The sequence below is a fragment of the Lithobates pipiens genome, unplaced genomic scaffold, assembly GCF_037356315.1.
Source record: "Lithobates pipiens isolate NorthernLeopardFrog02 unplaced genomic scaffold, aLitPip1_a1.2 Scaffold_25, whole genome shotgun sequence".
Classification (NCBI taxonomy): domain Eukaryota; kingdom Metazoa; phylum Chordata; class Amphibia; order Anura; family Ranidae; genus Lithobates; species Lithobates pipiens.
The window spans coordinates 106,127,355-106,199,443 of NW_027507787.1; the positions used below are offsets into that span (position 1 = coordinate 106,127,355).

General features: G+C 48.5%; 6 pseudogenes; all 6 read left to right on the forward strand.

The window, feature by feature from the left end:
* The first annotated feature begins 35,879 nt into the window (after positions 1 to 35,879).
* Positions 35,880 to 35,998, forward strand: LOC143932327 (5S ribosomal RNA; annotated as a pseudogene).
* Positions 35,999 to 36,274: 276 nt separating this feature from the next.
* LOC143931756 (5S ribosomal RNA) lies at positions 36,275 to 36,393 on the forward strand (annotated as a pseudogene).
* Positions 36,394 to 37,140: 747 nt separating this feature from the next.
* On the forward strand, positions 37,141 to 37,259 carry LOC143931783 (5S ribosomal RNA; annotated as a pseudogene).
* A 531-nt stretch (positions 37,260 to 37,790) lies between these two features.
* Positions 37,791 to 37,909, forward strand: LOC143931248 (5S ribosomal RNA; annotated as a pseudogene).
* Positions 37,910 to 38,019: 110 nt separating this feature from the next.
* On the forward strand, positions 38,020 to 38,138 carry LOC143931051 (5S ribosomal RNA; annotated as a pseudogene).
* A 107-nt stretch (positions 38,139 to 38,245) lies between these two features.
* On the forward strand, positions 38,246 to 38,364 carry LOC143932016 (5S ribosomal RNA; annotated as a pseudogene).
* The last annotated feature ends 33,725 nt before the right edge of the window (positions 38,365 to 72,089 follow it).

Genomic DNA, 72,089 nt, shown 5'->3' on the forward strand with positions numbered 1-72,089 from the left:
GGTGCTCTCACACTTTGAATGACAATTACTCAGTCATGCAACACTGTACCCAAATGAATTTTTTGTCCTTTTTTTCCCACAAATAGAGCTTTCTTTTGGTGGTATTTGATCATCTCTGGGGTTTTTATTTTTTGCGCTATAAATGAAAAAAGACCGAAATTTTTGAAAAAAAACGCATATTTCTTTGTTTCTGTGACAGAATTATGCAAATTATACATTTTTCTTCATAAATTTTGGCCACAATTTATACTGCTACATATCTTTGGTAAAAAATAACCCAAATTAGTGGATATTATTTGGTCTTTGTGAAAGTTAGAGAGTCTACAAGCTGTGGTGCGAATCGCGCAAAATTGATCACATCTGATGTACTGGTGGCCTATCTCACTTCTTGTGACCCGAACAAGCCAGGGAAGTACAAATACCCCCCAAATGACCCCTTTTTGGAAAGTAGACATCCCAAGATATTTAGTAAGAGGCATAGTGAGCTTTTTGATGTTGTCATTTTTTTTCCCACAATTCTTTGCAAAATTAAGATTTTTTATTTTTTTTATTTTTCTCCACAAAATTGTCATTGTAATAGGTTATTTCTCTCACATGGCATGTGTATACCACAAATGACACCCCCAAAAAAATTCTGCTACTCCTCCTGAGTATTACAATACCACATGTGTGGGACTTTTTCACAGCCTGGCCACATAGAGAGGCCCAACATGCAGGGAGCGCCATCAGGTGTTCTAGGAGCATAAATTACACATCTAACTTGTTGACTACTTATTACACTTTTGAAGGCCCTGGAGCACCAGGACAATGACACGTAACACTGATGACAGATGGCACTGATACGTGGCAATGATGACACTTATACGTGGCACTGATGACACGTGGCACTGATGACAGATGGCACTAATATATGGCACTGATGACAGATGGCACTAATACGTGGCACTGATGACAGATGGCACCAATACGTGGCACTAATATGTGCCACCGATCACAGATGGCACTAATACGTGGCACCAATGACGCGTGACACTGATGACAGATGGCACTGATAAGTGGCATTGATGACACGTGACACTGACAACAGATGGCACGTGACACTGACAGGTGGCACTGATGACAAATGGCACTGATACGTGGCACTGATGACAGATGGCACTAATATGTGGCACTGATGACTGATGGCACTGATGACAGATGGCACTGATACGTGGCACTGGGGACAAATGGCACTGACAACAGGTGGCACTGGGGACAGATAGCACTGACAACAGATGGCACTGGGGGCAGGTAGCACTGGGGTGGATGGCACTGGAGTGGATGGCACTAGATTTTGTTTTTGTGGGGAATGCTGGTATTTATGTGTTTGTTGTCATTCTTGTTGTCTGTGTTTTGCTTTTTCTTGCAGGTTTCGGTGATGAGGGTCATCATAGCAGCTGTAGCGGTGGTGTCTTTTGGTCTTTACTGGGGCAAAAGAAAACAGATGATGGAAATGTGGGGGGGAGCTCATAGCGACATGGGCCCCCTTTTGGTGTATCCCAGCGGAAGGGTAGGCTGGAATACGGGATTTGGTGGCACTGCGGGAAAGGTGGTTGTCTCCGGGCTGATAAACGGCCGGAGGCCTGGTATGGTAAATGTGGTCCCACAGTGTAATGGTGGAGAATGTTATGTTTAAAAGGTGGAACGTGGTACCGTCAAAGACCAACTGACTGGGAGTTCTTTCAAATTGCCGTTACTAAACAGTGGTTATATATATATATATTTAATAAAGTTATTTAAGTTATTGGTTTGAAGAGTTGTTAATAAAGGCTGCTATGGCCATTTATACTCCAAAACTCCTGTGTGGCCTGATTATTGGGATAGAGGGGGAGTTATATAGAGTAAAAGGTAATAAGAAATATATGAAAGGTGAAGGGAAAGGTTAAAGCCAAGGGTAAAAGTTCCTGTACTACTTCAATCTAGGGTTGCCACCTTTTCTTCAAGCTCAAACCTAAACATTTTCACGGCGCATGGCAATATTTTTGTAGTACACGCTATAGGATTGTAAAATACCTTGGGTTACCCAAAAAGAGTAGTAATGAAGTGTGCTACAGTGAACAGTTGCTATAGCCAAATTACATTAAAAGTGGGGGGACTTAAAGGGGCATGATTAAATAAAACAAAATCATTTAGTGTACCCATAAAATATGATTCGATTAATAAAAGAAATGTCAGTGAAAATAGCCTACCTTAAAAGTGGACACTGTCAGCCAGTAGAGCAGAGGACGGTGTCAGTAGGGCAGTGGACGGTGTCAATAGAGCAGTAAATGGTGTCAGTAGGGCAGTGGACAGTGTCAGTAGGGCAGGCAGTAGACAGTGTCAGTAGGGCAGGCAGTAGACAGTGTCAGTAAAGCAGTGGATGGTGTCAGTAGGGGCAGTAGACAGTGTCAGTAGAGCAGCGGACGGTGTCAGTAGAGCAGCGGACGGTGTCAGTAGAGCAGCGGACGGTGTCAGTAGAGCAGCGGGCGGTGTCAGTAGAGCAGCGGACGGTGTCAGTAGAGCAGCGGACAGTGTCAGTAGAGCAGCGGACAGTGTCAGTAGGGCAGGCAGTAGACAGTGTCAGTAGGGCAGTAAATGGTGTCAGTAGAGCAGTGGACGGTGTCAATAGAGAAGTGGACGGTGTCAATAGAGAAGTGGACGGTGCCAGTAGAGCAGTGGACGGTGTCAGTAGGGCAGGCAGTAGACAGTGTCAGTAGGGCAGTATATGGTGTCAGTAGGGCAGTAAATGGTGTCAGTAGGGCAGCAGATGGTGTCAGTAGAGCAGCGGACGGTGTCAGTAGGGCAGGCAGTAGACAGTCAGTAGGGCAGGCAGTAGACAGTGTCAGTAGGGCAGTAAATTGTGTCAGTAGAGCAGTGGACGGTGTCAATAGAGCAGTGGACGGTGTCAATAGAGCAGTAAATGGTGTCAGTAGAGCAGTAAATGGTGTCAGTAGAGCAGAGGACGGTGTCAGTAGAGCATTGGACAATGTCAGTAGGGCAGTGGACAGTGTCAGTAGGGCAGGCAGTAGATAATGTCAGTAAGGTACTAAATGGTGTCAGTAGAGCAGTGGACGGTGTCAGTAGGGCAGTAAATGGTGTCAGTAGAGCAGTGGACGGTGTCAGTGGAGCAGTAAATGGTGTCAGTGGAGCAGTAAATGGTGTCAGTAGAGCAGTGGACGGTGTCAGTAGAGCAGTGGACGGTGTCAGTAGAGCAGTAAATGGTGTCAGTAGAGCAGAGGACGGTGTCAGTAGAGAAGTAAATGGTGTCAGTAGAGCAGTGGACGGTGTCAGTAGAGCAGTGGACGGTGTCAGTAGGGCAGTAAATGGTGTCAGTAGACCAGAGGACGGTGTCAGTAGAGCAGTAAATGGTGTCAGTAGAGAAGCGGACAGTGTCAGTAGAGCAGCGGACAGTGTCAGTAGAGCAGGCAGTAAATGGTGTCAATAGAGCAGTGGACGGTGTCAGTAGAGCAGTGGACGGTGTCAGTAGAGCAGTGGACGGTGTCAGTAGAGCAGTGGACGGTGTCAATAGAGCAGTGGATGGTGTCAATAGAGCAGTGGATGGTGTCAGTAGGGCAGTGGACAGTGTCAGTAGGGCAGGCAGTAGACAATGTCAGTAAGGCAGTACATCTGGCCATAGAATCTTGGTGGTCAGATTACGGGACTGTCCTGACAGGATTCAGTCTGACAGAGCCACGGCGGTGGTTTACATCAATCACCAGGGGAGTCGTGCAACCCAAAAAAAGAGGTGAATAATGTTCTAGCTTTGGCAGAACATAACACTCCTTGCCTAGCGGCAATTTTAATATTTCAGGTGTACTACTTGAGACGCCAACAATTATTTCTGGGAGAATGATCTCTTCACCTCGATATCTTCCTAGCAATATGTCAGATGGGGTATCCTGACATGGAGCTATTCGTGTCCAGATTCATTAAGAAAGTCGACAACGGCCGTATCTTTGGGAGATACTGAGGCGTTTTGGCTTTGGCGCTGGGTACATATCCTGAGTACGGCTGCTTTATTACCACCCGAGCGTGGCCATTAGGGAGGCCGGTAGGCTATCTTTGTCATTCTGTCTTGGTCGAGGCCCTTTATCTCCCCTGCTGTTTGCCCTGGCAATAGAACCACTGGCCATTAGGATCAGGGAGCACAGAGGCATCACAGTTTTCTGCTATGGGGATAGACAGGAAAAGGTGATGCTTTATGCAGATGATACTATGATTTTGCTGGGGGACTCAGCACAGTCTCTGGATAACACGTTAGATACAGTGACCCGCTTTGGGGAGTTCTCTGGTCTTAGGATAAACTGGTCCAAATCCGCACTTATGCCTATAGATGAGCCACAACCACAGCAGGGGGGACAAGTGGGAGAGATCCCTATCGCCCTCCAGTTTAAATATCTGGGGATACAGGTGACGCCGCAAATCAGAGACTATGTTGCGCTAAACATTGCACCGCGGCTGACCAGGTTTCGCTCCAGGACTAAGACTTGGAATTTGCTGTGTATGTTGGCTGCAGGCAAGGTGAGCCTTATTAAAATGATCCTAATGCCCCAACTGTTATACATGTTGCACAACTCTCCTGTGGTGATCCCGCTGAAGACTTTTAGGATAGTGAACTCCATCTTTCGTGAGCTAATATGGAAAGGCCGACCCCCTAGGATTAAATTAGAGCATCTCCAACACCCAAAGGGGGATGGGGGGCTTGCGCTGCCGAACCCCTGGCTGTACTATTTAGCCTCTCAACTTCAACATATAATAGGCACTATGGCCCCTGAGAGTGACCCCACTGGCAGAGTCCCTAGCACTTCTGAGGCCATCATGTTGTACACGGTGGGCGGGGGATCTGTTCCGACTGCCCTGGAGGCTCAGGCCTTCGGCAAACCCCCCGAAAAAAGTTTCCCCACATATAACTTAATACAGAAAGTATGGAACAAAACCAAATATTTGCAGGGAGCTACGGGTATTAGTGAATACAGCCCTATCTGGGCTAATGAGTCATATCCTGAATTAGCAAAGCTGCAGCATAAGGCAAGGTGGCAGAGGAGGGGAGTGTTTTATCTAACGCAGATAATCAGTAATGGTCAACTGTTATCCTTTGATACTCTGAGAGCGAGATATCAACTCCCGGCACATATGTACTTTTATTATATGCAACTTAGGCATGCCTTTCTGGCCCAATCAAAGGTTTCGGACTGGCAGCTGGAGGGATTGCCTCTTGTGTCCCAGCTTAAATCAGCTGCCAACTCAAAAGGATTTATCTCGCAGAGCTATGCTACCCTTTTAAGCAGGTTCTTGTTGAAACACCCCCTGCGGTTAAAAGGAAATGAGAATTAGATGTGGGACCCCTGGAAGATGAGCAGTGGGAGGAGGTGTTGCAATCGGTGGCAATCTGCTCGCTGAATGTGACGCATAGACTTACCCAACTGTACACCATACTGAGAATTTACTATACTCCCCATAGGCTACACTCTATGGGCCTTACACCCATACCGGTGTGTACCAGATGTAAAAAGGGATCACGGTGACTTACTACACATGCTGTGGCGATGCCCCAAACTTCATGTCTATTGGAGGGGGGTGAGGGGCACCCTGAGCACGGTGTTTCGGGTGTCATTCCCCTGGGATCCTCGGTGTTGCATTCTGAACTTGCTGGATGAGTTGGACTGGGAATGGCATACTAGAGAGGCTCTGACCAGGGCACTCTTTATTGCCCGCAAGTTGATAATGCTCCACTGGAAATCGGACTCCATCGGTCCGGTAGTGGACCACCACTGTTGGTAATACGCTGAGAATAGAAAAAATTGTCTATCAGCATAGAGGTTGCCCTGATAAATTTGAAAAACTATGGGGGCCGTGGCTGGATACTAGTTTTTTTTCTGGATAAAAAAAAAAGAAGGTCGACAACTTTATGTCAAACAAGGGGTCCGCTAGCAGGAGGCACAAATGCATTAGTCTTCCCAGGGGATCAGTTTTCACTGATCTATGCTTTTCCTCCAGTTCTGCTACTTCCGCGCCTTGTCCGCAGGATTAAGCAGGAACAAGAAGAGGCGATTCTGGTGACCCCAGCCAGGTCCCAGAAGATCTTAATTTTTCAAGATCATAAAGATGGCAGTAGGAGTCCTTTGGACTCTGCCATTATAGCCAGACCTTTCTTGCACAAGGTCCGGTATTTCATCCAACTTTATGGACAAGGAGTTTATAAAAAGATAAAGATAAGACTCTATAAAAGATCGTGGGTGATCTCCTTCAGTAGTGTCTATTTTGACTAATGCCAGGAAGCCGGCTTCCACAATTACTTACTATAGAATCTGGAAGGCATAGGTTTCTTGGTATGGATCCAGGAGTTGGCACCCCAGGAAGTATGTCAATAGGCAGGATTCCTGCCTATGTGATCTGAAATGAAGCTGGCCTTGACTTTTATCAAGAGCCAGATCCAGGCCATGTCAATGTCTTTTCCTACGGCCTGTTGCTTCCTACTCTTGGTGCGTAGCTTATTCAGGGGGTAACACAGTTTATCCCCCATATCAAGACACCTCTAAATACTTAGGATTTAAAATTGGTCTTGTCGGCTTTGTTAAATCAGCCGTTTGAACCTTACGAGAAATTCTCTTGGTTCTTTGACAAGTAAGATAATCTTTTTTTGCTTGCCATTTCTTCTACTAGAAGAGTATTGGAACTAACGACTCTGTCTTGTAAGAGCCATATTTCATCATGCATAAGGATGAGGTGGTTTGATGTCCTCATCCTGAATTCTTACCAAAGGTGGTAACAGGTTTTCATTTAAACCAAGATATTATTCTTCCTTTTTTCTCCCCAGAAGCCTTAATCTGGGGAAGAGAAAGCACTACAGTCACTTGATGTAGTAAGAGCGATCAGAATCTATTTAAAGGTGACCGCTCAGATTCGCAAAACACGGGTTTTGTTTGTACAGCCAGAGGGTTCAAGATATGGACAGACAGCATCAAGAGCCACTATTTTCCAAATGGATTTGTCAAGTGATTGATCAAGCTGCAGCTTAAAGAAGAAAATTCTTCCTTCTCATATTAAGAGCACATTCATCCAGGGCGATTAGTGCCTCTTGAATGGTGCATTATTAGGCCTCTATAGCTAAGATCTGTAAGACCGCAACTTGGTCTTTGGTTCAGACGTTTATCTGTTTTTTTCAAATCGATATTAAAGGTCATGAGGATATTGCCTTTGGGCACAGTATACACTGCAGACTGCAGTATGAGTCCTCTGGCCTGCTGTTTCCTTGATTCGGTCTCCCCCCTTCAGTTGCCATTGCTATGGGACATCCCACATAGTTATTACTATGGCTCTGTGTCCCCTGATGTAAGAAAAGAAAATAGGATTTTTAAAACAGCTTACCTGTAAAATCCTTTTCTTTGATGTACATCAGGGGACACAGAGGTCCCTCCCTTCTTCTTCTTATACACTTTGATTGCTTGGCTACAAAACTGAGGACTCCCAATAATGGGAGGGGTTACATGGGGGAAGTTCACGCCTTAAGGGGCGTGCCAGTGTCCAGCACCTGATATGTCGATATAACCCACATACCCTGTTTCTCCGAAAATAAGACCTAGCATGATTTTCGGTGATGGCTGCTAACCTTCAATCCTGTGTCTGGGTTTTGCTGGAAACTTGCAGCCTCGAGTTCTCATCCCAGGAGTCAGGTGGGCTCCTATCAAGAGGTCAGAGTGGGTATCTGTGCAGTAAAGCTGAACGATTCTGGCTAAAATGAGAATCATGATTTTTTTTCGCTTAAAATAAAGATCACGATTCTCGCTGCGTAACATCATCTTTTACAATATATAAAAAAATCGGGCTAACGTCACTGTTTTTTTATTTATTTTTTATTTGTTGAAGTGTATTTTTTCCCAAAAAACTGTGCTTGAAAGACCGCTGCGCAAATACAATGTGGCATAAAATATTGCAACAACCGACATTTTATTGTCTAGGCTCTGTTAAAAAAAATATATGTAATGTTTGGAAGTTCTAAGTAATTTGCTAGCAAAAAATACTGATTTTAACTTGTAAGCAACAAGTGTCAGAAAAAGGTTTAATCTTTAAGTGGTTAAACTGACCTCATTTACACAAAGTTCATCCCTTTCATCTCTAAAAGTACTAAATGTTACAATGTTTATAGTTATCTCCCAGCGCTGACAATTTTGTGAAAAATGTGGCAAGCTACCTGTTTTTTTGACAGCTGAGTGAGCAGAGAACTTTCTGAACTTGTTACGGGAATGAATCAGGGAAATAGAGATCGGGAGGGGGGGTTGAATCAAGATCACAATTTTTGAACGAATAATTGTGCAGCTCTACTGTGCAGCAAGGTGCAGCAATCTTCAAGGCTAAGCGAGTCTGAACAGCCGCTGGTCTGAGGGACTGGTATGCATAGCAGCAGGACTATGGAAGCATAGCCAGGTTGGCTAGCATTTTCTCCAGTTCATGTTTTGATGTTGAAGAACTCTTGTATGGGAACCTATATTCATGGACTTTTTTAACCACTTAACAACCGGCCCATAGCCGAATGACGGCTACAGGGCGGTTGTTTAACTCTGGGAGGCCGTCATATGATGTCCTCCCAGAATTCCGCTTTCACGCGCCCCCTGGAGCGCGCACTCGAGAGCATCCGTGACCGCATCACGGATCACGGTAAACGGCCGCTCATCATGGCTGTTTACCACGTGATCACTCCGTCAAATGATGGAGTTATCACTTGTAAACAAACATAACATGACGCCGGTTCCTCCCTCCCCCTCTCTGTACCGATCGGTACAGCGGAGGGGGAAGAGATCGGTGTCAGCAGCGCTGTGGGCTGCATCTGCAGTGCCCACATCGCTGCTCAACGAAATTTAACCCCTCAATTCCCTGCCATTACTCTGCAATACTCTGCAATACCCTGCAACACTCTGCAATGCTCTGCAACACCCGCCAATACCCTGCAACACTCTGCAACATCCGCCAATACCCTGCAACACTCTGCAACACCCGCCAATACCCTGCAATGCTCTGCAACACCCGCCAATACCCTGCAATGCTCTGCAACGCAATACTCTGCAACGCCATACTCTGAGATACCCAGCCATACTCGGAGATACCCAGCCATAGTCGGTGATGCCCTGCAATACCCAGCCATAGACATCCCCCCCTCCCGCCGCCCTCCGGTGCTTCTACCGACTCGCCAATATGATCAAAGCCAGAATCTTTTTTTTTTTCAGGCTTCCCAGCTTAGAGGTGAGATGCGGGGTCTTATTGACCCCATATCTCACTGTAAAGAGGACCTGTCATGCCATATTCCTATTATATCTCCTCTAATATTAAAAAACACAACTAGAAACATACAGTAGAGTATCCCCTCCCACAGAATTAGGTATATTAAATTATAATATCCAACGCTGTGCATGAAAGTTTACCCCGTATTGAAGCCCACCATATACTCTAAGGCCCCTTTCACACGGGACGGATCAGTAATGATCCGCCCCGTGATGATTCGCTCACTCAGCGGGGACCGCTCCGTTGACCCCGCCGAGCCGGCGGTGGACAAGGCGGTCTCCGCACACTGTGCAGGGACCGCCCTGTCAGCTCTCCGCTCTCCTCTATGGGGATCGGATGAGCACGGACCATCTGTCCGTGTTCATCCGATCCGCTCTGCAGACGGATAGAAAAATAGGATTTTCCTCCTTCTGCAGAATCGGACAGTAGCGGAGGCGGACGATATCGGGTGTCTGCGGATGTTCATCCGCAGACACCCGCTATCCCATAGGGGTGAATGTATGCCTGTATTTCATCCGCAAACGGATGGATGAAATACGAACATATCGTCCGCATGTGTGAAAGGGGCCTAAAAAGTCTGAGAGTGAATCCCCTCTTGTGTGCTCACACTGCTAGATCGTACTATATCAGGCCATTACAAAATCCACAAAGGTAAGCAAAGGACAAATAATAATAGAAATAATAATACATAAAATATAAGAAATTAACCACATCAATACCAGACACTTAAACACCTTCCCGCCCAGACCAATTTTGAGCTTTCTGCGCTGTTGCAATTTCAATGACAATTGCGTGGTCATGCTACACTGTACCCAAATGGATTTTTTTTTCATTTTTTCCCCACAAATAGAGCTTTCTTTTGGTGGTATTTGATCACCTCTGCGGTTTTTATTTTTTGCTAAACAAATAAAATAAGACAGAAAATTTTGAAATTTTTTTTTTGGTTTCAGTTTCAAAACTTTATAAACAAGTACGCTTTCTCCTTCACTGATGGGCACTGGTGGGGCGGCACTGATGGGCACTGATAAGGCAGCACTGATGAGGTGGCACCAATGAAGTGGCACTGATGAGGTGGCATTGATGGGCACTGATATGTGGCACTGATAGGTGGCACTGATGGGTGACACGGATGGACACTGATAGGTGGCACAAATTGGCATGGATTGGCATGGATGGGTGGCACGGATTGGCATGGATAGGTGGCACGGACGGGCATGGATAGGTGGCACGGTTTATGCTTTGCATGTGGGTGTTAGCGGTACTAGCACTAACCTATCGCTGCCTGAGGCGACGCAGACCCTGACCCTAAAACCTAATTGATATCACCCGCCGGGTGATCAGGGGGTTAAACCTTTATTGGGTAATAAATGGTGGGTGCCCTGATGCTATAAAAAGCAAACTAACTAGAGTCACCCGTAACACTTATACGGTGATCAGTGGTGAAAGGGTTAACTAGGGGCAATCAGGGGGTTCAAATTTTTATTGGGTAGTATATGGGGGTACCTAACGCTATAAAAACCTGGCGGTGAACCTAAAAAAATAACTAGCTACCTAACGACACTAGTGACACTAATGCAGCGATCAGAAAAACGATCGCTTAGTGACACTGGCAAAAGGGGGTGAAAGGGTTAACTAGGGGCAATCAGGGGGTTAAAACCATTATTGGGTAGTATATCGGGGTACCTAGCGCTATAAAAACCTGGCGGTGAACCTAAAAAAAAAACTAGCTACCTAACGACACTAGCGACACTGATGCAGCGATCAGAAAAATGATCGCTTAGTGACACTGGCAAAAGGGGGTGAAAGGGTTAACTAGGGGCAATCAGGGGGTTAAAACCATTATTGGGTAGTATATCGGGGTACCTAGCGCTATAAAAACCTGGCGGTGAACCTAAAAAAATAACTAGCTACCTAGCGACACCAATGCAGCGATCAGAAAATTATCGCTTAGTGACAGTGGCAAAAGGGGGTGAAAGGGTGATATAGAGCACTGACACCTGCACCGTGATAGAGTGATCTGACACCAGCACCGTGATAGTGAGCACTGACATCAGCAGCGTGACATAAAGCACTGACACCAGCACCGTGATATACAGCACTGACACCTGCACCGTAAGCAGCCCCAGGAGGAAGTCAGCATAGCACAGGGATGGTGGGAGCCTCTCATAATGAGCATAGCACAGGGATGGTGGGAGCCCTTCATAATATGCACAGCTAAATGAGGCCCAATAGTCAATAGTCTGGTGTAAAATGCATAAAAAAGCACACCTATGCTTTTTTTTTTTTTGTGCATTTTCAGTTTTGCATAAACACCCTACAGTCCATTTAACATGGTTTCCTATGGATGTAGCTCACATCTGTGCATTTTTTGGAAAGGGCCAGGGATTTTCTGTTTTTTGGTTACATTAGATGGTTTAAATGGTCTAAAGATGTGCATTGAAAAATGCTAAATACACCTGCAATATGCAAACTGCAAACTGCACAAGTGTGAATCAGACCTTGGACAGATTTAGAAGCTGCAGTGTGCATGGGCACTTAGGCGGGATTCACGCCTGTGCATTTTGGAGATTTGTACTACAGAATGTGTTCCATATGAAAACATGTTAAGTGGGCTGTAGTGAAAATCTGCAGAATGCAAAAATCACAAAAAATGCATGGGTGTGAATCAAGCCTTATGGCTTATGAAGAAAAAACTATCCAAGGAAAAACCCTTACCTTTTTTTATGTATAGGTTTTGCTTGCAAAAGCTTTCTTCTGTCTCCCAGGATGCCAGTTTTTCAGACAAGAGATTGGCAGCATTTTTTTAAAATTTGGAGCACTGGCCTTTGCTTGTGACCAGACAGTGAACCCTAAGGCCGCGTACGCACGGGCGGACTGTCTGACGGACTTGGTCCGCTGAAACGTGTTTCAGCGGACAGTCCGCTCGTGTGTGGGCTTCAGCGGACTTTTTCAGCGGACAGTCTGGCGGACTAAGTCTTTCGGAATTTCCGTAATATTGTCCGTCCAAACTTGGTTTCAGCGGACAGTCCGCTCGTGAGTAGGCAAGTTGGACGGACTAAGTATGGCGCATGCTCAGAAAGGATTTACACGGCCGAAGGTTGCATTGCAGTGTATTGGACGTCGTATTTCTAGTCCCGTCGTACGTGCTGTACACGTCATTGCGCAAGCTTTCAGCGGACTGTCTGTTCATCGTGTGTGGTCAAGTCCGTTCATTCAAAAGTTGGACGGACTGTCTGTCGGATTGTCTGACGGACTTAGTTGGACGGATAGTCCGCCCGTGTGTACGCGGCCTAACTTGTTACAATGTTGTATCCTCCTATCAGGACATGTTTTGGACTTTTAAACTCAGGTGACTCTGTGCTGTTTCTTCCTTTGCATTTTGGATTTTATCTAGAGTGGATTGAATTTATCAGAGTCTGTGACCAGATCATCCAGTGCGTTGGAAGAAGTGAATATCAAGTCACATTCAGGTATGTACACCACTTTCATGTTGTGAAGTTTGTCAGTCACTAGAGAGGTGACATATGGGCTTATTTTTGAAGTGCAGTTTGCCGCTTTTGTAAACTTGCGTGATGCTGTCTATTGGTGAATGAGGGATTTATCTGGAAAGTTGGTTTGCAGGGTTTCTTCTTCCTTTTTTATTTTTCAATGTTATATACTTAGAATGCAAGGGTAGAGCATACTGCTGTATACTCTATATTGTGTAGTATGTGATATGTAATGCAAACATCTTGCATTCTGTAGTTTTTCTGTATTGTAAGCACATTTAAGCTTGCCATACACTGTACAATGTGATTTTACAACCTTCTTTAGAACTACCAGAAACTATACGGTGCAAGTGACTGTCCATTTGTGTTCTTTCGCATAGTTTTATTCAAGCCATACACATGATGGTTTTTTTTTTTTATTTACTTTAACATGCAGGTTGAAGGAGGGAAAAGCGGACCCCCCCCCCCCCCCCCCCCCCCATTCACACATTTCTCTTTGGATGGGGTAATCTTTCCTACTGTGGCATTGCAGTATGACAGTGGGCTGTTTTCAAATTACTAGTGTTGTCAGCTATAGCCACACTGATCATTGGGGAAAATTGTCTGGTTGTACACAAGTCATCCAATAGATCAACTTCTGTACAACCAGCCAGCCTGTACATGGATCAAAATTCAGCCATTCCTGCTAAACAAGCACATGTACAGCCAGGCTAACTCTAAAGCACAACCTCTGTCCAATCAGATTGTCTCTTGTATGGCCAGCTGAAAATGCAAAAGATTTTAGTGTCTCTTGTCAATAACAGTCCAGGTGATAGAGAGGCTTATTTTGAGGTGCAGATACCCAAGTGTATCTTTCAGTTTACTGTAAGTTGGCGATTATGTTCTATTTGTGAATGAAGCATGAGGGAAATTGATTTGCTGTGTTCCTTATGTTTACTGTATTAAAGCGGTAGTAAACCCGCTATTTTTTTTTTAACACCTGCAAATCAAAAGGCATAATGAGCTAGTATGCACCGCATACTAGCTCATTATGAAATACTTACCTTAGAACGAGGCCCCGACATCTGGCCCGATCCACGCCGAGGGAGCTGACATGCTCCCTCTGTGTTTCTTCCGGGTATCGCGGCTCCGGCGCTGTGAGTGGCCGGAGTCGCAATGTCGTCACTCCCGCGCATGTGCGCGGGAGATTTCATTCCGGCCAGTCGGCCACTGCCGGATTTTCAGACCGAGAAGACCGAGAATCCCCTTGTGCGCATGCGCCGCTGCAGTCAGCGGCGCATACCGAGGGGAATATGTCCTAAACCGTACAGGTTTAGGAGATATTTTTTTTACCTACAGGTAAGCCTTATTATAGGCTTTCCTGTAGGTAAAAGTTAAAAAAATGAGTATACAACCACTTTAAGACACTACAGATTAGGGAATATGCCAGGGACTTGTATCCTATTTGAGATCTTGACTTCAACCATAACAAAAAACGCATTGCATAGACCTAGTTTTTCTGTCTTGTTATGCACATTTAGGGTGGTCATACACTATACAATCTCCTTAAGACCCCTTTCACACTGAGGCAGTTTTCAGACATTTTAGCACTAGAAATGGCCTCTAAAAAGTGCCTGGAAACTGCCTCCCATTCTGTGCATTGTGTGCTTTCACACTGGGGCAGTGCACTTGCGGGATGTTAGAAAAATTCCTCCAAGCAGTATTTTTTGTGCGGCTTGGAAGCACTGTATTTAGCGCTTTCAAAATGCCCCTGCCCATTGAGTTTTACTTTTTCTACCTTTCCATTTTTAAATGCAACGCATAAACAGAGTGATCATTGCTGAGCTAGCAGTCTGTCAAAATGGACATGTCATGTGTGAAATGCACCTAACATTAACCACTTGCTTACTGTGCACTTAAACACCCTTCCTGCCAAGACCAATTTTCAGCTTTCGGTGCTCTCACATTTTGAGTGACAATTACTCAGTCATGCAACACTGTACCCAAATGAATTTTTTGTCCTTTTTTTTCCCACAAATAGAGCTTTCTTTTGGTGGTATTTGATCATCTCTGGGGTTTTTATTTTTTGCGCTATAAATGAAAAAAGACCGAAATTTTTGAAAAAAAACGCATATTTCTTTGTTTCTGTGACAGAATTATGCAAATTATACATTTTTCTTCATAAATTTTGGCCACAATTTATACTGCTACATATCTTTGGTAAAAAATAACCCAAATTAGTGGATATTATTTGGTCTTTGTGAAAGTTAGAGAGTCTACAAGCTGTGGTGCGAATCGTGCAAAATTGATCACATCTGATGTACTGGTGGCCTATCTCGCTTCTTGTGACCCGAACAAGCCAGGGAAGTACAAATACCCCCCAAATGACCCCTTTTTGGAAAGTAGACATCCCAAGGTATTTAGTAAGAGGCATAGTGAGCTTTTTGATGTTGTCATTTTTTTCCCACAATTCTTTGCAAAATTAAGATTTTTAATTTTTTTAATTTTTCTCCACAAAATTGTCATTGTAATAGGTTATTTCTCTCACATGGCATGTGTATACCACAAATGACACCCCCAAAAAAATTCTGCTACTCCTCCTGAGTATTACAATACCACATGTGTGGGACTTTTTCACAGCCTGGCCACATAGAGAGGCCCAACATGCAGGGAGCGCCATCAGGTGTTCTAGGAGCATAAATTACACATCTAACTTGTTGACTACTTATTACACTTTTGAAGGCCCTGGAGCACCAGGACAATGACACGTAACACTGATGACAGATGGCACTGATACGTGGCAATGATGACACTTATACGTGGCACTGATGACACGTGGCACTGATGACAGATGGCACTAATATATGGCACTGATGACAGATGGCACTAATATGTGGCACTGATGACAGATGGCACTAATATGTGGCACTGATGACACGTGGCACTGAAGACACGTGGCACTAATACGTGGCACTGATGACAGATGGCACCAATACGTGGCACTAATACGTGCCACCGATGACAGATGGCACTAATACGTGGCACCGATGACGCGTGACACTGATGACAGATGGCACTGATAAGTGGCATTGATGACACGTGACACTGACAACAGATGGCACGTGACACTGACAGGTGGCACTGATGACAAATGGCACTGATACGTGGCACTGATGACAGATGGCACTAATATGTGGCACTGATGACAGATGGCACTATGTGGCACTGATGACACGTGGCACTGATGACAGATGGCACTGATACGTGGCACTGGGGACAAATGGCACTGACAACAGGTGGCACTGGGGACAGATAGCACTGACAACAGATGGCACTGGGGGCAGGTAGCACTGGGGTGGATGGCACTGGAGTGGATGGCACTAGATTTTGTTTTTGTGGGGAATGCTGGTATTTATGTGTTTGTTGTCATTCTTGTTGTCTGTGTTTTGCTTTTTCTTGCAGGTTTCGGTGATGAGGGTCATCATAGCAGCTGTAGCGGTGGTGTCTTTTGGTCTTTGCTGGGGCAAAAGAAAACAGATGATGGAAATGTGGGGGGGAGCTCATAGCGATATGGGCCCCCTTTTGGTGTATCCCAGCGGAAGGGTAGGCTGGAATACGGGATTTGGTGGCACTGCGGGAAAGGTGGTTGTCTCCGGGCTGATAAACGGCCGGAGGCCTGGTATGGTAAATGTGGTCCCACAGTGTAATGGTGGAGAATGTTATGTTTAAAATTGGAACGTGATACCGTCAAAGACCAACTGACTGGGAGTTCTTTCAAATTGCCGTTACTAAACAGTGGTTATATATATATATTTAATAAAGTTATTTAAGTTATTGGTTTGAAGAGTTGTTAATAAAGGCTGCTATGGCCATTTATACTCCAAAACTCCTGTGTGGCCTGATTATTGGGATAGAGGGGGAGTTATATAGAGTAAAAGGTAATGAGAAATATATGAAAGGTGAAGGGAAAGGTTAAAGCCAAGGGTAAAAGTTCCTGTACTACTTCAATCTAGGGTTGCCACCTTTTCTTCAAGCCAAACCTGAACATTTTCACGGCGCATGGCAATTTTTTTGTAGTACACGCTTTAGGATTGTAAAATACCTTGGGTTACCCAAAAAGAGTAGTAATGAAGTGTGCTACAGTGAACAGTTGCTATAGCCAAATTGCATTAAAAGTGGGGGGACTTAAAGGGGCATGATTAAATAAAACAAAAGCATTTAGTGTACCCATAAAATATGATTTGATTAATAAAAGAAATGTCAGTGAAAATAGCCTACCTTAAAAGTGGACACTGTCAGCCAGTAGAGCAGAGGACGGTGTCAGTAGGGCAGTGGACGGTGTCAATAGAGCAGTAAATGGTGTCAGTAGGGCAGTGGACAGTGTCAGTAGGGCAGGCAGTAGACAGTGTCAGTAGGGCAGGCAGTAGACAGTGTCAGTAAAGCAGTGGATGGTGTCAGTAGGGGCAGTAGACAGTGTCAGTAGAGCAGTGGACGGTGTCAGTAGAGCAGCGGACGGTGTCAGTAGAGCAGCGGACACTGTCAGTAGAGCAGCGGACACTGTCAGTAGAGCAGCGGACAGTGTCAGTAGAGCAGCGGACAGTGTCAGTAGGGCAGGCAGTAGACAGTGTCAGTAGGGCAGTAAATGGTGTCAGTAGAGCAGTGGACGGTGTCAATAGAGAAGTGGACGGTGCCAGTAGAGCAGTGGACGGTGTCAGTAGAGCAGCGGACGGTGTCAGTAGGGCAGGCAGTAGACAGTGTCAGTAGAGCAGTAAATGGTGTCAGTAGGGCAGTAAATGGTGTCAGTAGGGCAGCAGATGGTGTCAGTAGAGCAGCGGACGGTGTCAGTAGGGCAGGCAGTAGACAGTCAGTAGGGCAGGCAGTAGACAGTGTCAGTAGGGCAGTAAATGGTGTCAGTAGAGCAGTGGACGGTGTCAATAGAGCAGTGGACGGTGTCAATAGAGCAGTAAATGGTGTCAGTAGAGCAGTAAATGGTGTCAGTAGAGCAGAGGACGGTGTCAGTAGAGAAGTAAATGGTGTCAGTAGAGCAGTGGACGGTGTCAGTAGAGCATTGGACAATGTCAGTAGGGCAGTGGACAGTGTCAGTAGGGCAGGCAGTAGACAATGTCAGTAAGGCAGTAAATGGTGTCAATAGAGCAGTGGACGGTGTCAGTAGAGAAGTAAATGGTGTCAGTAGAGCAGTAAATGGTGTCAGTAGAGCAGAGGACGGTGTCAGTAGAGAAGTAAATGGTGTCAGTAGAGCAGTGGACGGTGTCAGTAGGGCAGTAAATGGTGTCAGTAGACCAGAGGACGGTGTCAGTAGAGCAGTAAATGGTGTCAGTAGAGAAGTGGACAGTGTCAGTAGAGCAGCGGACAGTGTCAGTAGAGCAGCGGACAGTGTCAGTAGAACAGGCAGTAAATGGTGTCAATAGAGCAGTTGACGGTGTCAGTAGAGCAGTGGACGGTGTCAGTAGAGCAGTGGATGGTGTCAATAGAGCAGTGGATGGTGTCAATAGAGCAGTGGACAGTGTCAGTAGGGCAGTGGACAGTGTCAGTAGGGCAGGCAGTAGACAATGTCAGTAAGGCAGTAAATGGTGTCAGTAGAGCAGTGGACGGGGTCAGTAGAACAGTGGAGCAGTAAATGGTGTCAGTAGAGCAGTAAATGGTGTCAGTAGAGCAGTAAGTGGTGTCAGTAGAGCAGTGGACGGTGTCAGTAGAGCAGTGGACGGTGTCAGTAGAGAAGTAAATGGTGTCAGTAGAGCAGTAAATGGTGTCAGTAGAGCAGTACATGGTGTCAGTAGGGCAGTGGACGGTGTCAGTAGAGCAGTGGGTGGTGTCAGTAGAGCAGTGGATGGTGTCAGTAGAGCAGTGGACGGTGTCAGTAGAGCAGTGGATGGTGTCAGTAGAGCAGTGGACGGTGTCATTAGAGCAGTAAACGGTGTCAGTAGGGCAGTAAGTGGTGTCAGTAGACCAGAGGACGGTGTCAGTAGAGCAGTGGACGGTGTCAGTAGAGCAGTGGACAGTGTCAGTAGAGCAGTAAACTGTATCAGTAGACCAGAGGATGGTGTCAGTAGAGCAGTAAATGGTGTCAATAGGACAGTGGACGGTGTCAGTAGGGCAGAGGACGGTGTCACCCGGTGAGAACTGATTATATGGATGCAGTCTGGGGAGTGGAGAACAGTATATATGGGGGGACTGTATATATGGATAGTGTATGGAGGGGGGGTGTTTGCATAGTGTATGGTGGGGGAGGGGTGTGTGTAAATGGTGTCAGTAGAGCAGTAAACGGTGCCAGTAGGGCAGTAAATGGTGTCAGTAGGGCAGTGGACGGTGTCAGTAGGGCAGAGGACGGTGTCAGTAGGGCAGAGGACGGTGTCAGTAGAGCAGTAAACGGTGTCAGTAGGGCAGTAAAAGGTGTCAGTAGACCAGAGGACGGTGTCAGTAGAGCAGTAAATGGTGTCAGTAGGACAGTGGACGGTGTCAGTAGGGCAGAGGACGGTGTCAGTAGAGCAGAGGACGGTGTCAGCAGAGCAGGAGGACGGTGTCAGCAGAGCAGGAGGACGGTGTCAGCAGAGCAGGAGGACGGTGTCAGCAGGGCAGGAGGACGGTGTCAGCAGGGCAGGAGGACGGTGTCAGTAGGGCAGGAGGGCGGTGTCAGTAGGGCAGAGGGGTGTGTGTATAGTGTATGGTGGGGGGAGGGGGGTGTATGTATAATGTATGGTGGGGGGGTGTATGGTGGGGGAGGGGGTGTATGTATATTTTTAGATTGCGAGCTCTAGCGAGCAGGGCCCTCTGATTCCTCTTGTACCAAATTGTAATGTAAATGTGATGTCTGCCCTCATGTTTGCACTATATAAAACCTGTATAATAATAATAATAATGTATGGTGGAGGAAGGGGGTGTATGGTGGGGGAGGGGTGTATGTATAGTGTATGGTGGGGGGAGGGGGGTGTATGTATAATGTATGGTGGGGGGAGGGGGGTGTATGGTGGGGGGAGGGGGGTGTATGTATAATGTATGGTGGGGGGAGGGTGCATGTATAGTGTATGGTGGGGGAAGGGGTGTATGTATAGTGTATGGTGGGGGGAGGGGGGTATGTATAATGCATGGTGGGGGAGGGGGGTGTATGGTGGGGGAGGGGGGTGTATGTATAGTGTATGTTTGGGGGAGGGGGTGTGTGGTGTGGGAGGGGGGTGTATGTATAATGTATGGTGGGGGAGGGGGGTGTATGGTGGGGGGAGGGGTGTATGTATAGTGTATGGTGGGGGGAGGGGGGTGTATGGTGGGGGGAGGGGTGTATGTATAGTGTATGGTGGGGGGAGGGAGGTTTATGTATAATGTATGGTGGGGGGAGGGGGGTGTATGGTGGGGGAGGGGGTGTATGTATAGTGTATGGTGGGGGGAGGGGGTGTATGTATAATGTATGGTGGGGGAGGGGGGTGTATGTATAATGTATGGTGGGGGAGGGGGGTGTATGGTGGGGGAGGGGGGTGTATGGTGGGGGGAGGGGTGTATGTATAGTGTATGGTGGGGAGAGGGGGATTGAGAGGTGAGAGTACTTTGAAAACCTGACAATGAAAAAACGTACCTTACAAGCTTGGCTGCAGTCCAGCGCGATCTCTGCACACATTCCACAGCAGGGAATGGGGAGGCTCCGCCCACCTCCTTGTCCCTTCTACAGCCAGCCAGAGGATTGGAGGAGAGCACCATGGAGGCTCCGCCCACCTCCTTGTCCCTTCTGCAGCCAGCCAGGGGATTGGAGGAGAGCACCATGGAGGCTCCGCCTCGGCCTCCCGCCTCGCGTTCTGTACTCAGAGTCTCAGACAGCTAAACAGGAGCAGAAATTAATAAGCGATACGCCGCTGCGGACCCCGAAATTGAGGAGACACGGCCGTGCAGGAAGGGAGCCACTGACGGGTCTGAAAGGAATAATGTGCCCGGGTCTCAGGTGGTCAGAGACCCGGACACATGTTTCAAAACCCATACTGTCTGGGTTAATCTTGGACAGGTGGCAACTACTTCAATCTGACTTCTAGGCAACTTGTACCCATTGATTTCTATAGAAGTTGCCTCCAAGTCTGATCCCCTGTCTTAACTGAAGTAACTTTCCAGGAAGTAAAAATAGGCAAACCCCTCCCTCCCACAGAGCTGATTATTATGTGATTGACCACTGGTAAAGTCCCCTGTCCTGGAAGCAACTTCAAGTTGCCTTATAAGTTGCCTCAAGTCGTGCTGTGATTCATACTCAAGTCGTGTCCAAGTTGCCTCCCAAAGTCTTGCTCGAAGTCATGTTGCCCCTGTGTGAATGGACTATAACTGGACCCCTGCTGCGAGCCACATCTGTCTACCAAGCCTTAAGCCTCGTACACATGATTGGATTTTTGGCCAACAAAACGTCAGACTTTTGTCCGAAAGGCGTGTGCCGTAAACTTGTCCTGCATACAAGATTATACACAATTGTCGGCCAACAAACACGAATGCAGTGATGTACTACGTGGAATTTCAGCTCTTGGGCGCCACCCTTTGGGCACCTTCTGCTAATGTCGTGTTTGGTGAGCATTTATTCCGCTCATGCGTGCTTGTACTTTGGACTTTTGTGCAACAAGCTTGTGTACATACGATGCAAAAATCTGACAACAGACCATTGTCTGCCAAAAATGTACTAGCATGTCATCTAACATTTGTTGTGATTGGACACAGCTGATCATGTGGTAAAGAACCTATGTGTGAACCGTGTGTATACAACAGTTTCGGACAAAATCCGTCGGACAAAAGACGGATTTCGTTGTCGGAATCTCCGACCGTGTGTACAAGGGCTTAGAGTTGCCCTCTCATCCCTTTAAAACCAAACACATGTGAATTTCACGGGTTCTGTGGCTGATTCAGGTGGTAATTAAACTCACTTGGTGCCTTATCTGCATTAAATTGGTTTCAGAACCTGTGCAATTCATATGTGTTTGGGTTTAAAGGGATGAGGTGGCAACTCTAGGTCCAGTGAGGCCAAATTTTTGGTGCCTTTTGGGGGGTCTGCTTCTGGTGCGGTCTTCTGGTGCCGTTGGGGGGTCTGCTTCTTGTGCGGTCTTCTGGTGCCTTTGGGGGGTCTGCTTCTGGTGCGGTCTTCTGGTGCCTTTGGGGGTCTGCTTCTGGTGCCTTTGGGGGGTCTGCTTCTGGTGCGGTCTTTGGGGGTCTGCTTCTGGTGCGGTCTTTGGGGGTCTGCTTCTGGTGCGGTCTTTGGGGGTCTGCTTCTGGTGTGGTCTTCTGGTGCCTTTGGGGGTCTGCTTCTGTTTCAGTCTTCTGGTGCCTTCTTTGGGGTTCTGCTTCTGTTTCGGTCTTCTGGTGCTTTTGGGGGGTCTGCTTCTGGTGCCATTGGGGGTCTGCTTTTGGTGTGGTCTTCTGGTGCCTTTGGGGGGTCTGCTTCTGTTGTGGTCTTCTGGTGCCTTTGGGGGTCTGCTTCTGGTGTGGTCTTCTGGTGCCTTTGGGGGGTCTGCTTCTGTTTCGGTCTTCTGGTGCTTTTGGGGGGTCTGCTTCTGGTGCCTTTGGGGGTCTGCTTTTGGTGTGGTCTTCTGGTGCCTTTGGGGGGTCTGCTTCTGTTGTGGTCTTCTGGTGCCTTTGGGGGGTCTGCTTCTGGTGTGGTCTTCTGGTGCCATTGGGGGTCTGCTTCTGGTGCAGTCTTCTGGTGCCATTGGGGGTCTGCTTCTGGTGCGGTCTTCTGGTGCCTTTTGGGAGGTCTGCTTCTGGTGCGGTCTTCTGGTGCCATTTGGGGGGTCTGCTTCTGGTGCGGTCTTCTGGTGCCTTTTGGGGGGGTCTGCTTCTTGTGCGGTCTTCTGGTGCCTTTGGGGGGTCTGCTTCTTGTGCGGTCTTCTGGTGCCTTTGGGGGGTCTGCTTCTGTTGCAGTGTTTGGGGGTCTGCTTCTGGTGCGGTCTTCTGGTGCCTTTGGGGGTCTGCTTCTGGTGCCTTTGGGGGGTCTTCTTCTGGTGCCTTTGGGGGGTCTGCGTCTGGTGCCTTTGGGGGGTCAGTGTCTGGTGTGGTCTTTTGGTGCCTTTGGGGGTCTGCTTCTGGTGCGGTCTTTGGGGGTCTTCTTCTGGTACGGTCTTCTGGTGCCTTTGGGGGTCTGCTTCTGGTGCGGTCTTCTAGTGCCTTTGGGGGTCTTCTTCTGGTGCGGTCTTTGGGGGTCTGCTTCTGGTGCCTTTGGGGGGTCTGCTTCTGGTGCGGTCTTCTGGTGCCTTTGGGGGGTCTGCTTCTGTTGTGGTCTTCTGGTGCCTTTGGGGGGTCTGCTTCTGGTGCGGTCTTCTGGTGCCATTGGGGGTCTGCTTCTGGTGCGGTCTTCTGGTGCCTTTTGGGGGGTCTGCTTCTGGTGCAGTCTTCTGGTGCCTTTTGGGGGGTCTGCTTCTGGTGCGGTCTTCTGGTGCCTTTGGGGGGTCTGCTTCTTGTGCGGTCTTCTGGTGCCTTTGGGGGGTCTGCTTCTGTTGCGGTTTTTGGGGGTCTGCTTCTGGTGCGGTCTTCTGGTGCCTTTGGGGGTCTGCTTCTGGTGCTTTTGGGGGGTCTTCTGGTGCCTTTGGGGGGTCTGCGTCTGGTGCCTTTGGGGGGTCTGCTTCTGGTGTGGTCTTCTGGTGCCTTTGGGGGTCTTTCTTCTGGTGCGGTCTTTGGGGATCTGCTTCTGGTACGGTCTTCTGGTGCCTTTGGGGGTCTGCTTCTGCTGCGGTCTTCTAGTGCCTTTGGGGGTCTTCTTCTGGTGCGGTCTTTGGGGTCTGCTTCTGGTGCCTTTGGGGGTCTGCTTCTGGTGGGGTCTTTTGGTACCTTTGGGGGGTCTGCTTCTGGTGCGGTCTTCTAGTGCCTTTGGGGGGTCTGCTTCTGGTGTGGTCTTCTGGTGCCTTTGGGGGTCTGCTTCTGGTGCGGTCTTCTGGTGCCTTTGGGGGTCTGCTTCTGGTGCGGTCTTCTGGTGCCTTTGGGGGTCTTCTTCTGGTGCAGTCTTTGGGGGTCTGCTTCTGGTGCGGTCTTCTGGTGCCTTTGGGGGGGGTCTGCTTCTGGTGCGGTCTTCTGGTACCTTTGGGGGGGTCTGCTTCTGGTGTGGTCTTCTGGTGCCTTTGGGGGTCTGCTTCTGTTTCAGTCTTCTGGTGCCTTCTTTGGGGGTCTGCTTCTGTTTCGGTCTTCTGGTGCTTTTGGGGGGTCTGCTTCTGGTGCCTTTGGGGGTCTGCTTCTGGTGTGGCCTTCTAGTGCCTTTGGGGGTCTTCTTCTTGTGCGATCTTCTGGTGCCTTTGGGGGTCTGCTTCTGGTGCGGTCTTCTAGTGCCTTTGGGGGTCTTCTTCTGGTGCGGTCTTGGGGGGTCTGCTTCTGGTGCCTTTGGGGGTCTGCTTCTGGTGCGGTCTTTTGGTACCTTTGGGGGGGTCTGCTTCTGGTGTGGTCGTGGTCATCTGGTGCCTTTGGGGGGTCTGCTTCTGGCGTGGTCTTCTGGTGCCTTTGGGGGTCTGCTTCTGGAGCGGTCTTCTGGTGCCTTTGGGGGTCTGCTTCTGGATTGGTCTTCTGGAGCCTTTGGGGGTCTGCTTCTCGTGTGGTCGTCTGGTGCCTTTGGGGGTCTGCTTCTGTTTCGGTCTTCTGGTGCCTTCTTTGGGGGCCTGCTTCTGTTTCGGTCTTCTGGTGCTTTTGGGGGGTCTGCTTCTGGTGCCTTTGGGGGTCTGCTTTTGGTGTGGTCTTCTGGTGCCTTTGGGGGGTCTGCTTCTTGTGCGGTCTTCTGGTGCCTTTGGGGGTCTGCTTCTTGTGCGGTCTTCTGGTGCCTTTGGGGGGTCTGCTTCTGTTTCGGTCTTTGGGGGTCTGCTTCTGGTGTGGTCTTCTGGTGCCTTTGGTGGTCTGCTTCTGGTGCCTTTGGGGGGTCTGCTTCTGGTGCATTTGGGGGTCTGCTTCTGGTGTGGTCTTCTGGTGCCTTTGGGGGTCTGCTTCTGGTGCAGTCTTTGGGGGGTCTGCTCCTGGTACGGTCTTCTGGTGCCTTTGGGGGTCTGCTTTTGGTGCGGTCTTCTAGTGCCTTTTGGGGTCTTCTTCTGGTGCGGTCTTTGGGGGTCTGCTTCTGGTGCCTTTGGGGGTCTGCTTCTGGTGCGGTCTTTTGGTACCTTTGGGGGGTCTGCTTCTGGTGCGGTCTTCTAGTGCCTTTGGGGGGTCTGTTTCTGGTGCGGTCTTCTAGTGCCTTTGGGGGGTCTGCTTCTGGTGTGGTCTTCTGGTGCCTTTTGGGGAGTCTGCTTTTGGTGTGGTCTTCTGGTGCCTTTGGGGGGTCTGCTTCTGTTGTGGTCTTCTGGTGCCTTTGGGGGGTCTGCTTCTGGTGTGGTCTTCTGGTGCCATTGGGGGTCTGCTTCTGGTGCAGTCTTCTGGTGCCATTGGGGGTCTGCTTCTGGTGCGGTCTTCTGGTGCCTTTTGGGAGGTCTGCTTCTGGTGCGGTCTTCTGGTGCCATTTGGGGGGTCTGCTTCTGGTGCGGTCTTCTGGTGCCTTTTGGGGGGGTCTGCTTCTTGTGCGGTCTTCTGGTGCCTTTGGGGGGTCTGCTTCTTGTGCGGTCTTCTGGTGCCTTTGGGGGGTCTGCTTCTGTTGCAGTGTTTGGGGGTCTGCTTCTGGTGCGGTCTTCTGGTGCCTTTGGGGGTCTGCTTCTGGTGCCTTTGGGGGGTCTTCTTCTGGTGCCTTTGGGGGGTCTGCGTCTGGTGCCTTTGGGGGGTCAGCGTCTGGTGTGGTCTTTTGGTGCCTTTGGGGGTCTGCTTCTGGTGCGGTCTTTGGGGGTCTTCTTCTGGTACGGTCTTCTGGTGCCTTTGGGGGTCTGCTTCTGGTGCGGTCTTCTAGTGCCTTTGGGGGTCTTCTTCTGGTGCGGTCTTTGGGGGTCTGCTTCTGGTGCCTTTGGGGGGTCTGCTTCTGGTGCGGTCTTCTGGTGCCTTTGGGGGGTCTGCTTCTGTTGTGGTCTTCTGGTGCCTTTGGGGGGTCTGCTTCTGGTGCGGTCTTCTGGTGCCATTGGGGGTCTGCTTCTGGTGCGGTCTTCTGGTGCCTTTTGGGGGGTCTGCTTCTGGTGCAGTCTTCTGGTGCCTTTTGGGGGGTCTGCTTCTGGTGCGGTCTTCTGGTGCCTTTGGGGGGTCTGCTTCTTGTGCGGTCCTCTGGTGCCTTTGGGGGGTCTGCTTCTGTTGCGGTTTTTGGGGGTCTGCTTCTGGTGCGGTCTTCTGGTGCCTTTGGGGGTCTGCTTCTGGTGCTTTTGGGGGGTCTTCTGGTGCCTTTGGGGGGTCTGCGTCTGGTGCCTTTGGGGGGTCTGCTTCTGGTGTGGTCTTCTGGTGCCTTTGGGGGTCTTTCTTCTGGTGCGGTCTTTGGGGATCTGCTTCTGGTACGGTCTTCTGGTGCCTTTGGGGGTCTGCTTCTGCTGCGGTCTTCTAGTGCCTTTGGGGGTCTTCTTCTGGTGCGGTCTTTGGGGTCTGCTTCTGGTGCCTTTGGGGGTCTGCTTCTGGTGGGGTCTTTTGGTACCTTTGGGGGGTCTGCTTCTGGTGTGGTCTTCTGGTGCCTTTGGGGGTCTGCTTCTGGTGCGGTCTTCTGGTGCCTTTGGGGGTCTGCTTCTGGTGCGGTCTTCTGGTGCCTTTGGGGGTCTTCTTCTGGTGCAGTCTTTGGGGGTCTGCTTCTGGTGCGGTCTTCTGGTGCCTTTGGGGGGGGTTTGCTTCTGGTGCGGTCTTCTGGTACCTTTGGGGGGGTCTGCTTCTGGTGTGGTCTTCTGGTGCCTTTGGGGGTCTGCTTCTGTTTCAGTCTTCTGGTGCCTTCTTTGGGGGGTCTGCTTCTGGTGCCTTTGGGGGTCTGCTTCTGGTGTGGCCTTCTGGTGCCTTTGGGGGGTCTACTTCTTGTGCGATCTTCTGGTGCCTTTGGGGGTCTGCTTCTGGTGCGGTCTTCTAGTGCCTTTGGGGGTCTTCTTCTGGTGCGGTCTTGGGGGGTCTGCTTCTGGTGCCTTTGGGGGTCTGCTTCTGGTGCGGTCTTTTGGTACCTTTGGGGGGGTCTGCTTCTGGTGTGGTCGTGGTCATCTGGTGCCTTTGGGGGGTCTGCTTCTGGCGTGGTCTTCTGGTGCCTTTGGGGGTCTGCTTCTGGAGCGGTCTTCTGGTGCCTTTTGGGGGTCTGCTTCTGGATTGGTCTTCTGGAGCCTTTGGGGGTCTGCTTCTCGTGTGGTCGTCTGGTGCCTTTGGGGGTCTGCTTCTGTTTCGGTCTTCTGGTGCCTTCTTTGGGGGCCTGCTTCTGTTTCGGTCTTCTGGTGCTTTTGGGGGGTCTGCTTCTGGTGCCTTTGGGGGTCTGCTTTTGGTGTGGTCTTCTGGTGCCTTTGGGGGGTCTGCTTCTTGTGCGGTCTTCTGGTGCCTTTGGGGGTCTGCTTCTTGTGCGGTCTTCTGGTGCCTTTGGGGGGTCTGCTTCTGTTTCGGTCTTTGGGGGTCTGCTTCTGGTGCGGTCTTCTGGTGCCTTTGGTGGTCTGCTTCTGGTGCCTTTGGGGGGTCTGCTTCTGGTGCATTTGGGGGGTCTGCTTCTGGTGTGGTCTTCTGGTGCCTTTGGGGGTCTGCTTCTGGTGCAGTCTTTGGGGGGTCTGCTCCTGGTACGGTCTTCTGGTGCCTTTGGGGGTCTGCTTTTGGTGCGGTCTTCTAGTGCCTTTTGGGGTCTTCTTCTGGTGCGGTCTTTGGGGGTCTGCTTCTGGTGCCTTTGGGGGTCTGCTTCTGGTGCGGTCTTTTGGTACCTTTGGGGGGTTTGCTTCTGGTGCGGTCTTCTAGTGCCTTTGGGGGGTCTGCTTCTGGTGCGGTCTTCTAGTGCCTTTGGGGGGTCTGCTTCTGGTGTGGTCTTCTGGTGCCTTTGGGGGGTCTGCTTCTGGTGTGGTTTTCTGGTGCCTTTGGGGGTCTGCTTCTGGTGCGGTCTTGTGGTGTTTCAAAAGTCCTTGCACCAGCCCTGCCACCACCAAATCTGCGGTGGAAGCGTCAGTTACTTCAAGAGTCCTTTTTACAATGAGAAAGACCTCCTCAGAGCAGTCTTTTGGGTGGGTGAATAACCCTTTGCTCTTGCTGTTCTTTAGGTTCTGGGGTTACAGGCACACTGGTTTCTTCTTCCTGCATATCAGCTTCAGTTTCCTCAATGAAGGATGGAAAGTCTTAGGGGTCTGTTGTCAGCAGGTAAGATTGAGCGTCTTCCAACTCTTCAAAAGGTGGACTTTAAGGTCCAAACTCAGGATCCTCTGGCCTGAGAGTCACCTCAATCACCTTGGGAGGAGAAGAAAAGGGGAGGTGGCAGGCCCTGACATTTGAGATGGCCACAGACAATCTTTCTCTTTATCCTCTGTTTTCATCTTCAGAAACGGGTAGAGAGTGAGATACAGTCACTGGCTGAGATCTTTGTGAGTCCATGGGTGTGAACTGTAAATCTGGCTCTGGTGGCACGTTGTGGAAAATGTTAGATGTATTTTTATATGTATTGTCATAAGAGTCCCCCTGCGTTCATTCTCCCCTAGCCCGCGCTAAAGAGCTGACTGGGGCAGACTGACACTGGTTGAGATCCGTTAGGTAACGTTAACACCACTTGATCTTACCGGATTTAACGAATATCTATTAGCCTGAATGATTTTTGGCCAGAAAATTTGATAAGGGCGGCTAACCCTTCCTTATGTACCACCTAATATCTCTTGATGTGGAATATCTCTGAAATGATGTGAGATCAAACGTTAAAACCAATTGCTCTTCCCGGATCTAATGAATATCTATTTTTCAGGGCTGGTTTAGCCCTTACTTCTCTGGGTTGGCTGCTCAACTGTCGGCTAATTGCCAGCTCTCATCTCTCTCCACAGTTACCAGCTGTTCCTTATCATGCTCGTCTGACCTGCCTACTTAAAGCTGTCCAGCTGACTTCATCTCTGCCTTCGCCTTGGTCACATCACAAGAAACCATCTCCTGCAGTTCTGTTTAAAGACTGGCTTGCTGACATCCCTTCTGGCTCCTTTTTCCGCTTGCTGCTGTTTCACTTAGTTTCATAGTTTCATAGTTTCATAGTTAGTAAGGTTGAATAAAGACATCAGCCCATCCAGTTCAACCTGAGTGAGTGTCTACCCCTATCGCTGTACATTGCACACTCACATTGGTCCCTACCCTCAAGGAGCCCACAGTCCAAAGTCCCCATTCATATACTAGGGCCAGTTTTTTGGACAGAAGCCAATTAACCTACCTGCATGTCTTTGGAGTGTGGGAGGAAACCGGAGTACCCGGAGGAAACCCACGCAGGCACAGGGAGAACATGCAAACTCCAGGCAGGTAGTGTCGTGGTTGGGATTTGAACCAGCGACCCTTTTTACTGCTAGGTGAGAGTGCTAACCACTACACCACTGTGCCGCCCCAAGATCCCTGACTTCTGGCCTGGCTGATTACCCAATCTGGTTATTGAACTCTGGCCTGGCTGACTACTCGATCGGGTTGCTGGAGTCTGGCTATGCTTTGACTACACTTTCTCTACTTACCTTTTTATTTTTATTTAATAAACAAGTGTGATTTAATTGTACTTCTGTCTCGGTCTGATTCATGGTTTCTGACACTATTAGCCTGAATGATTTTTGGGCAGAAAATTGCATGTGGGGGGGCTAACCCGTCCATATTTACTACGTAATATCTGTATTTTGATGTGTAATATCTCTGAAATGATGGGAGATCTAACATTAAAACTACTTGATCTTACCGGATCTAAGGAATATCTATTAGCCTGAATGGTTTTTGGGCAGAAAATTAAATAAGTGGGGCAACCCCCCTCATTATTCACTTAATAAGTCTCTAATTATGTGAGATCGAACGTCAAAACCACTTGATCTTACCGGATCTAATGAATATTTTTTTCTGGCCAAAATTGCATGTGGGGGGATAACCCGTCCATATGTACCACCTAATATCTCTATTTTGATGGGAAAGGAGATAAGGGGAGGGGGCAGCCCCCCTCATTAATCTCTTAATAAGTTTCTAATTATGTGAGATCTAACATTAAAACCACTTGATCTTACCGGATCTAACAAATATTTATCAGCCTGAATGATTTTTGGCCAGAAAATTTGATAAGGCGGGCTGATGACGGGTTAGCCCCCCCTGCAAATAACTGTTAATATTGCTCCTTCTGTATGAGATCTAACGCAAACAACAGTTGATCTAACCTGATCTAAAAAAGATCTAACAAACTGAATACGATTTTTTTAAAATACTGTACATTGTAATAAATCACAGCAGAGGGAGGCTAGAGGTTACAGAAAGGTCACTGTGCAATACAAACAACCAAACATTGAATACCAAAAATGGTCCTCAGTTACCAAAAAAAGCCCGGACCTTCTAGGCTAAATATTATCCTTGGAGGCCAAAAATGGGCCCCAGTGAAAAAAAACAGCACACCCAGCTATTTTTGGTCACCGACAGGGGCGGACTGACCAGTCGGTCACTCGGGTGCCGCCCGAGGTCATTAGGTGCCCGGCCCGGTCTCGGCCAGATGAGAGGCCACTTGAAGCGGATGTGCCGTATCACATGCCGCGATCATGCCGATTACAATACTGCAAACGGTACTTCTAACGGCACGCTGCTCCCCGCCGCCCCCTCCTTCCCTCCCGTCCGTCCCAGGTGATGTCGCAACGCATACCGTACAAGCACCTGGGACGGACGGGAGGGGAGGAGGGGCCGGTGGGGAGCAGCGCACCGTTAGCAGTATTGTAATTGGCATGATCGCGGCATGTGATACGGGCACAGCAGATAAGTGGAGGGGCCGGCAGGGAGCTGCGCCGTTATTATCGGCATCCGGTAAGTGAAGCCTGGGCCTGCCACAAGTGATGGGAGGCGGCAGTACAGAATGCATGTGGCCCCGGATCCCCCCAACCCACAGTGTCCCCCTCTGTGAGTGCCCCCCCGTTTGTGAGTGTCCCCCTGTGTGTTTGTCCCCCTGTGCCCCCGTGTGAGTGTGTCCCCCTGTGTTTGTGTCCCCATGTGTGTGTCCCCCTGTGTGAGTGTCCCCCTGTGTGTGTGAGTGTCCCCCTGTGTGTGTGTGTGTCCCTGTGTATGTCCCCCTATGTGTGCGTCCCTGTGTGTGTGTCCCCGTGTGTGTGAGTGTCCCCGTGTGTGTGCGTCTCCCCGTGTGTGTGTCCCTGTATGTGTGTGTGTGAGAGTGTCCCCCTGTGTGGTGAGTGTGTGTCCATCTGTGTGTGTGTGTCCCCCTGTGTGTGTGTGTGTCCCCCTGTGTGTGTGTGTCCCCCTGTGTGAGTGAGTGTGCGTGTCCCCCTGTGTGTGAGTGTGTATCCCCCTGTGTGTGTGGTGTGAGTGTGTGTGTGTCCCCCTGTGTGTGGTGTGTGTGAGTGTCCCCGTGTGTGTGTGTCCCTGTTTGAGAGAGTGTCCCCTGTGTGTGTGTGTGTGTCCCCCTGTGTGTGTGTCTCCCCTTGTGTGTGTGTGAGAGAGTGTCCCCCTGTGTGTGTGTCCGTATGAGTGTGTGTGTGTCCCCATGTGATTGCGTGTGCCCCCCGTGTGAGTGTGCGTGTCCCCATGTGTGGTGTGAATGTGTGTGTCCCCCTGTGTGTGTGTGTGTGTGTGTGTGTGTGTGTATGTTTCTTCCCCTGTGTGTGTATTTCTTCCCCTGTGTGTCTCTCCCCCTGTGTGTGTGTCTCTCTCTCCCTGTGTGTGTCCCCCTGTGTGTGTGTCCCCCTGTGTGTGTGTCCCACTGTGTGTGTCTTCCCCTGTGTGTGTGTGTGTCCCTGTGAGTGTGTGTCCCCCTGTGTGCGTGTTTTCCCCTTGTGTGAGTGTCCCCCTGTGTTTGTGTGTGTGTGTGTGTGTCCCTGTGCTTGTGTGTGTGTGAGAGTGTCCCCCTGTGTGAATGTCCCCCTGTGTGTGTCTCCCCGTGTGTGTCTCCCCGTGTGTGAGTGTCCCTGTATGTGTGTGTGTGAGAGAGAGTGTCCCCCTGTGTGGTGTGAGTGTGTGTCCACCTGTGTGTGTGTCCCCCTGTGTGTGTGCCCCCTGTGTGAGTGAGTGTGCGTGTGTATCCCCCTGTGTGTGTGTGTGTGAGAGTGTATCCCCCTGTGTGTGTGTGGTGTGAGTGTGTGTGTGTGTGTCCCCCTGTGTGCGGCGTGTGTGAGTGTCCCCGTGTGTTTGTGTCCCCCTGTGTGTGTGTGAGTGTCCCCCTGTGTGTGTGCCTCCCCTTGTGTGTGTCTTCCCTCTTTGTGTGTGTGTGTGTGTGTCTCCCCCTGTGTGTGTGTGAGAGAGAGTGTCCCCCTGTGTGAGTGTGTGTCTCTGTGTGAGTGTGTCCCCCTGTGTGGTGTGTCCCCCTGTGTGTGTGTGTCCCCCTGTGTGTGTGTGTGTCCGTGTGAGTGTATGTCCCCCCATGTGATTGTGTGTCCCCCCTGTGTGAGTGTGTGTGTCCCCCTGTGTGTGTGTCTCCCCCTGTGTGTGTGTGTCTCCCCCTGTGTGTGTGTGTCTCCCCCTGTGTGTGTATGTCTCCCCCTGTGTGTGTGTGAGTGTGTGTTTCTTCCCCTGTGTGTCTCTCCCCCTGTGTGTGTGTGTGTCTCTCCCCCTGTGTGTGAGTGTGACCCCCTGTGTGTGTCTCCCCCTGTGTGTGTGTCCCCCTGTGTGCGTCAGTGTGTCCCTGTGTGTGAGTGGTTCCCCCTGTGTGTGTAAGTGTGTCCCCCTGTGTGTGTGTGTGAGTGTGTCCCCCTGTGTGTGTGTGTCCCTGTGTGTGTGTGTCCCTGTGTGTGTGTGTCCCTGTGTGTGCGTGTGCGTTCTTCCTCCAGTTTCCCCCTGTGTGCTCCCCCCGTGTCTCCCTGTGCAGGTGTGGTGCCCAAGGGGGCCCCATGAGCTTCTATTGCCTGGGGGCCCCATTAGTTGTCAGTCCGCCCTTGGTCACCGAGGACCTTTTTGGCATTCAAAGGTCAGGAGTGTGCCTTTTTTAGTCACCAAGGACCATTTTGGGCATTTAATCACTTCAGCGCAGGACCATTTGGCTGGCCAAAGACCAGAGCACTTTTTGCGATTCGGCACTGCATCGCTTTAACCACTTGCCGACCATTGCACTCTGATGTACGTCCCTACTTTGGGAACAAACAGAGGCATCTTTAGGGGGTGGCTGTAGTCTGGGACCAGTAGCCCAGAGTCTCGGTCCAGAATGCAGGGAACAGGGGCAGACTGAGCCTTGGTTGGCTCCAGCTCCAGCTTTAGCTCTGCCCCGCTTCCACCCGACTTTACTCTTGGTCACTGATTGCTATAGCCGCCTGGCGGCTAGCAACCATAAACGTCACTGCCCACTGTGCCCACACTGCCCAACATTCAAAGCAGAGGAGGATTGCACTTCCTCCTCCTCCGCGCTAGTGCTCGTGGGGCCTGGCCTACGACTTCTGGTCTGGATTGTCCCGCAGCTGTTATGGTAGCGTGGAGTGTAGAGCCCAGGAGGGAGAGAAAGGGATGACGCCGCCACCCTGAGCAGCATTCGCAGCGGCTCCCTTAGCCTACACTCCTGCAATCTTAGTCCTCTCAGCAGGAAGAAGGCAGAAATGACAATGCGGCGGCCGCACCACATCAATACCCACTTGGACGGGCGGCTCTCCTCTTCTCCTTTGGCTGCCTTGCACACCAGCACCACGGATGAGCTGCTGCTGTAGTACCTGAACACATGAAGTCTATCTCCTCCTGGTCAGGTAGGTCAATCAGAGTTTGTATGTCATGTCCCCCTATGTGTGTGTCCCTGTGTGTGTCCCCCGTGTGTGTGTGTCCCCCGTGTGTGTGAGTGTCCCCGTGTGTGTGTGTCTCCCCGTGTGTGTGTCCCTGTATGTGTGTGTGTGTGAGAGTGTCCCCCTGTGTGGTGAGTGTGTGTCCCCCTGTGTGTGTGTGTCCCCCTGTGTGTGTGTGTCCCCCTGTGTGTGTGTGTGTGAGTGTGTATCCCCCTGTGTGTGTGGTGGGAGTGTGTGTGTCCCCGTGTGTGTGTGTGTCCCCCTGTTTGAGAGAGTGTGTCCCCTGTGTGTGTGCCTCCCCTTGTGTGTGTCTCCCCTTGTGTGTGTGTGTGTGTGTGTCCCCCTGTGTGTGTGTCCCCCTGTGTGTGTCTCCCACTGTGTGTGTGTCTTCCCCTGTGTGTGTGTGTCCCTGTGTGTGTGTGTGTGTGTCCCTGTGTGTGTGTGTGTGTCCCCCTGTGTGTGTGTGTGTCCCTGTGTGTGTCCCTGTGTGTGTGTGTCCCTGTGTGTGCGTTCTTCCTCCAGTTTCCCCCTGTGTGCTCCCCCCGTGTCTCCCTGTGCAGGTGTGGGACACACACACACAGGGACACACACACAGGGGGACACACACACACACAGGGACACACACACACACAGGGACACACACACACAGGGGAAGACACACACACAGTGGGAGACACACACAGGGAGACACACACACAGGGGGACACACACACACACACAAGGGGAGACACACACAAGGGGAGGCACACACACAGGGGACACACTCTCTCAAACAGGGGGACACACAAAAGATGGAAAATACCAGCAGTTGACACTGCAATTTACAATGTGAATAAAGACCTAACTTGTCCAGTAGACAATGCACCGATTCTTAAGGATCCAACAGATAAGGAGTTGAAATCCCTGTTAAGATCTACTTTTTCCATGGCAGGTGAAACTACTTAGTCTGCAGTCGCTGCAATAAGCGTCTGTCAATCCCTAAAGGACCAATTTAAACAGGCCCTTAGAGAGCTTCCTGCACAACAAGCCAGAGATTTGGCTGAACTACCAAAAGCATTATGCTTTGCCATATATGCTATTAAAGATTCTATTCACCAGGCGTCATGTCTTATGCTTGTGCATATGCGTAGAATCCCGTGGTTAAAAAATTTGGTCAGCTGAAGCATCATGTAAAGACCTTGTAACTGGGCTCCTTTTCATGGGGAGTGACTATTTGGAGAAAACTTGGACAAATATATCCAAACAATTTCTAATGGGAAAAGTACTCTTTTGCCAGTCAAAAGAAAGTATAAACGCCCTTCATTTAAAAGGGCTCTTTCCCCCTATGCCAGGGGCTTCCGCCTCTAGGCAGAGGTGACGGCCTCCACCGTCACACTCTAGAGGAAAATCCCAAAGTCAGACCCAGGCTTTAAAAGAAGTCCTGGGGTCGGAAACCTGCAAAGCAGAATCATAAAGCCTCATCGTGAAGAGGCAACACCCCTCACCAAAGTGGGGGGAAGACTTCTACAGTTTCCAGAATTCTGGAAAGCAAGAAATTCTGGACAGATGGGTCATCTCCACTGTAACGATGAGGTACAAGCTGGAATTTTGGCACTTTCTACCGTCTTGCTTCCTGAGGTCAAGCACTAGACCAATTAATATCTCAAAGGGTGATCATACAGATCCCCCAAAAAGGAGCAAGGCTTGGGGTTTTATTCAAACCTTTTTACAGTACCGAAACCAAAGGGACATGTCAGACCCATTCTAGATTTAAAAAATCTAAAGCCGTTCCTAAAGATACATGCCTTTCGCATGGAGACTATCAGGTCAGTAGTTTATATCCTAGGAGGAGAGCTTCTGGTATCAATCGACATCAGGGATACATATCTGCATGTCCCTATATTTCCCACTCATCAAGAGTTCTGCGGTTTGAGTTGGAACAGCAGCATTTCCAGTTCGTAGCCCTACCCTTTGGGCTAGCCACAGCACCCCAGGTGTTCACTAAAGTGCTGGGTCCACCTCTAGCCAGATTAAGGGCACATGGCATAAGTCGTAGCATACCTAGACAATCTGTTACTAATCAGTTGGCTCATTTGGAGCAAAGCATACGCACTACAACCATCTGAAGAGTTCGGATTCTAAACCTAGAGAAATCTTCCTTAATACTGCTAAAAAAGCTGGAGTACTTGGGTCTGATCGTAGACAGAGCCCACGAAAAAGGTGCTCTTGCCTCGGGCAAAGATCAACTCCATAAGAGTTGATGCGGATGGTCAGGTCAAATGGCCTAATCTCGGAGGCTAAGCAGGGTCAGGCCTGGTTAGTACCTGGATGGGAGACTGCCTGGGAATACCATGTGGCATAGGCTTCTTTTTTTTTTTGCCGTTGACTTGTTATTTTCCCTTGTTTACCAAGGTGACAATCTTGGTGTTTGTCAAGAGAGTTGAGGGTGCCCAAAGCAATTGCCTATGGGCACATCACCCTGAAAGCACCCTATCTTGTCCGATCTCGGAGGTTATGCAGGGTCGGGCCTGGTTAGTACCTGGATGGGAGACCACCTGGGAGTACCAGGTGCCGTAGGTTTATTTTTTTAAATTTTTTTGGTGTTGACTTGTTTTTTTCCCTTGTTTGCCAAGGTGACAATCTTGGCATTTGTCAAGAGGGTTGAGGGTGCCCAAAGAGATTGTCTACGGCACATCACCCTACTACTCTGAGAAGTAAGGGCGGGCTGGGTTAGTACGCAGATGGGAGACCGCCTGGGAATACTAGGTGCTGTAGGTTTCTTTTCTTTTTTTCTCTTTTTACCCATGGATACCATCTTGGCATTTGTCAAGAGGGTTGAAGTTGCATAAAGAGCTTGCCTACGGCCACATCACCCTGAAAGCGAACCATCTCATCTGATCTCGGAGACTAAGCAGTGGCGGGCCTGGTTAGTACTTGGATGGGAGACCGCCTGGGAATATCAGGTGCTATAGGCTTCTTTTTTTTTTCTTTTTGGCATTGACTTGTTTTTTTCCCTTGTTTCTCAAGGTGACCATCTTGGCGTTTGTCAAAAAGGGTTGAGGATACCCAAAGGGATTGCCTACAGCCATATCACCGTGAAAGCGCCCAATCTCATCTGATCTCGGAGACTAAGCATGGTCGGGCCTAGTGGCCATCTTTGCATTTGTCAAGAGGGATGAGGGTGCCCATAGAGATTGCCCATGGGTAGGGTCGGGCCTGGTAAGTACCTGGATGGGAGACCACCTAGGAATAGGCTTCCTTTTTTTTTCATTTGGGGCGTTGACTTGTTTTTTCCCTTGTTTCCCAAAGTGTATTTTGGCATTTGTCAAGGGGGTTGACGGTGCCCAAAAAGATTGGCTACGGCCACATCACCTTGAAAGCGCCCCATCTTGTCTCACCTCGGAGGCTAAGCAGGGGCTGAGCCTGGTTAATACCTGGATGGCCAGGTGCCGTAGGCTTATTTATTTTTTTGCGTTTACTTGTTTTTTTCCCTTGTTTCCCAAGGTGACTATATTGGCGTTTGTCAAGATGGTTGAGGGTGTCCGAAGAAATTGCCTATGGCCACATTGCCCTGAAAGTGACTAATCTCGGAGGCTAAGCATGATCAGGCCTGGTTAGTACCTGGATGAGAGACTGCCTGGGAATACAAGGTGCCATAGGCTTCTCTTTTTTTCTTTTTTGGGCTTTTTTTTTCAAGAGGGTTCAGGGTGCCTAAAGCGATTGCCTACTGCCACATCTCCCTGAAAGCAACTGATCTCATCTGATCTCGGATGCTTAGCAGGGTTGGGCCTGGTTAGAACCTGGATGGGAGACCCCCTAGGAATACTAAGTGCTGTAGGTTTCTTTTTTTTTTTTTGTTGACTTGTTTTTTTTCCCTTGTTTCCCAAGGTGACCATCTTGGCGTTTGTCAAGAGGGTTGAGGGTGCCGAAAGAGATTGCCTATGGCCACATCACCCTGAAAGCTCCTGATCTTGTCTGATCCCGGAGGTTGAGCAGCATTTGGCCTGGTTAGTAACAAATGGGAGACCTCCTGGGAATACCCAGTGCCACGGGCTTCTTTTTTTCTTTTTTTTTTGGCGTTGACTTGTTTTCTCCCTTGTTTCCCAAGGTGATTATCTTGGCGTTTGTCAAGACGGTTGAGGGCGCCCAAAGAAATTTCCTATGGCCAAAACAGTTTGAAAGCGACCAATCTCGTCTAATCTCAGAGGATAAGCAGGGTCAGGCCTGGTTAGTACCTGGATGGGAGACTGCCTGGGAATACCAGGTGGCATAGACTTTTTTTTTTTTTGGGTGTTGACTTGTTATTTTCCCTTGTTTACTAAGGTGACCATCTTTGCGTTTTTTATGAGGGTTGAGAGTGCCCAAAGCAATTGAATACGGCCATATCTCCCTGAAAGCAACAAATCTCATCTGATCTCGGAGGCTTAGCAGGGTCGGGCCTGGTTAGAACCTGGATGGGAGACCCCCTGGGAATACCAGGTGCCGTAGGCTTTTTTTTTTATATGTTGTTGGCGTTGAAGACCTGTTTTAATTTTTTTGCTTGTTTGCAGAGGTGACCATCTTGCCGTTTGTCAAGAGGGTTTAGAGTGGCCAGCACGATGGTCTACGGCTACATCACCCTGAATGCGCCTGATCTCATCTGATCTCGGATGTTAAGCAGGGTCGGGCCTGGTTAGTACCTGGATGGGAGACTGCCTGGGAATACCAGGTGGCATAGACTTTTTTTTTTTTATTTTTTTTTTTGGGAGTTGACTTGTTAATTTCCCTTGTTTACCAAGGTGACCATCTTGGGATTTTTCAAGAGGGTTGAGAGTCCCCAAAGCGATTGCCTACGGCCACATCTCCCTGAAAGCAACCAATCTCATCTGATCTTGGAGGCTTAGCAGAGTTGGGCCTGGTTAAAACCTGGATGGGAGACCCCCTGGGAATACCAAGTGCCATAGGTTTCTTTTTTTTTTTTTTTTTATGTTGACTTGTTTTTTTTCCCCTTGTTTCCTAAGGTGACCATCTTGGCGTTTGTCAAAAGGGTTGAGGGTGCCGAAAGAGATTGCCTATGGCCATATCACCGTGAAAGCGCCCAATCTCGTCTGATCTCGGAGGCTAAGCAGGGTCGGGCTTAGTGACCATCTTTGCATTTGTCAAGAGGGATGAGGGTGCCCAAAGAGATTGCCTATGGGCAGGGTAGGGCCTGGTTAGTACCTGAATGGGAAACCGCCTGGTAATACAAGGTGATGTAGGCTTCTTTTTTTTGGGGGGGGGGGGGGCGTTGACTTATTTTTTTCCCTTGTTTCCCAAGGTTATTATCTTGGCGTTTGTCAAGACGATTGAGGGCACCCAAAGAGATTTCCTATGGCCACATCACCTTGAAAGCGACCAATCTTGTCTAATCTCGGAGGCTAAGCAGGCTTAGGCCTGGTTAGTACCTGGATGGGAGACTGCCTGGGAATACCAGGTAGCATAGGCTTCTTTTATTTTTTTTTGGCGTTGACTTATTTTTCCTTGTTTTCCATGGTGACTATCTTGGCATTTGTGAAGGAGGTTTAGGGTGCCCAAAGAGATTGTCTTTGGCCTCATCACCCTGAAAGCTCAAAATCTCGTCTTATCTTGGAGGCTAAGCAGGTTCGGGCCTGATTAGCATCTGGAGGGGAGACCGCCTGGGAATACCAGGAGCTGCAGTCTTCTTTTTTTTTTTTTTGCGTCGACTTGTTTTTTTCCCTTGTTTCCCAAGGTGACCATCTTGAGGTTTGTCAAGAGGGTTGACGGTGCCTAAAGAGATTGCCTATGGCCACATCACCCTCAAAGCCCTAATCTCGTCTGATCTCGGAGGCTAAACAGGGTCAGGCCTGGTCAGTACCTGGATGGGAGACCGCCTGAGAATAGCATGTGCCATAGGCATCTTTTTTTTTTTTTGCCGTTAACTTGTTTTGTTTTCCCTTGTTTGATGACCATCTTGGCGTTTGTCAAGAGGGTGGAGTGTGCCCAAAGAGATTGCCTACAGCCACATCACCCTGAAAGCACCTGATCTTGGAGGCTAAGCAGAGTCGGGCCTGGTTAGTACCTGCATTAGTTGACCTGTTTTGTATATCTGGTTTCCCAAGATGACCTTCTTGGCATTTCTCAAGAGGGTTTTGGGTGCCAGAAGAGATTGCCTATGGCCACTCCACTCTGAAAGCACCCGATCTCATCTGGTCTTGAAGACTAAGCAGAGATGGGCCTGCTTAGTACCTGGATGGGAGACTGCCTTTTTTTGTGGTTCCCCAAGGTGACCATCTTGGCATTTCTCAAGAGGGTATTCCCAGGCGGTCTCCCATCTAGGTACTAACCAGGCCCGTCCCTGCTTAGTATCAGATGCTTTCAGGGTGATGTTGCCATAGGCACTCACTTTTGGCACCCTCAACCCTCTTGACAAACACCAAGATGGTCACCTTGGGAAACAAGGGAAAAAAAGAAGTCAACCATGCCATATTAGCACCTCAAGAAATGAGATAGGCAGTCATAAACTAAAAGATGCGTAAATTCCAGAAAATGTACCATCGTTTTCAGACGCTATAACATTTGCGCAAACCAATAAATATACACTTATTAACATTACCAAAGACATGTGGCTGAATACATTTTGACCTAAAAGTATGAATAAAATTGAGTTTATTGGATTTTTCTTATAACAAAAAGCAGAAAATATAATTTTCTTTCAATATTTTTTAGATTTTTCCGTTTATATCGCAAAAAAAAAAAAAAAAAATTGCAGAGGCAATCAAATACCTTAAAAAAAAAAAACCTCTCTATTTGTGGGGAAAAAAGGATGAACTACGTGACCCACACTGACCTACCTGACACACGCTGACCTACCTGACATACATACACTGACCTACCTGACACACACTGACCTGGTCCCTGACATACAAACTCTGATTGACCTACCTGACCAGGAGGAGATAGACTGCATGTGTTCAGGTACTACAGCAGCAGCTCATCCGTGGTGCTGGTGTGCAAGGAAGCCAGAGGAGAAGAGGAGAGCCGCCCGTCCAAGTGGGTATTGATGTGGTGCGGCCGCCGCATTGTCATTTCTGCCTTCTTCCTGCTCCAGCACAGCAAGCTGGGAGAGGACTAAGATTGCAGAAGTGTAGGCTAAGGGAGCTGCTGCGAATGCTGCTCAGGGTGGCGGCGTCATCCCTTTCTCTCCCTCCTGGGCTCTACACTCCACGCTACCATAACAGCTGCGGGACAATCCAGACCAGAAGTCGTAGGCCAGGCCCCACGAGCACTAGCGCGGAGGAGGAGGAAGTGCAATCCTCCTCTGCTTTGAATGTTGGGCAGTGTGGGCACAGTGGGCAGTGACGTTAATGGTTGCTAGCCGCCAGGCGGCTATAGCAATCAGTGACCAAGAGTAAAGTCGGGTGGAAGCGGGGCAGAGCTAAAGCTGGAGATGGAGCCAACCATGGCTCAGTCTGCCCCTGTTCCCTGCATTCTGGACCGAGACTCTGGGCTACTGGTCCCAGACTACGGCCACCCCCTAAAGATGCCTCTGTTTGTTCCCAAAGTAGGGACGTACATCAGAGTGCAATGGTCGGCAAGTGGTTAAAGCGACACAGTGCCGAATCGCAAAAAGTGCTCTGGTCTTTGGCCAGCCAAATGGTCCTGCGCTGAAGTGATTAAATGCCCACTCTCACACAGGGGGACACTCTCACACACATACAGGGACACTCACACACGGGGAGACACACACGGGGAGACACTCACACAGGGGGACACTCTCACACACACACACACAGGGGGACACACACACACACAAACACAGGGGGACACACACACAGGGGGTCACTCACACAGGGGGACACACACACACACACAGGGGGACACACACACACACACAGGGGGACACACACACACACACAGGAGGACACACACACACACAGGGGGACACACACACACACAGGGACACACACACACAGGGGAAGACACACACACAGTGGGAGACACACACAGGGGGACACACACACAGGGGGACACACACACACACACAAGGGGAGACACACACAAGGGGAGGCACACACACAGGGGACACACTCTCTCAAACAGGGGGACACACACACACACGGGGACACACACACTCCCACCACACACACAGGGGGATACACACTCACACACACACACACAGGGGGACACACACACACAGGGGGACACACACTCACCACACAGGGGGACACTCTCACACACACACACATACAGGGACACACACACGGGGAGACACACACACACAGGGACACTCACACACACGGGGGACACACACACACATGGGGGGACACACACAGGGACACACACATAGGGGGACATGACATACAAACTCTGATTGACCTACCTGACCAGGAGGAGATAGACTTCATGTGTTCAGGTACTACAGCAGCAGCTCATCCGTGGTGCTGGTGTGCAAGGCAGCCAGAGGAGAAGAGGAGAGCCGCCCGTCCAAGTGGGTATTGATGTGGTGCGGCCGCCGCATTGTCATTTCTGCCTTCTTCCTGCTCCAGCACAGCAAGCTGGGAGAGGACTAAGATTGCAGGAGTGTAGGCTAAGGGAGCCGCTGCGAATGCTGCTCAGGGTGGCGGCGTCATCCCTTTCTCTCCCTCCTGGGCTCTACAATCCACGCTACCATAACAACTGCGGGACAATCCAGACCAGAAGTCGTAGGCCAGGCCCCACGAGCACTAGCGCGGAGGAGGAGGAAGTGCAATCCTCCTCTGCTTTGAATGTTGGGCAGTGTGGGCACAGTGGGCAGTGACGTTAATGGTTGCTAGCCGCCAGGCGGCTATAGCAATCAGCGACCAAGAGTAAAGTTGGGTGGAAGCGGGGCAGAGCTAAAGCTGGAGCCAACCAAGGCTCAGTCTGCCCCTGTTCCCTGCATTCTGTTTCCTGGATACAACCTGCCAGGTGTCGCTAACATCCATTGAAGCTGGTGGAGACGTGTGAGATTCTGATTGAGCTGGAAGGATGTCCCATGCTCTAAGCAGCTTCAGTCCTTCCTCCAGAGAATTGACCACAGACACCTGCTCATCTTTAGTGATATGTAACTTAGCCGGATATCCCCAGCGGTATAAGATGGCGTGGTTACGCAGAGCTTTAGTAATGGATAACAGGGCTTTACGTTTCTGCATGGTGTACTGGGACAAGTCCGCAAAAAGCTGAATATGTGCATAGCATTCAGGTGGTTGTTTGTTTTTGCGATGAGCAGACATGAAATTTTCTTTAATGTGGTAAAAATGTACCCGCATAAGGACATCCCTAGGGATGTTGTCTGGTAGATGGGATGGTTTGGGGAGTCGATGGATCCTGTCAATCACTAAATCAGAGTCAGTGGCGTCCGGCAGAAAGGATCTCATCATAGTTTGAGCATATTGCAATAGTTGGCCCGGGGTGATCACTTCGGGGATCCCCCTAATTTTGAGGTTGTTGCGGCAGGATCTATCTTCAAGGTCAGCGACCTTTGACCTAAGCCAGGACACCTCGTCAGCTTGCTCATTATGGGCATCAACTAATGAGTTATAAGAGGTGGCATAATCGCCCATTTTTTCCTCCACATGAGATACTCTGTCTCCCAGCTCCCCCATGTCTGCCTTAAAACTCCGCATGCAGTCCATTAGGTCCGCGTGGAGGGAGCTGCGAAGGGACACCAGCATGTCTTTCAACGTGGTGTCAGACACCGGCTGGTTGGTGGTGGGGAACGAATGGAGCGTTTCAGCTAGTTCCCTAGTATCATCCAAGCCCTCGTGGTCCCCGCTCACCTTGTCGGCGGTCACGTCCACCGTCAGACGGGGTTTAGATTTCGCCGGGCTCCGGGACAGCGGGGATGAGACATCCGGAGGGTCTCTGGACACGCTGGGGCTGTGTTTCGGGCTCGGAGAGGATGTCGCAGACTCGCTGGAGGTAGGCGGCGAGGCGTCTCCGGCGCCATCTTGGAGTAGGCCGCGGTCTTTCTGCGGGAAGAAGTGTTGAAGTTTATGGAGCTGTGAGACTCATTTCCTCTTTTTGGCCATGCCGAGGGAATGAGGGATAGTTCCCACGCAGGTAGTGGTTAGTTAGAGTTAAAGTCCTCTCCGTTAAGCGTTGTTCCCCGGTCTCCAGCACGGAGCTATCTGCTCACACGTCCATGCAGTAGCTCGGTAGCCACGCCCCCCGTTCCCTGCATTCTGGACCGAGACTCTGGGCTACTGGTCCCAGACTACGGCCACCCCCTAAAGATGCCTCTGTTTGTTCCCAAAGTAGGGACGTACATCAGAGTGCAATGGTCGGCAAGTGGTTAAAGCGATGCAGTGCCGAATCGCAAAAAGTGCTCTGGTCTTTGGCCAGCCAAATGGTCCTGCGCTGAAGTGATTAAATGCCCAAAATGGTCCTTGGTGACTAAAAAAGGCACACTCCTGACCTTTGAATGCCAAAAAGGTCCTCGGTGACCAGGGGCGGACTGACAGCTAATGGGGCCCCCAGGCAATAGAAGCTCATGGGGCCCCCTTGGGCACCACACCTGCACAGGGAGACACGGGGGGAGCACACAGGGGGAAACTGGAGGAAGAACGCACACGCACACACAGGGACACACACACACAGGGACACACACACACACAGGGGGACACACACACACAGGGGGACACACTCACACACACACACACAGGGGGACACACTTACACACACAGGGGGAACCACTCACACACAGGGACACACTGACGCACACAGGGGGACACACACACAGGGGGAGACACACACAGGGGGTCACACTCACACACAGGGGGAGAGACACACACACACACACACACAGGGGTAGAGACACACAGGGGAAGAAACAGACACTCACACACACACAGGGGGAGACATACACACACAGGGGGAGACACACACACAGGGGGACACACACACTCACACCACACACAGGGGGACACGCACACTCACACAGGGGAGCACACACACTCACACGGGGGGGACACACAATCACATGGGGGGACATACACTCACACGGACACACACACACACAGGGGGGACACACCACACAGGGGGACACACTCACACAGAGACACACACTCACACAGGGGGACACTCTCTCTCACACACACACACAGGGGGAGACACACACACAAAGAGGGAAGACACACACAAGGGGAGGCACACACACAGGGGGACACTCACACACACCGCACACAGGGGGACACACACACACACACTCACACCCCACACACACACACAGGGGGATACACTCTCACACACACACAGGGGGATTCACACGCACACTCACTCACACAGGGGGCACACACACAGGTGGACACACACTCACACCACACAGGGGGACACTCTCTCTCACACACACACACATACAGGGACACTCACACACGGGGAGACACACACAGGGGAACATTCACACAGGGGGACACTCTCACACACACACACAAGGACAGGGACACACACACACACACAAACACAGGGGGACACTCACACAAGGGGAAAACACGCACACAGGGGGACACACACTCACAGGGACACACACACACACACAGGGGAAGACACACACAGTGGGACACACACCCAGGGGGACACACACACAGGGGGAGAGAGACACACACACAGGGGGAGAGACACACAGGGGAAGAAATACACACACAGGGGGAGACACACACACAGGGGAAGAAACATACACACACACACACACACACACATTCACACCACACATGGGGACACGCACACTCACACGGGGGGCACACGCAATCACATGGGGACACACACACTCATACGGACACACACACAGGGGGACACTCTCTCACACACACACACACAAGGGGAGACACACACACACAGGGGGACACACACACACACACAGGGGACACTCTCTCAAACAGGGACACACACACACGGGGACACTCACACACACCACACACAGGGGGGCACACACACACTCACACCACACACACAGGGGGATACACACTCACACACAGGGGGACACGCACACTCACTCACACAGGGGGACACACACACACACACTCACCACACACGGGGAGACGCACACACACGGGGACACTCACACACACGGGGGGGGGACACACACGGGGAGACACACACAGGGACGCACACATAGGGGGACATACACAGGGACACACACATGGGGACACTCACACACACAGGGGGACACTCACACAGGGGGACACACACATGGGGACACAAACACAGGGGGACACACTCACATGGGGGCACAGGGGGACAAACACACAGGGGGACACACACATGGGGACACAAACACAGGGGGACACACTCACACACACATGGGGACACTCACACACACAGGGGGACACTCACACAGGGGGACACACACATGGGGACACAAACACAGGGGGACACACTCACACGGAGGCACAGGGGGACAAACACACAGGGGGACACACACATGGGGACACAAACACAGGGGGACACACTCACACGGGGGCACAGGGGGACAAACACACAGGGGGACACTCACAAACGGGGGGGCACTCACAGAGGGGGACACTGTGGGTTGGGGGGATCCGGGGCCACATGCATTCTGTACTGCCGCCTCCCATCACTTGTGGCAGGCCCAGGCTTCACTTACCGGATGCCGATAATAACGGCGCAGCTCCCTGCCGGCCCCTCCACTTATCTGCTGTGCCCGTATCACATGCCGCGATCATGCCAATTACAATACTGCTAACGGTGCGCTGCTCCCCACCGGCCCCTCCTCCCCTCCCGTCCGTCCCAGGTGCTTGTACCGTATGCGTTGTGACATCACCTGGGACGGACGGGAGGGAAGGAGGGGGCGGCGGGGAGCAGCGTGCCATTAGAAGTACCGTTTGCAGTATTGTAATCGGCATGATCGCGGCATGTGATACGGCACATCCGCTTCAAGTGGCCTCTCATCTGGCCGAGACCGGGCCGGGCACCTAATGACCTCGGGCCGCACCCGAGTGACCGACTGGTCAGTCCGCCCCTGTCGGTGACCAAAAATAGCTGGGTGTGCTGTTTTTTTTCACTGGGGCCCATTTTTGGCCTCCAAGGATAATATTTAGCCTAGAAGGTCCGGGCTTTTTTTGGTAATTGAGGACCATTTTTGGTATTCAATGTTTGGTTGTTTGTATTGCACAGTGACCTTTCTGTAACCTCTAGCCTCCCTCTGCTGTGATTTACTACAATGTACAGTATTTAAAAAAATCGTATTCAGTTTGTTAGATCTTTTTTAGATCAGGTTAGATCAACTGTTGTTTGCGTTAGATCTCATACAGAAGAAGCAATATTAACAGTTATTTGCAGGGGGGGCTAACCCGTCATCAGCCCGCCTTATCAAATTTTCTGGCCAAAAATCATTCAGGCTGATAAATATTTGTTAGATCCGGTAAGATCAAGTGGTTTTAATGTTAGATCTCACATAATTAGAGACTTATTAAGAGATTAATGAGGGGGGCTGCCCCCTCCCCTTATCTCCTTTCCCATCAAAATAGAGATATTAGGTGGTACATATGGACGGGTTATCCCCCCACATGCAATTTTGGCCAGAAAAAAATATTCATTAGATCCGGTAAGATCAAGTGGTTTTGACGTTCGATCTCACATAATTAGAGACTTATTAAGTGAATAATGAGGGGGGTTGCTCCACTTATTTAATTTTCTGCCCAAAAACCATTCAGGCTAATAGATATTCCTTAGATCCGGTAAGATCAAGTAGTTTTAATGTTAGATCTCCCATCATTTCAGAGATATTACACATCAAAATACAGATATTACGTGGTACATATGGACGGGTTAGCCCCCCCACATGCAATTTTCTGCCCAAAAATCATTCAGGCTAATAGTGTCAGAAACCATGAATCAGACCGAGACAGAAGTACAATTAAATCACACTTGTTTATTAAATAAAAATAAAAAGGTAAGTAGAGAAAGTGTAGTCAAAGCATAGCCAGACTCCAGCAACCCGATCGAGTAGTCAGCCAGGCCAGAGTTCAATAACCAGATCGGGTAATCAGCCAGGCCAGAAGTCAGGGATCCAAGTGAAACAGCAGCAAGCGGAAAAAGGAGCCAGAAGGGATGTCAGCAAGCCAGTCTTTAAACAGAACTGCAGGAGATGGTTTCTTGTGATGTGACCAAGGCGAAGGCAGAGATGAAGTCAGCTGGACAGCTTTAAGTAGGCAGGTCAGACGAGCATGATAAGGAACAGCTGGTAACTGTGGAGAGAGATGAGAGCTGGCAATTAGCCGACAGCTGAGCAGCCAACCCAGAGAAGTAAGGGCTAAACCAGCCCTGAAAAATAGATATTCATTAGATCCGGGAAGAGCAATTGGTTTTAACGTTTGATCTCACATCATTTCAGAGATATTCCACATCAAAATAGAGATATTAGGTGGTACATAAGGAAGGGTTAGCCCCCCTTATCAAATTTTCTGGCCAAAAATCATTCAGGCTAATAGATATTCGTTAAATCCGGTAAGATCAAGTGGTGTTAACGTTACCTAACGGATCTCAACCAGCGTCAGTCTGCCCCAGTCAGCTCTTTAGCGCGGGCTAGGGGAGAATGAACGCAGGGGGACTCTTATGACACCCCCCATCTAACATTTTCCACAACGTGCCACCAGAGCCAGATTTACAGTTCACACCCATGGACTCACAAAGATCTCAGCCAGTGACTGCATCTCACTCTCTACCCGTTTCTGAAGATGAAAACAGAGGATAAAGAGAAAGATTGTCTGTGGCCATCTCAAATGTCAGGGCCTGCCACCTCCCCTTTTCTTCTCCTCCCAAGGTGATTGAGGTGACTCTCAGGCCAGAGGATCCTGAGTTTGGACCTTAAAGTCCACCTTTTGAAGAGTTGGAAGACGCTCAATCTTACCTGCTGACAACAGACCCCTAAGACTTTCCATCCTTCATTGAGGAAACTGAAGCTGATATGCAGGAAGAAGAAACCAGTGTGCCTGTAACCCCAGAACCTAAAGAACAGCAAGAGCAAAGGGTTATTCACCCACCCAAAAGACTGCTCTGAGGAGGTCTTTCTCATTGTAAAAAGGACTCTTGAAGTAACTGACGCTTCCACCGCAGATTTGGTGGTGGCAGGGCTGGTGCAAGGACTTTTGAGGCACCAGAAGACCGCACCAGAAGCAGACCCCCAAAGGCACCAGAAAACCACACCAGAAGCAGACCCCCCAAAGGCACCAGAAGACCACACCAGAAGCAGACCCCCCAAAGGCACTAGAAGACCGCACCAGAAGCAGACCCCCCAAAGGTACCAAAAGACCGCACCAGAAGCAGACCCCCAAAGGCACCAGAAGCAGACCCCCAAAGACCGCACCAGAAGAAGACCCCAAAAGGCACTAGAAGACCGCACCAAAAGCAGACCCCCAAAGGCACCAGAAGACCGTACCAGGAGCAGACCCCCCAAAGACTGCACCAGAAGCAGATCCCCAAAGGCACCAGAAGACCACACCAGAAGCAGACCCCCCAAAGGCACCAGAAGCAGACCCCCCAAAGGCACCAGAAGCAGACCACCAAAGGCACCAGAAGACCGCACCAGAAGCAGACCCCCAAAGACCGAAACAGAAGCAGACCCCCCAAAGGCACCAGAAGACCGCACAAGAAGCAGACCCCCAAAGGCACCAGAAGACCGCACAAGAAGCAGACCCCCCAAAGGCACCAGAAGACCACACCAGAAGCAGACCCCCCAAAGGCACCAGAAGACCACAACAGAAGCAGACCCCCCAAAGGCACCAGAAGACCGCACCAGAAGCAGACCCCCAAAGGCACCAGAAGACCGCACCAGAAGCAGACCCCCAAAGACAGCAACAGAAGCAGACCCCCAAAGGCACCAGAAGACCGCACAAGAAGCAGACCCCCCAAAGGCACCAGAAGACCACACCAAAAGCAGACCCCCCAAAAGCACCAGAAGACCGAAACAGAAGCAGGCCCCCAAAGAAGGCACCAGAAGACCGAAACAGAAGCAGACCCCCAAAGGCACCAGACGACCACACCAGAAGCAGACCCCCAAAGGCTCCAGAAGACCAATCCAGAAGCAGACCCCCAAAGGCACCAGAAGACCGCTCCAGAAGCAGACCCCCAAAGGCACCAGAAGACCACGCCAGAAGCAGACCTACCAAAGGCACCAGATGACCACGACCACACCAGAAGCAGACCCCCCCAAAAGGTACCAAAAGACCGCACCAGAAGCAGACCCCCAAAGGCACCAGAAGCAGACCCCCCAAGACCGCACCAGAAGAAGACCCCCAAAGGCACTAGAAGACCGCACCAGAAGCAGACCCCCAAAGGCACCAGAAGATCGCACAAGAAGTAGACCCCCCAAAGGCACCAGAAGACCACACCAGAAGCAGACCCCCAAAGGCACCAGAAGCAGACCCCCCAAAAGCACCAGAAGACCGAAACAGAAGCAGACCCCCAAAGAAGGCACCAGAAGACTGAAACAGAAGCAGACCCCCAAAGGCACCAGAAGACCACACCAGAAGCAGACCCCCCCAAAGGTACCAGAAGACCGCACCAGAAGCAGACCCCCCCCCCAAAGGCACCAGAAGACCGCACCAGAAGCAGACCCCCAAAGACCGCACCAGAAGAAGACCCCCAAAGGCACCAGAAGACCGCACCAGAAGCAGACCCCCAAAGGCACCATAAGACCGCACCAGAAGCAGACCCCCAAAGGCACCAGAAGACCACACCAGAAGCAGACCCCCCAAAGGCACTAGAAGACCGCACCAGAAGCAGACCCCCCAAAGGTACCAAAAGACCCCACCAGAAGCAGACCCCCAAAGGCACCAGAAGCAGACCCCAAAGACCGCACCAGAAGAAGACCCCCAAAGGCACTAGAAGACCGCAGCAGAAGCAGACCCCCAAAGGCACCAGAAGACCGCACCAGAAGCAGACCCCCAAAGGCACCAGAAGAACACACCAGAAGCAGACCCCCCAAAGGCACCAGACGCAGACCCCCCAAAGGCACCAGAAGACCCCCCAAAAGCACCAGAAGCAGACCCCCAAAGGCACCAGAAGACCGCACCAGAAGCAGACCCCCAAAGACCGCAACAGAAGCAGACCCCCCAAAGGCACCAGAAGACCGCACAAGAAGCAGACCCCCCCCAAAGGCACCAGAAGACCGCACAAGAAGCAGACCCCCCAAAGGCACCAGAAGACCGCACCAGAAGCAGACCCCCCAAAAGGCACCAGAAGACCGCACCAGAAGCAGACCCCCCAAAAGGCACCAGAAGACCGCACCAGAAGCAGACCCCCCAAAAGGCACCAGAAGACCGCACCAGAAGCAGACCCCCAATGGCACCAGAAGACCGCACCAGAAGCAGACCCCCCAAAGGCACCAGAAGACCCCACCAGAAGCAGACCCCCAAAGGCACCAGAATACCGCACCAGAAGCAGACCCCCAAAGACTGCAACAGAAGCAGACCCCCCAAAGGCACCAGAAGACCACACCAGAAGCAGACCCCCCAAAGGCACCAGAAGACCACAACAGAAGCAGACCCCCCAAAGGCACCAGAAGACCGCACCAGAAGCAGACCCCCCAAAGGCACCAGAAGCAGACCCCCAAAGACCGCACCAGAAGAAGACCCCCAAAGGCACTAGAAGACCGCACCAGAAGCAGACCCCCAAAGGCACCAGAAGACCGTACCAGAAGAAGACCCCCAAAGACCGCACCAGAAGCAGACCCCCAAAGGCACCAAAAGACCACACCAGACGCTGACCCCCCAAAGGCACCAGACGCAGACCCCCCAAAGGCACCAGAAGAAGACCCCCCAAAGGCACCAGAAGCAGACCCCCAAAGGCACCAGAAGACCGCACCAGAAGAAGACCCCCAAACACTGCAACAGAAGCAGACCCCCCAAAGGCACCAGAAGACCGCACAAGAAGCAGACCCCCCAAAGGCACCAGAAGACCGCACAAGAAGCAGACCCCCCCAAAGGCACCAGAAGACCGCACCAGAAGCATACCCCCCAAAAGGCACCAGAAGACCGCATCAGAAGCAGACCCCCCAAAAGGCACCAGAAGACCGCACCAGAAGCAGACCCCCCAAATGGCACCAGAAGCAGACCTCCCAAAAGGCACCAGAAGACCGCACCAGAAGCAGACCCCCAAAGACTGCAACAGAAGCAGACCCCCCAAAGGCACCAGAAGACCACACCAGAAGCAGACCCCCCAAAGGCACCAGAAGACCACAACAGAAGCAGACCCCCCAAAAGCACCAGAAGACCGAAACAGAAGCAGAACCCCAAAGAAGGCACCAGAAGACCGAAACAGAAGCAGACCCCCAAAGGCACCAGAAGACCACACCAGAAGCAGACCCCCAAAGGCACCAGAAGCAGACCCCCAAAGACCGCACCAGAAGCAGACCCCCAAAGACCGCACCAGAAGCAGAGCCCCAAAGGCACCAGAAGACCACACCAGAAGCAGACCCCCCAAAGGCACCAGAAGCACACCCCCAAAGGCACCAGAAGCAGACCCCCCAAAGGCACCAGAAGACCGCACAAGAAGCAGACCCCCCAAAGGCACCAGAAGACCGCACCAGAAGCAGACCCCCCAAAAGGCACCAAAAATTTGGCCTCACTGGACCTAGAGTTGCCAACTCATCCCTTTAAACCCAAACACATATGAATTGCACAGGTTCTGAAACCAATTTAATGCAGATAAGGCACCAAGTGAGTTTAATTACCACCTGAATCAGCCACAGAACCCGTGAAATTCACATGTGTTTGGTTTTAAAGGGGTGAGAGGGCAACTCTAAGCCCTTGTACACACGGTCGGAGATTCCGACAACGAAATCCGTCAGATTTTGTCAGACGGATTTTGTCCGAAACTGTTGTATACACACGGTTCACACATAGGTTCTTTACCACATGATCAGCTGTGTCCAATCACAACAAATGTTAGATGACATGCTAGTACATTTTTGGCAGACAACGGTCTGTTGTCAGATTTTTGCATCGTATGTACACAAGCTTGTTGCACAAAAGTCCAAAGTACAAGCACGCATGAGCGGAATAAATGCTCACCAAACACGACATTAGCAGAAGGTGCCCAAAGGGTGGCGCCCAAGAGCTGAAATTCCACGTAGTACATCACTGCATTCGTGTTTGTTGGCCGACAATTGTGTATAATCTTGTATGCAGGACAAGTTTACGGCACACGCCTTTCGGACAAAAGTCTGACGTTTTGTTGGCCAAAAATCCAATCATGTGTACGAGGCTTAAGGCTTGGTAGACAGATGTGGCTCGCAGCAGGGGTCCAGTTATAGTCCATTCACACAGGGGCAACATGACTTCGAGCGAGACTTTGGGAGGCAACTTGGACACGACTTGAGTATGAATCACAGCACGACTTGAGGCAACTTATAAGGCAACTTGAAGTTGCTTCCAGGACAGGGGACTTTACCAGTGGTCAATCACATAATAATCAGCTCTGTGGGAGGGAGGGGTTTGCCTATTTTTACTTCCTGGAAAGTTACTTCAGTTAAGACAGGGGATCAGACTTGGAGGCAACTTCTATTGAAATCAATGGGTACAAGTTGCCTAGAAGTCAGATTGAAGTAGTTGCCACCTGTCCAAGATTAACCCAGACAGTATGGGTTTTGAAACATGTGCCCGGGTCTCTGACCACCTGAGACCCGGGCACATTATTCCTTTCAGACCCGTCAGTGGCTCCCTTCCTGCGCGGCCGTGTCTCCTCAATTTCGGGGTCCGCAGCGGCGTAGCGCTTATTAATTTCTGCTCCTGTTTAGCTGTCTGAGACTCTGAGTACAGAACGCGAGGCGGGAGGCAGAGGCGGAGCCTCCATGGTGCTCTCCTCCAATCCCCTGGCTGGCTGCAGAAGGGACAAGGAGGTGGGCAGAGCCTCCATGGTGCTCTCCTCCAATCCTCTGGCTGGCTGTAGAAGGGACAAGGAGGTGGGCGGAGCCTCCCCATTCCCTGCTGCTCTGGAATGTGTGCAGAGATCGCGCTGGACTGCAGCCAAGCTTGTAAGGTACGTTTTTTCATTGTCAGGTTTTCAAAGTACTCTCACCTCTCATTCCCCCTCTCCCCACCATACACTATACATACACCCCTCCCCCCACCATACACCCCCCTCCCCCCACCATACATTATACATACACCCCCCTCCCCCACCATACACCCCCCTCCCCCACCATACATTATACATACACCCCCCTCCCCCACCATACACCCCCCTCCCCCACCATACAATATACATACACCCCCTCCCCCCACCATACACTATACATACACCCCCTCCCCCACCATACACCCCCCTCCCCCCACCATACATTATACATAAACCTCCCTCCCCCCACCATACACTATACATACACCCCTCCCCCCACCATACACCCCCCTCCCCCCACCATACACTATACATACACCCCTCCCCCCACCATACACTATACATACACCCCCTCCCCCACCATACACCCCCCTCCCCCCACCATACATTATACATAAACCTCCCTCCCCCCACCATACACTATACATACACCCCTCCCCCCACCATACACCCCCCTCCCCCCACCATACATTATACATACAACCCCCTTCCACACCACACACCCCCTCCCCCCAACATACACTATACATACACCCCCTTCCCCCACCATACATTATACATACCCCCCTCCCCCCACCATACACTATACATACACCCCTTCCCCCACCATACATGCACCCTCCCCCCCACCATACATTATACATACACCCCCCTCCCCCCACCATACACCCCCTCCCCCCACCATACATTATACATACACACCCCTCCCCCCACCATACACTATACATACACCCCTCCCCCACCATACACCCCCTTCCTCCACCATACATTATTATTATTATTATACAGGTTTTATATAGTGCAAACATGAGGGCAGACATCACATTTACATTACAATTTGGTACAAGAGGAATCAGAGGGCCCTGCTCGCTAGAGCTCGCAATCTAAAAATATACATACACCCCCTCCCCCACCATACACCCCCCCACCATACATTATACATACACCCCCCTCCCCCCACCATACACTATACACACACCCCTCTGCCCTACTGACACCGCCCTCCTGCCCTACTGACACCGTCCTCCTGCCCTACTGACACCGTCCTCCTGCCCTACTGACACCGTCCTCCTGCTCTGCTGACACCGTCCTCCTGCTCTGCTGACACCGTCCTCCTGCTCTGCTGACACCGTCCTCCTGCTCTACTGACGCCGTCCTCCTGCTCTACTGACGCCGTCCTCCTGCTCTACTGACGCCGTCCTCCTGCTCTACTGACGCCGTCCTCCTGCTCTACTGACGCCGTCCTCCTGCTCTACTGACGCCGTCCTCCTGCTCTACTGACACCGTCCTCTGCCCTACTGACACCGTCCTCTGCCCTACTGACACCGTCCTCTGCCCTACTGACACCGTCCTCTGGTCTACTGACACCTTTTACTGCCCTACTGACACTGTTTACTGCTCTACTGACACCGTCCTCTGCCCTACTGACACCGTCCACTGCCCTACTGACACCGTCCACTGCCCTACTGACACCGTCCACTGCCCTACTGACACCGTCCACTGCCCTACTGACACCGTCCACTGCCCTACTGGCACCGTTTACTGCTCTACTGACACCATTTACACACCCCTCCCCCCACCATACACTATGCAAACACCCCCCCTCCATACACTATCCATATATACAGTCCCCCCATATATACTGTTCTCCACTCCCAGACAGCATCCATATATACAGTTCTCACCGGGTGACACCGTCCTCTGCCCTACTGACACCGTCCACTGTCCTATTGACACCACTTACTGCCCTACTGACACCGTTTACTGCTCTACTGACACCGTCCACTGCTCTACTGACACAGTCCACTGCCCTACTGACACCATTTACTGCTCTACTGACACCGTCCACTGCTCTACTGACACCGTCCACTGCTCTACTGACACCGTCCACTGCTCTACTGACACCATTTACTGCTCCACTGCTCTACTGACCCCATCCACTGCTCTACTGACACCATTTACTGCCTTACTGACATTGTCTACTGCCTGCCCTACTGACACTGTCCACTGCCCTACTGACACCATCCACTGCTCTATTGACACCGTCCACTGCTCTACTGACACCGTCCACTGCTCTACTGACACCGTCCACTGCTCTACTGACACCATTTACTGCCTGCTCTACTGACACTGTCCGCTGCTCTACTGACACTGTCCACTTCTCTACTGACACCATTTACTGCTCTACTGACACCGTCCTCTGGTCTACTGACACCATTTACTGCTCTACTGACACCGTCCACTGCTCTACTGACACCATTTACTTCTCTACTGACACCGTCCACTGCTCTACTGACACCGTCCACTGCTCTACTGACACCGTCCACTGCTCTACTGACACCGTCCACTGCTCTACTGACACCGTCCACTGCTCTACTGACACCGTCCACTGCTCTACTGACACCGTCCACTGCTCCACTGACACCATTTACTGCTCCACTGCTCTACTGACACCGTCCACTGCTCTACTGACACCATTTACTGCCCTACTGACACCGTCCACTGCTCTGACACCATTTACTGCCTTACTGACATTGTCTACTGCCTGCCCTACTGACATTGTCCAATGCTCTACTGACACCGTCCACTGCTCTACTGACACCATTAACTTCTCTACTGACACCGTCCTCTGCTCTACTGACACCATTTACTGCTCTACTGACACCATTTACTGCTCTATTGACACCGTCCACTGCCCTACTGACACCGTCCACTGCCCTACTGACACCGTCCACTGCCCTACTGACACCGTCCACTGCCCTACTGACACCGTCCACTGCCCTACTGACACCGTCCACTGCCCTACTGACACTGTCTACTGCCTGTCCTACTGACACCGTCCGCTGCTCTACTGACACCATTTACTGCCCTACTGACACCATTTACTGCCCTACTGACACTGTCTACTGCCTGCCCTACTGACACCGTCCGCTGCTCTACTGACACCATCCACTGCTCTACTGGCACCGTCCACTTCTCTATTGACACCGTCCACTGCCCTACTGACACTGTCTACTGCCTCCCCTACTGACACCGTCCGCTGCTCTACTGACACCCTTTATTGCCCTACTGACACTGTCTACTGCCTGCCCTACTGACACTCTCCGCTGCTCTACTGACACCGTCCACTGCTCTACTGACACCGTCCACTGCTCTACTGGCTGACAGTGTCTACTTTTAAGGTAGGCTATTTTCACTGACATTTCTTTCATTAATCGAATCATATTTTATGGGTACACTAAATGCTTTTTGACAATTTGGCTATAGCAACTGTTCACTGTAGCACACTTCATTACTACTCTTTTTGGGTAACCCAAGGTATTTTACAATCCTATAGCGTGTACTACAAAAAAATTGCCATGCGCCGTGAAAATGTTTAGGTTTGGCTTGAAGAAAAGGTGGCAACCCTAGATTGAAGTAGTACAGGAACTTTTACCCTTGGCTTTAACCTTTCCCTTCACCTTTCATATATTTCTTATTACCTTTTACTCTATATAACTCCCCCTCTATCCCAATAATCAGGCCACACAGGAGTTTTGGCGTATAAATGGCCATAGCAGCCTTTATTAACAACTCTTCAAACCAATAACTTAAATAACTTTATTAAATATATATATATATAACCACTGTTTAGTAACGGCAATTTGAAAGAACTCCCAGTCAGTTGGTCTTTGACGGTACCACTTTCCACCTTTTAAACATAACATTATCCACCATTACACTGTGGGACCACATTTACCATACCAGGCCTCCGGCTGTTTATCAGCCCGGAGACAACCACCTCTCCCGCAGTGCCACCAAATCCCGTATTCCAGCCTACCCTTCCGCTGGGATACACCAAAAGGGGGCCCATATCGCTATGAGCTCCCCCCACATTTCCATCATCTGTTTTCTTTTGCCCCAGCAAAGACCAAAAGACACCACCGCTACAGCTGCTATGATGACCCTCATCACCGAAACCTGCAAGAAAAAGCAAAACACAGACAACAAGAATGACAACAAACACATAAATACCAGCATTCCCCACAAAAACAAAATCTAGTGCCATCCACTCCAGTGCCATCCACCCCAGTGCTACCTGCCCCCAGTGCCATCTGTTGTCAGTGCTATCTGTCCCCAGTGCCACCTGTTGTCAGTGCCATTTGTCCCCAGTGCCACGTATCAGTGCCATCTGTCATCAGTGCCACGTGTCATCAGTGCCACATAGTGCCATCTGTCATCAGTGCCACATATTAGTGCCATCTGTCATCAGTGCCACGTATCAGTGCCATTTGTCATCAGTGCCACCTGTCAGTGTCACGTGCCATCTGTTGTCAGTGTCACGTGTCATCAATGCCACTTATCAGTGCCATCTGTCATCAGTGTCACGCGTCATCGGTGCCACGTATTAGTGCCATCTGTCATCGGTGGCACGTATTAGTGCCACGTATTGGTGCCATCTGTCATCAGTGCCACGTATTAGTGCCACGTGTCTTCAGTGCCACATGTCATCAGTGCCACATATTAGTGCCATCTGTCATCAGTGCCACATATTAGTGCCATCTGTCATTAGTGCCATATATTAGTGCCATCTGTCATCAGTGCAATGTGTCATCAGTGCCACGTATAAGTGTCATCATTGCCACGTATCAGTGCCATCTGTCATCAGTGTTACGTGTCATTGTCCTGGTGCTCCAGGGCCTTCAAAAGTGTAATAAGTAGTCAACAAGTTAGGCCGCGTACACACGGGCGGACTGTTCGCCCAACCTTGTCCGCTGAACAGTGTTTGGGCGGACAGTCCGCTCGTGTGTGGGGCTTCAGCGGACAGTTTCAGCGGACAGTTGGACGGACAAGGTCTTACGGAAATTCCGAAAAACTGTCCGCTGAAACAAGGTTTCAGCGGACTGTTCACTCGTGTGTAGGCTTGTTCGGCCAACTAAGTCTCGCGCATGCTCAGAAAGGATTTTCACGCCGAAAGCTATAATGCAGTGTATAGGACGTCGTATTTTCCGTCCCGTCGTACGTGCCGTTCACGTCATCGCGCACGGTTTCAGCAAACTGTTCGTCCGTCGTGTGTGGCCATGTCCGTCCATGCTAAGTTTGAGCGGACTGTTTGCCAAAACTGTTGGACGGACAAAGTTGGGCGAACAGTCCGCGCGTGTGTACGCGGCCTAAGATGTGTAATTTATGCTCCTAGAACACCTGATGGCGCTCCCTGCATGTTGGGCCTCTCTATGTGGCCAGGCTGTGAAAAAGTCCCACACATGTGGTATTGTAATACTCAGGAGGAGTAGCAGAATTTTTTTGGGAGTGTCATTTGTGGTATACACATGCCATGTGAGAGAAATAACCTATTACAATGACAATTTTGTGGAGAAAAATTAAAAAAATTAAAAATCTTAATTATGCAAAGAATTGTGGGAAAAAAATGACAACATCAAAAAGCTCACTATGCCTCTTACTAAATACCTTGGGATGTCTACTTTCCAAAAAGGGGTCATTTGGGGGGTATTTGTACTTCCCTGGCTTGTTCGGGTCACAAGAAGCAAGATAGGCCACCAGTACTTTCACAAAGACCAAATAATATCCACTAATTTGGGGTATTTTTTACCAAAGATATGTAGCAGTATAAATTGTGGCCAAAATTGATGAAGAAAAATTAATAATTTGCATAATTCTGTCACAGAAACAAAGAAATATGCGTTTTTTTCCCAAAATTTTCGGTCTTTTTTCATTTATAGCGCAAAAAATAAAAACCCCAGAGATGATCAAATACCACCAAAAGAAAGCTCTATTTCTGGGGGAAAAAAAGGACAAAAAATTCATTTGGGTACAGTGTTGCATGACTGAGTAATTGTCATTCAAAGTGTGAGAGCACCGAAAGCTGAAAATTGGTCTTGGCAGGAAGGGTGTTTAAGTGCACAGTAGGCAAGTGGTTAATGTTAGGTGCATTTCACACATGACATGTCCATTTTGACAGACTGCTAGCTCAGCAATGATCACTCTGTTTATGCGTTGCATTTAAAAATGGAAAGGTAGAAAAAGTAAAACTCAATGGGCAGGGGCATTTTGAAAGCGCTAAATACAGTGCTTCCAAGCCGCTCAAAAAATGCTGCTTGGAGGAATTTTTCTAACATCCCGCAAGTGCACTGCCCCAGTGTGAAAGCACACAATGCACAGAATGGGAGGCAGTTTCCAGGCACTTTTTAGAGGCCATTTCTAGTGCTAAAATGTCTGAAAACTGCCTCAGTGTGAAAGGGGTCTTAAGGAGATTGTATAGTGTATGACCACCCTAAATGTGCATAACAAGACAGAAAAACTAGGTCTATGCAATGCGTTTTTTGTTATGGTTGAAGTCAAGATCTCAAATAGGATACAAGTCCCTGGCATATTCCCTAATCTGTAGTGTCTTAAAGTGGTTGTATATTCATTTTTTTAACTTTTACCTACAGGAAAGCCTATAATAAGGCTTACCTGTAGGTAAAAAAAATATCTCCTAAACCTGTACGGTTTAGGACATATTCCCCTCGGTATGCGCCGCTGACTGCAGCGGCGCATGCGCACAAGGGGATTCTCGGTCTGAAAATCCAGCAGTGGCCGACCGGCCGGAATGAAATCTCCTGCGCATCGACATCGTGGCTCCGGCCACTCACAGCGCCGGAGCCGCGATACCCAGAAGATACACAGAGGGAGCATGTCAGCTCCCTCGGCGTGGATCGGGCCAGATGTCGGGGCCTCGTTCTAAGGTAAGTATTTCATAATGAGCTAGTATGTGGTGCATACTAGCTCATTATGCCTTTTGATTTGCAGGTGTTAAAAAAAAAATAGCGGGTTTACTACCGCTTTAATACAGTAAACATAAGGAACACAGCAAATCAATTTCCCTCATGCTTCATTCACAAATAGAACATAATCGCCAACTTACATTAAACTGAAAGATACACTTGGGTATCTGCACTTCAAAATAAGCCCCTCTATCACCTGGACTGTTATTGACAAGAGACACTAAAATCTTTTGCATTTTCAGCTGGCCATACAAGAGACAATCTGATTGTACAGAGGTTGTGCTTTAGAGTTAGCCTGGCTGTACATGGAGTCAAAAAATGTTGCTTGTTTAGCAGGAATGGCTGAATTTTGATCCATGTACAGGCTGGCTGGTTGTACAGAAGTTGATCTATTGGATGACTTGTGTACAACCAGACAATTTTCCCCAATGATCAGTGTGGCTATAGCTGACAACACTAGTAATTTGAAAACAGCCCACTGTCATACTGCAATGCCACAGTAGGAAAGATTACCCCATCCAAAGAGAAATGTGTGAATGGGGGGGGGGGGGGGGGGGGATCCGCTTTTCCCTCCTTCAACCTGCATGTTAAAGTAAAAAAAAAAAACTAAAAACCACCATGTGTATGGCTTGAATAAAACTATGCGAAAGAACACAAATGGACAGTCACTTGCACCGTATAGTTTCTGGTAGTTCTAAAGAAGGTTGTAAAATCACATTGTACAGTGTATGGCAAGCTTAAATGTGCTTACAATACAGAAAAACTACAGAATGCAAGATGTTTGCATTACATATCACATACTACACAATATAGAGTATACGGCAGTATGCTCTACCCTTGCATTCTAAGTATATAACATTGAAAAATAAAAAAGGAAGAAGAAACCCTGCAAACCAACTTTCCAGATAAATCCCTCATTCACCAATAGACAGCATCACGCAAGTTTACAAAAGCGGCAAACTGCACTTCAAAAATAAGCCCACATGTCATCTCTCTAGTGACTGACAAACTTCACAACATGAAAGTGGTGTACATACCTGAATGTGACTTGATATTCACTTCTTCCAACGCACTGGATGATCTGGTCACAGACTCTGATAAATTCAATCCACTCTAGATAAAATCCAAAATGCAAAGGAAGAAACAGCACAGAGTCACCTGGGTTTAAAAGTCCAAAACATGTCCTGATAGGAGGATACAACATTGTAACAAGTTAGGGTTCACTGTCTGGTCACAAGCAATGGCCAGTGCTCCAAATTTAAAAAAAATGCTGCCAATCTCTTGTCTGAAAAACTGGCATCCTGGGAGACAGAAGAAAGCTTTTGCAAGCAAAACCTATACATAAAAAAAAGGTAAGTGTTTTTCCTTGGATAGTTTTTTCTTCATAAGCTATAAGGCTTAATTCACACCCATGCATTTTTTGTGATTTTTGCATTCTGCAGATTTTCACTACAGCCCACTTAACATGTTTTCATATGGAACACATTCTGTAGTACAAATCTCCAAAATGCACAGGCGTGAATCCAGCCTAAGTGCCCATGCACACTGCAGCTTCTAAATCTGTCCAAGGTCTGATTCACACTTGTGCAGTTTGCAGTTTGCATATTGCAGGTGTATTTAGCATTTTTCAATGCACATCTTTAGACCATTTAAACCATCTAATGTAACCAAAAAACAGAAAATCCCTGGCCCTTTCCAAAAAATGCACAGATGTGAACTACATCCATAGGAAACCATGTTAAATGGACTGTAGGGTGTTTATGCAAAACTGAAAATGCACAAAAAAAAAAAAAAAAAAAAAAAAAAAAAAAGCATAGGTGTGCTTTTTTATGCATTTTACACCAGACTATTGACACTCATTTACACTGGCCTTGACTGGATTTTAAGGCTGGATTCACACTAACGCGTTTTTTGATGCATTTTGCAGAGATGCAGGGACATTTTTTTTAACATGGGTTCCTATGGAACATGTTCACATCAATGCATTTTTGTGCCTCTGCATTTTTGGAAAGGGCAGGGCATTTTTTTCATGCAAAAATGCAGCGTTTTTTCATTAATAGAAGTCAATGGAGCTGCATCAAAAAACGCAAGCACTGCATTTTTACTGCGATTTGCAGTTTTTTTTTTGTTTTTTTCACTGTATATAGCTGGTTGGCAAGCAACCACAGTGAAGAAAAAAAAAAATAAACGCGGCAAAAACGCATGTCCAAAAACGCAACAAGCACTGCAAAAACGCTCAAAAGCAACATGCATAGATGTGAATCGAGCCTAAGGCCCCCTTCACACTGGGGTGGTTTTCAGGCGCTACAGCGCTAAAAATAGCACTTATGTAGCGCCTGAAAAAAACAGCCGCTTTCACACTGGAGTGGTGCGCTAGCAGGGCAGTGAAAAAAGTCCTGCTAGCCACATCTTTGGAGCGGTTTATTCACCGCTCCTACCCATTGAAATCAATGGGGCAGTGCGGCTATACTGCCGGCAAAGCGCCGTTGCAGCGGTGCTTTGTGGGCGGTTTTAACCCTTTTTTGGCCGCTAGCGGGGTTTAAAACTGCAGCACTAGTGGCCGCATACCGTCGCTAAAACGACGGTAAAGCCCGCTAAAAATAGCAGCACTTTACCGCCGACGCCAGCACCGCCCTAGTGTTAAAAAAGTCCATGAATATAGGTTCCCATACAAGAGTTCTTCAACATCAAAACATGAACTGGAGAAAATGCTAGCCAACCTGGCTATGCTTTCATAGTCCTGCTGCTATGCATACCAGTCCCTCAGACAAGCGGCTGTTCAGACTCGCTTAGCCTTGAAGATTGCTGCACCTTGCTGCACAGTAGAGCTGCACAATTATTCGTTCAAAAATTGTGATCTTGATTCAACCCCCCCTCCCGATCTCTATGCGCATTTCCCTGATTCATTCCCGTAACAAGTGCAGAAAGTTCTCTGCTCACTCAGCTGTCAAAAAAACAGGTAGCTTGCCACATTTTTCACAAAATTGTCAGCGCTGGGAGATAACTATAAACATTGTAACATTTAGTACTTTTAGAGATGAAAGGGATGAACTTTGTGTAAATGAGGTCAGTTTAACCACTTCAAGATTAAACCTTTTTCTGACACTTGTTGCTTACAAGTTAAAATCAGTATTTTTTGCTAGAAAATTACTTAGAACTTCCAAACATTACATATATTTTTTTTAACAGAGCCTAGACAATAAAATGGCGGTTGTTGCAATATTTTATGTCACATTGTATTTGTGCAGGGGTCTTTCAAGCACAGTTTTTTGGGAAAAAATACACTTCAACAAATAAAAAATAAATAGAAAAACAGTGACGCTAGCCCGATTTTTTTATATATTGTAAAAGATGATGTTACGCAGCGAGAATCGTGATCTTTATTTTAAGCAAAAAAAAACATGATTCTCATTTTAGCCAGAATCGTTCAGCTTTACTGCACAGATACACACTCTGACCTCTTGATAGGAGCCCACCTGACTCCTGGGATGAGAACTCGAGGCTGCAAGTTTCCAGCAAAACCCAGACACAGGATTGAAGGTTAGCAGCCATCACCGAAAATCATGCTAGGTCTTATTTTCGGGGAAACAGGGTATATGGGTTATATCGACATATCAGGTGCTGGACACTGGCACGCCCCTTAAGGCGTGAACTTCCCCCATGTAACCCCTCCCATTATTGGGAGTCCTCAGTTTTGTAGCCAAGCAAAGTGTATAAGAAGAAGAAGGGAGGGACCTCTGTGTCCCCTGATGTACATCAAAGAAAAGGATTTTACAGGTAAGCTGTTTTAAAAATCCTATTTTCTTTTCTTACATCAGGGGACACAGAGCCATAGTAATAACTATGTGGGATGTCCCATAGCAATGGCAACTGAAGGGGGGAGACAGAATCAAGGAAACAGCAGGCCAGAGGACTCATACTGCAGTCTGCAGTGTATACTGTGCCCAAAGGCAATATCCTCATGACCTTTAATATCGATTTGAAAAAAACAGATAAACGTCTGAACCAAAGACCAAGTTGCGGTCTTACAGATCTTAGCCATAGAGGCCTAATAATGCACCACCCAAGAGGCACTAATCGCCCTGGATGAATGTGCTCTTAATATGAGAAGGAAGAATTTTCTTCTTTAAGCTGAAGCTTGATCAATCACTTGACAAATCCATTTGGAAAATAGTGTCTCTTGATGCTGCCTGTCCATATCTTGGACCCTCTGGCTGTACAAACAAAACCCGTGTTTTGCGAATCTGAGCGGTCGCCTTTAAATAGATTCTGATCGCTCTTACTACATCAAGTGACTGTAGTGCTTTCTCTTCCCCAGATTAAGGCTTCTGGGGAGAAAAAAGGAAGAATAATATCTTGGTTTAAATGAAAACCTGTTACCACCTTTGGTAAGAATTCAGGATGAGGACATCAAACCACCTCATCCTTATGCATGATGAAATATGGCTCTTACAAGACAGAGTCGTTAGTTCCAATACTCTTCTAGTAGAAGAAATGGCAAGCAAAAAAAGATTATCTTACTTGTCAAAGAACCAAGAGAATTTCTCGTAAGGTTCAAACGGCTGATTTAACAAAGCCGACAAGACCAATTTTAAATCCTAAGTATTTAGAGGTGCCTTGATATGGGGGATAAACTGTGTTACCCCCTGAATAAGCTACGCACCAAGAGTAGGAAGCAACAGGCTGTAGGAAAAGACATTGACATGGCCTGGATCTGGCGCTTGATAAAAGTCAAGGCCAGCTTCATTTCAGATCACATAGGCAGGAATCCTGCCTATTGACATACTTCCTGGGGTGCCAACTCCTGGATCCATACCAAGAAACCTATGCCTTCCAGATTCTATAGTAAGTAATTGTGGAAGCCGGCTTCCTGGCATTAGTCAAAGTAGACACTACTGAAGGAGATCACCCACGATCTTTTATAGAGTCTTATCTTTATCTTTTTATAAACTCCTTGTCCATAAAGTTGGATGAAATACCGGACCTTGTGCAAGAAAGGTCTGGCTATAATGGCAGAGTCCAAAGGACTCCTACTGCCATCTTTATGATCTTGAAAAATTAAGATCTTCTGGGACCTGGCTGGGGTCACCAGAATCGCCTCTTCTTGTTCCTGCTTAATCCTGCGGACAAGGCGCGGAAGTATCAGAACTGGAGGAAAAGCATAGATCAATGAAAACTGATCCCCTGGGAAGACTAATGCGTCTGTTCCTCCTGCTAGCGGACCCCTTGTTTGACATAAAGTTGTCGACCTTCTTTTTTTTTTTATCCAGAAAAAAAACTAGTATCCAGCCACGGCCCCCATAGTTTTTCAAATTTATCAGGGCAACCTCTATGCTGATAGACAATTTTGTCTATTCTCAGCGTATTACCAACTGTCAGGGAAATAGGCGCAATCTCACGAGGTACGTTCGTGTTAACGGGCGTCAGCGCCTACGGAAGCATAAGGTCGTTTCAAGACGAACGGCCAACGCTACGTCTAACCAGGCGGGCATACGCGGTGTTGATACGAACACGCAACGTACTCGACGTAGCCGTACGATCGCCTCGACTCGCTCACGACGTGACCTGGGCACCTCGCCTATTTAAACGTTCGCCTGACAGTGCTGCACCGCTGAATTATTGTCAGCTCCCCTGTGTACCTGTACCCGTGATTTCTGCTATCCGATCTCCTGTGTACCGACCCGGCTTGCTCGACCTGCTCCTGTTGTTCTCCTGGCTCTTACTCCTGGCTTGTACCCAACGTTCCTTGTCTGCTCCCTGCACCCGATCCCGGCTTGGCTTGACTACTCTTCTGGACTTCTGCTGCTCCGCTCTTGGACTTCCTAGCACGGTTGCCCCCAGAGACTTGTTTACCCAGGCTCTTGTCCTCTGCTGCTGCTACCTGGCAACCTGTGCTACTGTGGGCACTGCATCCCTGTGTCATCTTCACGGTTGTGCTGCACTCGGCCGCAAGGGGAGCCCTCTCAGCATCTCGGCCTCACTCCTGATCGTGACACCAACAGTGGTGGTCCACAACCCGACCGATGGGGCTATTTTATCTCAACGACAAGGTTCTAAGGCATTACTGCATCCCGTAGCCTTTTTCTCTCGGAAAATGAGTTCCCCAGAGAGGAACTACGATGTGAGGGATCGGGAACTTCTAGCGATTAAAACCGCTCTTGAAGAATGGAGGTATCTCCTGGAAGGTGCCGCTCACCCCATTCTAATTTTTACCGACCATAAGAACTTAGAGTACCTCCGCACAGCCAAACGTCTGAGACCCCGACAGGCCCGATGGGCTTTGTTCTTTTCAAGGTTTAATTTCCACATAACCTATCGCCCAGGGTCTAAGAACAGTAAAGCGGATGCTTTATCCCGGATGTTTCCTGATACCCCGGAAGGAGTCCCACCCAGTACAATTTTGTCCCCCCAAAATTTCTTACTGATTCAACCGGATCTAAGGTCTTCAATCGAGCAGGCCACTAGTCAGTGTATGGAAACTGAAGTTTCTTCCCTGAGAAGCCAAGGAGGGCTTCTATGGCATCGGGACAAGATTTTTGTTCCTCGGCAAGCCAGGTTACTGGTATTAAAGACTTTCCATGACCACCAACTAGCAGGCCACTTTGGAGTCCGGAAGACGATTGACCTTGTACAGCGGTCCTTATGGTGGCCTACCTTAAGGGCAGACTGTAAAGAATACGTTGACTCCTGTACCATCTGCCAACGTAACAAGGGATATAACGCCAGACCCTGGGGTCTGTTAAGGCCACTGCCAGTCCCGGAGAAACCATGGAAAGAAATTTCCATGGATTTTATTGTAGAGTTACCTCCCTCTGAAGGGTTTACGACCATCTTGGTGGTAGTAGACCGCCTGTCCAAGATGGCGCATTTTTTGCCGTTAAAAGGGACTCCCTCTGCCCTGGATACGGCAAAAACTTTTATAAAAGAAATTGTCCGATTACACAGGGTACCTGACAGCATCGTATCGGACAGAGGGGTACAATTCACCTCCAAGTTTTGGAAAGAACTTTGTAAATTACTCTCAATTGGAATATGTTTGTCCTCTGCCTATCACCCACAGAGCAAGGGTCAAACTGAAAGAACCAACCAGACGTTGGAACAGTACCTGCGATGCTTCTGTTCCTTTTCCCAGGATGATTGGGTTTCCTTGTTACCTTGTACAGAATTTGCCTATAACAACTCAGTGCACGCCTCTACCAACCAATCACCTTTCTGGGCAAACTACGGATTCCACCCCTCATTTCTGCCTAATGCCATTCCTGAATCCTCTGTCCCGGCAGTTCAAGACAGAGTAAACCTCATTCACACAAACTACCAAATACTTCAAGATACCATGAAGAAGGCTCAGGAGGAGTACAAAAGACAGTACGATAAAAGGAAGAGAGTTAACCCTACCTTCAAGACAGGGGATAAGGTGTGGCTTTCAGCAGCAAATCTTAAACTGCCATGTCCATCCCGGAAATTGGGACCTAAATTCCTGGGTCCTTTTGAGATTAAACGGGAGATTAATCCCGTAGCATTTGAACTTGTTTTGCCTGAATCTTTTAAAATCCATCCTGTATTTCATGTTTCCCTTCTTAAGCGTGTTACCTTTAGTCCCTTTTCAGGAAGAGAAGAAGTTCCCCCGCCTCCAGTTCAGGTTGGTGAAGAAACTGAATATGTTTCAAATTTATCTTTATTTTATATTATAAAACATACATTCAAAAATTTTCCATTCAGATTTCACATCATTATAAAACATTCCCCATACGCAACAAAAAACATAGCACCAAAAAAAAAAAAAAAAAAAAAAAAAGATGCCATTACTAATCCATTCAGTCCCCCACTCTTATATAAATTCCCACAGTTTTCCTGAGGTACTCAATTCCTCCCATTTCTTCCAATATTCCGACATCGGTTTTTCTACATATCCCTCTTGTCTAATCTGTTTCTCCATGAAACACACCTCGCTCATCTCATAGTTCCACTCTATTATTGTTGGGGCTACTTCCTTTTTCCATTTCTGTGCTATTACGGTTTTAGCTATTGTAGTTATTTGATAATAAAATTCCAACTCCTTTCGTTTTAATTTTTCAGGTGTATGGTAGAATAGTATTGTCTTTATATCAAGATTTATTCTTATATCTGTCAGTTCCTGATATATTTTTATTATCTTACCCCAAAATATTTTTATCTTCCAGCAACTGTACCAAATATGCTCTAGAGTACCCTTCTCCTTCTTACATCTCCAACATAATTCAGAATTCCATTTATTTATTTTATTCATAATCACTGTGCTTCTATACCATCTTAATAGAATTTTATAATTTTTTTCCTGATATTTAATAGCTAAGGGTGTTTTATATATTCCTTCAAATACCTCTCCCCACTCTTTCTCTGTCAACTCCTGCCCTATTTCTTCCTCCCATTTTTTTATTCCTGCTATTTTTTTAATATCCCCACCAGGAAGTAATAAGTTATATATCTTAGCTAATTTCTTATTTGCTTTATCCTTATTTATTGCTATTTGTTCAAATATGGTTGGAGATCTATTGATCATTATCTTTATTGGGTCAATAAATGCCCTCAGCTGTAAATACTGAAACCATTTGTTTTTATACTCTTGCCCCAATTCCTCAAACGTTGGAATATTTCCATCATTTAGGATTTGTATTATCCGGTCATGTTCATCTATATTCCATTTCAAAAATGTATTATCCTTTATAGCTGGCCTAAATTCGGGATTACCAAATAAAGGGGTCATAGGGCCTATTAATGATGATAGTTGTTTTTTCTTTATCATATCATCCCATATTTTTAAAGTTGTTTTTACAAAGATAGGCATTTCCTTCCTCTCTGGTCTTGACTCAGGTTTTATCCATGGCTGGTGTTTTATTTTAGCCCCTAATATGTCTTCTTCCAATTTTATCCATTGCTTGTCTTTTTCATTATGCTGCCAGTCGATTATTCTCATTAGAGAGGCAGCTTGTGAATATTTAAAAAAGTCAGGCAATGCTAATCCACCATTATTTTTCGTTCTAATTAATACCTCCCTGCCTACTCTGGGGGTCTTATGTGCCCATACAAAGCCTTCTACCATTTCTTTCAGATCTTTCATAATTTTTTTTGATGGTATAATGGGTACCGTTTGAAAGATATACAACATAATTGGCAAAATCTCCATCTTTACAATATTTACTCTCCCAAACCATGATTGGGTTATTTTATCATATTTGCCTAGAAGTTTCTTTACCTTCTGAACTGCCAAATTATAATTCATATCTTGCAAAAGTTTTAAATCTCTTGGAATATATACTCCCAGGTATTTTATCGCATCTTGCTTCCATTTAAATGGAAAATTCTTTTGTACAATAGTTTGAACTTTCTCTTCTAATGTAATATTCATTAGTTCAGATTTGTCATAATTTACTTTGAAATTACTAATTTCACCAAATCTCTCAAGTTCTTTTATTAAATTTGGTATAGTAATTATAGGGTTGGTTATATATAAAAGAAGATCATCTGCATAGGCAGCCATCTTATATTCTTTACCTTTGACCTTTATCCCCGTTATATCTTTGTTTGTTCTTATAGCCTCCATGAGATATTCCATCATCATAATATATAAAAGTGGTGATAAGGGGCACCCTTGTCGGGTTCCATTTGATATATTTATATACTTTGATAATATCCCATTTGCTCTCACTTTAGCCCTTGAGTTCTTATATAGGGCCATGATCCTTCCTAACATCTTGGGTCCCATCGCTGTTTGTTTCAATACTTCCTCTAAGAACTGCCATCCCACCCTATCAAATGCCTTTTCGGCATCTATGGCCAATAGGCAGGTAGGGATGGCAGTTCTCTGAGCGTATTCAATCAACGTGCATGTTTTAATGATATTGTCTCTTGTCTCCCTTCCTTTCAGAAACCCCGTTTGTTCCAAGCTTATATTATTTGAAACAATATCCGTTATTCTTTTGGATAATATTTTTGAGAATATTCTTATATCTAAATTGGTCAACGATATAGGTCTATAATTTTTACATTACAATAGGCAATTACTTTAGATATGCAAGAGAAAATAGAAAAGGTGAATATAAAGACTGAAGGCTTGGAAAAAGATCTAATTCAAGTAAAGAGAAGAATGCAAGAACAGGAAATAGAGTTAAAGCAATTGGTAAATATTATTGACGAACAAGAAAATAGAAGTAGAAGATGTAATATAAGGATAAGAGGATTAAAAGAAAATGTGCCTTTAGAAAAACTCGCTGAAGTGGTTCAAAAAATCTTTAAGGATATAATACAGGACTTATCAAAAGCTGATATGATAATGGATAGGATACATAGAGCTGCGGGTCCAAGAGGATCGGAGGAAAATAAATCTAGGGATGTAATCTGTAAACTCCATTATATTCAAACTAAGGAGAGAATTATGGCGGCAGTGCGCAAAAACAACCACATATTATATGAAGGATCAAATTTGCTTTTCTTCCAGGACCTGTCCAAGTTAACGTTAGATAAAAGAAGAGCTTTAAAACCCCTTTTGGAACAATTAAGAAAAAAGAATGTGCAATATAGATGGAGATTTCCTTTTCAACTGCAAGCCCAGTATGAGGGCCAAACTGTTATTTATAGAGATCTAAATGATTTGCATGACTTTCAGAAGACCTTGCATCTCGCGGAAGTGACATTACCAAACTGGCCCAAAGACTTTGGGAGGAGAAGATAGGCGGACTGAGGGTGAGGGGGGGGGGATGGATGGAGGAGGGGGGGGGGTGGGTAAACAATAGTATAATTTAGAAGTGTGGATAAATTATAATGATGATATGCACAATATGGAACAACAAAGATGTGATGTAATTTATAGGTGATATGGCACGAGGGAGGGGAGGGGGGATGGATGGAGGAGGGGGGATATGGGAGGTGATGGAGAGGGAGTGTTAACATATTTTTGTGTTAAAAGAACTATAGGTTAAACAACACTACAAAATAGAAAGAAGGATAAAGTATAGAAATGATACGCACAACATGGAATAATAATGATATAGGCGACACAACACTATTTGCACTTAATTGCACTTAATTGCACATAATGGGGGGGATGGGGACTGAATGGTAGGATATAAGGGGATAGGATAACAAATAGAATAAATTATGAGGGAATGAATAGGGAAATAGGTATAATAACTAGAAAATTATTTAATATCACCCTTTTTTTTTTTTTTTTTTTTTTTTTTCGGATTTTATTTCAATATAAACACTAATATAGTGGATGGTAATTCCTTCACATCCCCCCCCCCCAGGTTTTTTTTTTTTTTTTTTTTTTTTTTTTTTTTTTTCCTCTCCTCTTTATCTCTTCCCATCCCAGGTTTTTATTTCTCTATGGATTTAGATAATTTCCCAACAATGATAAAAGGACTAGAAATTAAAGTCAGGGACATATTAAAAATTATATGAATAGAGGGATAACAAAGAGATAGAGCATGAAAAAGGGAAGAAGAATGTGAAGAGCTTGCATAGGCCAAATGGGAGTATATCAGGATCAGCAGTTTAAATACCCCCTAGATAGGGACCTCACCATTGGTGAGTTAGACTAATATAGTCAAATCTTAGGGGAACAGAGGTGTCATAAGGGTGGGTGCAGAAGGGTAGATAATTGAGTGTGTATGTGCTTGTGGGTATAGGGAGGGTGGGATAACTTTAAGTGAGATTATTGTATATTTTTTTTTTTTTTTTTTTTTTTTTTTTTTTATTATGGGTAGCGTGAAGTTTTGTTCTTTTAATGTAAGAGGTATTAATTCCCCCGCTAAAAGAAATCAAATTTTAAATTTCCTACATAAGCAGAAAATAGATATCGT